Here is a 62671-nt window from a genome sequence, read left to right on the forward strand (position 1 = left end):
CTACATTATAACATATCCTGTCATAAAAGAGTGCAGTGTACTGTAGTCTGAGGACTATCTGTTCTTGTCTTAAAGTTAGATCTTGTGGTTTTCGTTAACAAAGGCAGCAGAATATTTACATTTAACAATGCCATCAAAGCTGGTAAAGGTGGAAGAAATTAAATGTAATCTTAATATCATGTATTCCTTATCAGCCTTGTCAGCAAAGGAAGACATGATGGGAGCTTCCTGCAAATCCAAATTGGATGATGCTGTATCCCAGTCTTCCAGTACGGAAGATGACCTTCACACCAGTACTGAAGATGACCTTCACACAGAAAGGGGAAAAAGGCAAAGAGAAGAGGAAAAGCACAGAGGAAAAAAAACATTGCAAAGTTGACTCATCGTCCTCCTGTGTATCATCATCATCATCATCCTCATCTCAATCCTCTTCATTCCCTGCTCCCCGTAAGTCCAACAAAAACAAGGATAAAAACGAGAAAAGGAATGCAAACAAAAAGAAGAAATTCACAAGCGGTTTGTATTTGAAATGTTCTTATAGTAATCGTTGTGTACAGTGGGGGTGTAATGGTGCAGATTACTCACGGTTCTGGTTTTTATTACGGTTTTAGGGTCACGGTTTCGGTACAGTTCGGTATGTGCTGTGTTCAGTAAAACATAGGAGAATTTAGGCCTTTTATTCGTTTCAAAAACTAAATCAAATTAGTTATTAAACTAAATTAATGGTCTGACTATTTAAGTGACTATATTCTGATTATAAACTAAGTATTACACTATTGATGCTGCTAAAGCTACCTCAGAACATTGAAGATACCAACACACCAACAAGTGACATTTCACCGCAAGTTTTCCGGCTGGATTATATTATGCGGAAGTTGTTACGAACTTTCCGTGCATATGGTCAGTTGTCAAATAAAAACAAAGAAAATAAGAACAAATAATTGTGGCGAGCAGGACGAGGTCGATGGATGTGAGAGAGCGGCGCAAGATACCGATGGCGTGATTAATGATGAACGACACCTGCGCGACGCACCGGTCTCGTATCTATCACGGAGGAGCGGAGGCATCAAGGAGGAGCGACGACAGTGAAGATCGAGAGAGGAACAGGCCTGATTTTATGTTGTGTTTATTTCTGTTTTATGTGGCCAGCAGTCGTCCGCAAGGGGCTGCTTTCATTTTTTATTTGTTTATTTTATGATTAAAGTTGTTGAATGTTCGCTGGTTCCCGCCCCCTTCTTCCCATAACAACATACCTTGCTACAATAATCAAACTACAAACAAGAGCACAAATGAATACAATAGAGCAAAGATACACATAAGCAATGCTTTTCCGCTTGATCAGGTGTTTAACTGTAGTTTTCAGGTACAGAAATGTAATAAAGTAATCAAATATAAAAAACAACACTGCATATAAACTTCATTCTATAAATTAAATAAAGATTAAACATTATTGAAGTAACAAAAGTGATTCAGTCAAGGGAGTGAGTGATTTCTTTATCTTTTTGTTGTTAGATTAGCAACACAGAAAGCAGGAATTAGGCAGTTGTCATTTTAAAACATAATTCACAGATCCAGTACTGATACTGTACACATGCGTTCGAGTCTTTCTCACTGAAGACATAACCTTCTGTTTGCTAGGATACTCGCTAAGACGTGCATGTTGATCATTTTTGTGTGAATTTGTCATTCGGGTGTGTTGTGGCAAAACAATATTTAACAAACGCAGCATTCCCAGGCAAAAGAGACGTCAATATTCAAATTGTATTTAAAAGAAAATATACATTTATTCTGCAGAATAGTTCCCAGTCTAGCCACACAGGCCAGCTGCAGGGTGAGGTGAAACCCCCACCCTAACAGCCCAGTTTGCAGGCAGAGTGAGACCAAGATAGTTGTTCTTTTTGGAGTTTTATAATGTTCTCATCAAAGGTATTCTTGCACCCACCCCAGAGGGCAGGAACAAAGGAACCCCCTCCCTAGCCTGGGGTCTTTCTCAGTGTCACACCCACACAGCTGTATCAACGTTACAACAGGAGAATTCCAAATACAGAACACGTGGCATTCATATATTATCATTGAGAAAACAAAATAAGAAATAAAAGATTAAAAACTGCTACTACAGGTGCAAGACTTGAGAGAGAATGTGAATCGCACACGATCTCTTTCTCGTCTTACGATTGAATGTTTAAATTGGCAAGGTTGGAATTATTTTAAACACAGATAGCAACCTGTGCTGACCATACACGTCACAACAATATAGTGATATTTAATTTAAACTTTCTATTATGTTGAGAAAGCCAACATATTGTTCTACAATATAAAGTGCTCCTATTAAGCTTGTTTTAATATTTCAGTAATTCCAGTCTCACTTCCTGCTCGACCCTACGTAGGTTTGTAACAAATTTGTATATTGGCTGCCCGTGAGCAGTGACTACTTTAACCTGCCCTCAAACTGCAGCTACAGTATTGGACAAACTTAAAGGGCACCTATTATGACATTTAAAATGTTCCTAATGTTGTTTTGGGAGTCCCCAACAACAGTTTTACGTGCATGCAATGTCAAAAAACACTTTTGTTTTCGTATAATATGCATTTATTTTTACCTGATTTGCTCACCGACTCCCAAATGATTCGTTCAACGACTCTTTTTTCCAAACCCCTCCTTTGCGCGACGCTAATCTGCGTTGATTGGTCAGATGACCCAGCAGTGTTTACAGAGATAATACTTATTGTTTAACAATGATGCTTTTATCAATTAAATTGTGTTATAATAATGATTATAGTCCACTGCTTTGTAGTTTGTAATAAAAAAACTAAAAATAAGTTAAAGAATTTAACGTTATGTTAGCGAGCATAGCCCAGAGTTCGTATTGTAAAAGCACAATCAGTCTTTGTTTGCGTTAGCCCGATGCATAAACATAACGTTTAAAAAAAAAAAAAAAATGCAGTTACGTTACTACGAGGTATTACTCTTATTATTCTTACTATTATTCTTTAAGACAACGACAAACACTTCACATATCTCAATACAATTGCCATTGAAGACCTAGAAGCTAAACGGTGCTTACACAACAAACAAAATAATTATTAAGCATGCTACATAAAACATAAAAGCAACAATTATTAATAACACAGGTTGTGATACGGAGGAGGAAGCTGATGCAAATACACTTGGAACTGAACCTTCCTTCAATATCAGCCGGCTCGCGAATCCAAGTTTGATTGCATTTAAGTTGGTAAAGCAATCGTCTTCAAAATGGCGCAAACAAAGCACAAGGCTCGGACTATACTTCTGTGTTATAGTTATATATATGAATTGTAGCCACTTAGTCTTCAAATGCTCCTCCTTGGGCAGATGAAAAAAGTTGGCTTTTGGGTCGCACTTCAGAACACAGCGTCTCGTCTGTTTTCCAGTTTTCCCTGCTGGCCTTGGAGCGCAATAAATGGGCGTATCGTATTCAAATAACTTGACAAGTTGACGTCATCTAGTCAGAGAAAAAGCTTCGGTCTTCTAACGATTCATAAAAATGACTCCGAGTCGACTCTTACTTTTGAAAGACAATAACTTTATATACGGTGCACTTTCATATTTCAAATTTTGCAGGATGTTTTTGTTCACTTAGATCTATGTTACACACTACATGAAAGGTAAATTTCAAAATTCCATAATAGGTGCCCTTTAAAATAAACGTAACACTTAGTAACATGCTCAAGTCATGCTTGCGAAAGTGGTTGATCAGACACTTCTTTCAAAAGACTTAAATTGAAACGGTTAAACTGATGCCATCGCTACTGTGTAATGTATTGTAATGTAATTTCTGATATGCGCTGTCGATCACAACAGACTGGGCCATCTGACCAATGAGAGCATAGTAGGCTCTCAGTGGGTACTCCACCTCAGACTATTATCACTCCAGCAAAGATTACATTACCCATAACCCACTGCCCAGGCTACCAGCCATGATTGTATTCAGCGATTACTCGTTAGTTTCTGCCTATATATACCTGGTTAATTCAGTCACTCTTTGCTAGGTCTTGTTAGTCTGTAAGTACTGCTTTTCTGAGCCTTGTTCCCCGGATCTTTGTTATTTCTGTTCCCTGGATATACTTGGTTTTGTCTTGATGTTGTCTTTGTTTGGACTGATCATCTGTGTTTCGACCTTTGGCTGGCCTTTGTGTATGTCTGTGGATTAACCCATTAAACTGCGTTTGGATCCTCAACCCTTGAGTCTCGGAGTAGTTATGTTACAATGTTTAAAGGGCACCTATTATGGAATTTTGAAATTTACCTTTCATGTAGTGAGTAACATAGATCTAAGTGAACAAAAACATCCTGCAAAGTTTGAAATATGAAAGTGCACCGTATATAAAGTTATTGTCTTTCAAAAGTAAGAGTCGACTCGGAGTCATTTTTATGAATCGTTAGAAGACCGAAGCTTTTTCTCTGACTAGATGACGTCAACTTGTCAAGTTATTTGAATACGATACGCCCACTTATTGCGCTCCAAGGCCAGCAGGGAAAATATCATGGCGACGAGACGCTGTGTTCTGAAGTGCGACTCAAAAGCCAACTTTTTTCATCTGCCCAAGGAGGAGCATTTGAAGACTAAGTGGCTACAATTCATATATACAACTATACCACAGAAGTATAGTCCGAGCCTTGTGCTTTGTTCGCGCCATTTTGAAGACGATTGCTTTACCAACTTAAATGCAATCAAACTTGGATTCGCGAGCCGAATGATATTGAAGGACGGTTCAGTTCCAAGTGTATTTGCATCGGCTTCCTCCTCCGTATCACAACCTGTAAGTGTTATTAATAATTTTTGCTTTTATATTTTATGTAGCATGCTTAATAATTATTTTGTTTGTTGTGTAAGCACCGTTTAGCTTCTAGGTCTTCAATGGCAATTGTATTGAGATATGTGAAGTGTTTGTCGTTGTTTTCGGAGTTGTCTAAAGAATAGAATAATACCTCGTAGTAACGTAACTGCATTTTTTGTGTGTGTAAAAACGTTATGTTTATGCATCGGGCTAATGCAAACAAAGACTGATTGTGCTTTTACAATATGAACTCTGGGCTATGCTCGCTAACATAACGTTAAATTCTTTATCTTATTTTTTAGTTTTTTACTACAAACTATAAAGCAGTGGACTATAATCATTATTATAACACAATTTAATTGATAAAAGCATCATTGTACTCCGTGTTAAAAATAAGTATTATCTCTGTAAACACTGCTGGGTCATCTGACCAATCAACGCAGATTAGCGTCGCGCAAAGGAGGGGTTTGGAAAAACGAGTCGTTGAACGAATCATTTGGGAGTCGGTGAGCAAATCAGGTAAAAATAAATGCATATTATACGAAAACAAAAGTGTTTTTTGTCATTGCATGCATGTAAAACTGTTGTTGGGGACTCCCACAACAACATTAGGAACATTTTAAATGTCATAATAGGTGCCCTTTAAGTTGAGATTTACAATAAATATTTCAACTGCTACTTTGTGAAGGGAATATTGCTGTTAAAAAGCACCTTATTTGATTAAAGTGTTTGCAAACCAAATGTTATAGCACTTTTGTTTATATAGCAGTACTTTTAAAATAAATGTGCGGAATACAGTACTTTTGAATTCATTATTGAATTTTGCGAATTAAAAAAATGTAATCGTTGCCCAGCACGAGAGAAAGAGCTTTTTGTTATTTCTTTCTCACAATTTTGGGAATGCTGGATCACAAAAGACTGCCAATAAACACCATTGCACTTTTTGACACCAGTGACTGTTCTTACCATCACGCCTCGTCACTGATTTACAGACACGCCTGTTTTGCACACGAGACTCAAACACAGAACTAGGAAACAGGAAATCACATGAGTTCAGGGAAAGTGAAACTGAAGTGTAGTTGAGCTGTTGTGTGTTTGTGTCTCTGTCTTCATGCAGTAAAATGGCAGAAGCCAGAATATCTCAGGATGAGTTCATGTGTTCAGTGTGTCTGGATCTCCTGAAGGATCCAGTGACTATCCTCTGTGGACACAGTTACTGTAAGATCTGTATTACAGACTGCTGGGATCAGGAGGATGAGAAGAGAGTCTACAGCTGCCCTCAGTGCAGACAGACCTTCAGGCCAAGACCTGCTTTAGCTAAAAACACACTTCTGGCTGAAATGGTGGAGAAACTGAAGAAGACTAAACTTGCTGCTGACTGTTACGCTGGAGCTGGAGATGTGCAGTGTGACGTCTGTACTGAAAGAAAACACAAAGCCGTCAAGTCCTGTCTGGTGTGTCTGAACTCTTACTGCCAGAGTCACCTTGAACAACACGAGAGTTTGTTTAAAGGGAAGAGACACAATCTGACTGATGCCACTGGACGACTGCAGGAGATGATCTGCCAGAAACACGACAAGATCCTTGAGGTTTTCTGCCGCACTGATCAGAAGTGTATATGTTTGCTGTGTGTGATGGATGCACATAAAAACCACGACACTGTATCGGCGGCAGCACAGAGGACAGAGAATCAGGTATGAACTTACAGAAGTCCCATTATTATCATTTACAGGCTCTTAGTTTTGTTAATGGGGTCTACTAGAATACATTTACATAATTTAATGTCTATTTTCACCCTCTGTCTGAACTCTGGTTTAGGGTACGTTTACATGACAACAATATGCTTAAAGTCCCCCTGTAGTCAATCATTTTATCCCTTAAAGGCACACTATGCAAGAATTGTACCTTAAAGGGATAGTTCACTTTAAAATTAAAATTCTGTCATCATTTACTCACCCTCAAGTTGTTTCAAACCTGTATTAATTTATTTCTTCTGCTGAACATAAATAAAGATATTTTGAAGAATGTCGGTAACCAAACAGTAGACTGTACCCATTGACTTCCATAGTATTTTTTTTTCCTATATTGTGGTAGTATTACCGTCACTGTCATTGGTTTGTCCTTTAGCTCCAGCTGAAGGAGACGCAGAGGTCGTTCCAGCAGAGGATCCAGCAGAGAGAGAAAGATCTTCAGCAGCTGAGAGAGGCTGTGGCGTCTCATAAGGTGAGTCTGGAGAAGAAGAGAAGTTTGACACGTCTCAGTCAGGACTCACTGAAGACACTGTGTGATTGTGATGTGTGTGTAACAGCGCTCGGCACACACAGCAGTGGAGGACAGTGAGAGGATCTTCACTGAGCTCATCCGCTCCATTGAGAGAAGCCGCTCTGAGGCGACACAGCGGATCAGAGATCAGGAAAAGACTGCAGTGAGTCGAGCTGAAGGACGACTGGAGCGACTGGAGCAGGAGATCAATGATCTGAGGAGGAGAGACGCTGAGCTGGAGCAGCTTTCACACACACAGGATCACATCCAGTTCCTGCAGGTAACACAGATCTAGAAGAACAGGGTCATAGTGGACTTGAGCAAGAGACTCAGAGAAACATTTCATGACCGCAGAATGAGCCGTCGACTGAAGTGTTGATCTGTGTGTTCGGTTATTATATCATCATCAGTCAGACTCTCATCTGATCTTCTTCTGTTGAACGAGACGCACTTACAAATGCAGTACAGCTCTGGAAATCTCTGAGGAAACTTTTCTGATTGATATATTGAGCTTCCAGACAACAACAGTTCAAAACACTTCACTAATATTTAAACTCTTATTTATAACTATATAGCCGCTCAGATCTGGCAGTAGTGCAGGTTATGGATGAAGTGTGGAGGTGATGAGCTCTGATTTCTGTTTTCTGTAGAGTTTCCAGTCTCTCTCAGCTCCTCCTGAATCTACAGACGTAAATGACAATCCCTTCAGTTCTCTCTCCTCTTTTGATGGTGTGAGAGAATCTGTCCGTCAGCTGAGAGACAAACTGGAGGATTTCTGCAAAGAGGAGCTGAAGAAGATCTCAGACAGAGGTAATGTCACAAGATAAATGAAGGATCCAAAGCAGGGATGACAGGAATAACAGTCTTTAATGAGATAACGAATAAACAAAGGCAGTCCGTCGAGAAAGCTCACAACACTGGAAAATGTTAACGTAGATCCGACGTCAGTCTTGATGGGTAACAGAAAAGGACTCCCTCGAAGCGGACCTCGAGCTCAGGAGTAGACAACTCAGACAGAGAGCTGCAGTGGTTCACAAACAGCAGCAACAGCAACAGAAAACACAGCAAATACGTAGATGCTAGACTGTTCCAGAAAAACAAGACAAGAACTTGGTAAGTACCTCTTAATACAGACAAGACGTAGGCAGACGAAACGTGTGACATGTAACAATAATCCGACAAAGAATCTACCAGAACAAACACCAGATAAAGAGTGAACAATTAGAGCAAAGTGGAAACAGGTGTCAACGCGAATCAGCACGAGCGCTGATTGCAATGACCAACAGGTGGATGAAGAGAGAGAGAGAGAGAGAGAGAGAGAGAGAGAGAGAGAGAGAGAGAGAGAGAGTGTGTGTAATAAAATAATGAGCAAATGAGGTGCGAGTGTGTGAGGGAGAGAGAAAGAGGAAAGAAACCTGACTCGAGGAGGGGCCTGACGGGACCGGTAAAAGTCATCAATCAACGAGCGGTCCAGGACGTCCCGGGCTGGAATCCACCGCCTCTCCTCAGGGCCGTACCCCTCCCAGTCCACCAAAAACTGGTGACCACGCCCCGAGGACGCACGTCGAGAAGCTTGCGGACTCTGTAAATAGAGGCCCCCTCGTCAATAGGGGGAGGGGGAAGGGAGGGCCGAGCGGGCGCGCGAATAACGGGCTTAATGCAGGACACATGAAAGACCGGGTGAACACGACGCAACTGACCGGTCAGTCTGAGCCTTACAGCGACTGGACTGATGACCTTCACAATAGAAAAGGGCGCGATGAAACGAGGCATGAGCTTACGAGACGTCTCTTGAATCGGTAAATTGCGGGTGGATAACCACACCTTCTGACCGCAAACATATCTGGGAGGTCTACACGTTTACACCTCTGAATGAAATCTTCGACGGACGGAACTGAGGCCAGAGACTCTTGCGCGGAAAAAACAGGCGGCTGGTAACCAAGGCAACCCTCAAACGGAGATAACCCAGTAGCGGACGACGGGAGAGAATTATGAGCATATTCGACCCAGGGTAACTGATCGCACCACGACGCGGGATTCCGAGAGGTGAGACTACGCAACATGCGACCAAGAATCTGATTGGTCCTTTCGGCTTGCCCATTGGTCTGTGGATGGAATCCAGACGACAGACTGGGGGAAGCCCCTATCTGACGACAGAATTCCCTCCAGAACTGAGAGGTGAATTGAGGACCTCTGTCAGACACAATGTCCGAAGGAAGGCCGTGGATCTTGAACACGTGATCTACCATAACCTGAGCGGTCTCCTGAGCCGACGGTAATTTAGGGAGCGGAATAAAATGCGCAGCCTTAGAAAAACGGTCCACGACGGTGAGAATGACCGTATTACCAGCCGAAGAGGGAAGCCCGGTAACGAAATCTAATGCGATATGAGACCAGGGACGCGACGGAATTGGAAGAGGTCCGAGAAGACCCGCCGGAGGATTATTACTAGACTTGGTCTGAGCGCAAATAGAACAAGCAGCAACAAACCGACGAATATCGCGCTCACGAGTGGGCCACCAAAATCTCTGACGGATGGCCGCTAGCGTTCCTCTTACCCCGGGGTGGGCGACTAGTTTAGAAGAATGCCCCCAGCGAAGAACCGCCGAACGAGCAATTTCAGGTACATACAAAGATCCCTCAGGGGCGCGGGGTGGACTCGTGATGTGAGAAAGTGCGCGTTTGACCGCATGTTCTACTCCCCAGACGGCTGTCCCGACCACACAGCGCTGAGGTAAAATCTTCTCATCAGTCGAGGCACCCTCTGACGAGTCGAACTGCCGAGAGAGAGCGTCCGGCTTGAGGTTCTTAGAACCAGGTCTAAACGAAATAGAAAAATCAAAGCGATCGAAAAATAAAGCCCAGCGGGCCTGACGAGAGTTTAGACGTTTTGCTGAACGAATGTATTCCAGATTGCGATGATCCGTCCAGACAATGAATGGTACACTGGCTCCCTCAAGCCAGTGTCGCCACTCACCAAGCGCCAGACGGATCGCCAAGAGCTCTCGGTTACCAACATCGTAGTTGCGTTCCGCGGGCGAAAGACGGTGGGAGTAAAACGCGCACGGATGAACCTTGTCATCCTGGGATGAGCGTTGCGACAAGACAGCCCCTACCCCAATGTCGGAGGCATCGACCTCAATGATAAACTGACGTTCAGGATCAGGAGTGATGAGGATGGGCGCGGAGGTAAAGAGCCGCTTAAGACGATCAAACGCAAATTGAGCAGCCTGTGACCAAGCAAATCTGGTCTTGGACGAGGTGAGAGCGGTAAGGGGGGCGGCAACCTGGCTAAAGTTTTGAATAAAGCGGCGGTAGAAATTCGCAAACCCAAGAAATCGTTGGAGCGCGATTCGAGAATCGGGAACAGCCCAATCGAGAACTGCCCGAACCTTGTCAGGGTCCATACTAATCCCCTCCGCTGAAACAACCGAGCCGAGAAAGGTAACCGATTGCGCATGAAAGACGCACTTCTCAGCCTTAACGAATAGGCGATTCTCTAATAAGCGCTGCAGGACACGGCGAACGTGTTGAACATGTACCTGGAGGGACGGAGAGAAAATCAAGATGTCATCCAAGTAAACGAACACGAAAACGTTTAGCATGTCTCTTAAGACATCGTTAACTAAAGCCTGGAATACCGCGGGAGCGTTGACCAAACCGAAAGGTAAAACCCGATATTCAAAGTGACCGACCGGAGTGTTGAACGCGGTCTTCCACTCGTCTCCCTCCTTGATACGCACTAAATGGTAGGCGTTGCGCAAGTCTAACTTTGTAAATATCTTTGCGCCCTGTATGATCTCGAAAGCAGACGACATAAGAGGCAAGGGGTAACGGTTCTTGACTGTTATGTCGTTCAGCCCTCGATAGTCGATACAAGGACGCAAAGACCCATCCTTCTTTACAAAGAAAAAACCGGCACCGGCGGGAGACGAAGAAGAAACAATAATGCCCGCGTCGAGAGACTCTGTGAGATACTTCTCCAGAGCCTCTCGTTCGGGTGCCGAAAGAGAGTACAGTCTACCGCGAGGGGGCGTGGTGTCAGGAAGGAGTTCAATAGAGCAGTCGTACGGACGGTGAGGCGGTAAAGAAATCGCCCGGGAACGACTGAAAACCGCCCGCAGATCATGGTACTCAACCGGAACACCAGACAAATCATCAGGCTCCTCCTGAAACACAGAAACAGAAGACACGGGGGAGACAGCAGAAACCAGACAATTTATATGACAAGATAAATTCCATGAGTGAATGGACCCCTTAACCCAATCAATCTGAGGATTATGTTGAATAAGCCAGGGATGTCCTAAAACAATGGGGGTATAGGGAGACTGAAAAACATAAAAAGAAACCGTCTCTTGGTGATTGCCAGAAACCGTAAGACTAACCGGACTGGTGACACGACAAACTGAAGTGAGTTCTCTGCCATCCAAAGCAAAGACAGAGGCAACATCAGTCAGATCAACTAATGGAATCTTGTGTTCACAAGCCCACCTCTCATCGATAAAATTGCCCTCAGCACCCGAGTCGATGAGAGCAAGACCAGTAGCCGAGGAACCAGCCCAACGGAGAATAGCAGAGATCGTGGTTCGAGAACGAGGAGATGACAGAAGCGCTCACCAGTACTCCTCCGTCTACTGGCGAGCTTTGGCTTTTAAACTGCAGGAGGAAGCAAAGTGACCAGCCGTACCACAGTAAAGGCAAAGACGGTTAATTATTCGCCGCTGTCGTTCCTCTGGAGAGATGCGCACGCTCCCCAGCTGCATGGGCTCAGCATCAGACTGGACTTTAGCGGAAGAGACAGCAGAAAAGGAGTCGCATGACGTGGGATAGGAAGTGCGAACTCGTCGCCTCTGCTCGAAACACTTGTCCAAGCGGATAGCCAGATCGATGAGCTGATCGAGCTGAGTCGGCGATCCCCGTGCGTAAATCTCCTCCTTAATGTCTACATTCAATCCCTCCAAAAAGCGAGCGATTAGAGCAGGCTCATTCCACTCACTTGTAGTAGCTAGTGTCCGAAACTCTATAGCGAAGTCAGCCACAGATCTTCTGTCTTGACGTAGCACAGTAAGAAGACGTGAAGCCTCACTGCCGAAAACAGATCTATCAAAGACCTTACTCATCTCATCCTTAAAAGAACTGAACTTGTCGCAACATGCAGATTGTGCCTCCCAAACCGACGTTCCCCACTCGCGTGCTCGTCCCGTAAGGAGAGAGAGAACATAAGCAATGCGAGCCCGATCCTCCGCATACGTCTGGGGCTGAAGGGAAAAGACAACCTCACATTGAATGAGAAAAGCTCTGCACTCCGTAGGCTCACCGGCATAACAGGGTGGATTGTTGACCCGTGGTTCTGCGGGCTGCTGACGATTGTGAGACATGGCAGACTCCTGGTGAAGGTGAAGTAATCGGGCAGACAGGTCAGAAACTTGAGCAGAAAGACTCGTAACAGCCTGATGAGCGACGGCCAGCTCCTCCTCATGTTTGCCAAGCATTGCTCCCTGGATCTCGACCGCTGACCGGACGGACATCTCATCTGCTGGATCCATTCTGGTCGGATTATTCTGTCACAAGATAAATGAAGGATCCAAAGCAGGGATGACAGGAATAACAGTCTTTAATGAGATAACGAATAAACAAAGGCAGTCCGTCGAGAAAGCTCACAACACTGGAAAATGTTAACGTAGATCCGACGTCAGTCTTGATGGGTAACAGAAAAGGACTCCCTCGAAGCGGACCTCGAGCTCAGGAGTAGACAACTCAGACAGAGAGCTGCAGTGGTTCACAAACAGCAGCAACAGCAACAGAAAACACAGCAAATACGTAGATGCTAGACTGTTCCAGAAAAACAAGACAAGAACTTGGTAAGTACCTCTTAATACAGACAAGACGTAGGCAGACGAAACGTGTGACATGTAACAATAATCCGACAAAGAATCTACCAGAACAAACACCAGATAAAGAGTGAACAATTAGAGCAAAGTGGAAACAGGTGTCAACGCGAATCAGCGCGAGCGCTGATTGCAATGACCAACAGGTGGATGAAGAGAGAGCGAGAGAGAGAGAGAGAGAGAGAGAGAGAGAGAGAGAGTGTGTGTAATACAATAATGAGCAAATGAGGTGCGAGTGTGTGAGGGAGAGAGAAAGAGGAAAGAAACCTGACTCATGACAGGTAAAGTCCTGGAGATTCATCTGTTCTCAGAAATCATCCCCATCATCTCATATCATGTAGAAGTGGTTCCCAACCCGGGGTCGCTAAAGATTTACGAGGGGTCGCCAAGCTCACTCTAGGTTGGAGGATTTTTAATGAATTTTTAAAAAAACACAATCAATTATTTAATTTAGAATATTTAAATAATAGTTTATAAATTAAAAGTGTAGCAATTTCCTTAACATCGCAAATTTTCTATCGCCAGGGTGGGAATAGACAGACGCAGCTTTAAAAAAAAAAAAATAATAAAAAAACACGGCAGCGGCGGCAAAATCAAATATGGCAAAGCGCTAAAAAGAAAACAAGGATTTATTTGGACAGTTATCTCGAAGCATTGAAGCAATGGACAGGGTGAGAATTGAGTGTGTAATCTGTGTTATATTAAGATCTGTGGTGAGAGACTAGCGAATGAAAGCATGAAGCCCTGCAAATTGAGGAGGCCTCAGAGCAGCAAACACCCACTGACGGCTGGTAAACCCAGAGAACTCTTCCTGAGGAAAACATAACTTGTTATATCCAACAGGCCCCAGAACATCAGAGATGCTTTCACTAGAGATGGAAATGAGGAGAATATCGGAGAAACTCCAAATGTGGCTTCCAAACTTAAACCTCTTTCCAATAATACAGTAAAAGACAGAATCGACAAGATGGCAAATGATGTTGAGAACACTCTGGTTGAAAAGTTAAAGTTAGTTTGTTTTATTGAACTAAAAGAAAAATTAAAGGAGTTCCTGAGACTGAACATCCAGAAACTGCTTGACGAAATGACAGACACATTTCTTATTAGAGCTTCATATCTGGCTGATATTTTCAGATTCATTTTCAACTGATGACTTTCTGTCTGTCACAAAAACCATGCCGGATATATTTGATTTGATTATATTATTGTTCTTCTTAAATTAATGAATGTTTGGGGTAAAAATACATACAATAAAACATGAATTATCTGATTATTTCCATACATTTAAAATAAAAGCAGAGCTGCTGTTGCAAAGACAAATCTGCCCCTGTGAACCGTTGCATGTTGTAGTTACACATTTTTAAGGTATAAAATGGATACATTTGTTTAAGCCTTAAACAGGCAAGAGTAGAAAATGATAAGCAACAAATAATTTCATGTCATTTTTTATATCATCTGGACTTATGTAAATCATATCCAAAAGAATTTTTGAAAAATGTTATGTATTTTGGATTGGATTTGAGTTGTGACTCTCGATCACATTGCCTGTTTAGGGTATAAAAAAAGGACCAAATCTATAACTGTAACTGCCATTGCATGTTTAAAACTATTATATCCTATACTTCAGCTCATATAATGTTGACATATTATATATCATCGGAAAGCTTACAAACTCAAGATTCAGCCAGTGAAAACCGGTTTGAAATCGGACCTTGCGTTACCATAAAAATGGTACTTAAAATTATTTTAACGAGTTCCTTACCTAGTGGGTGGTGTCAGATTTCTTATTACAAAATTTATTTTAACTACTTTATAATAAAACACTTTTCTAATCTTGACAAAACACATATCGTCGGAAAGGTCTGAGACAGTATCGAGACTAAAAATAAATACATTTGTTACAAAAAACACCCAGTGGCTATTTTTGGTACAGCTCCTAAAGCATTCTTGAATTACAACCATTTAAATTTGGATAGTGCAATATTACATATATTCTCAGAAAAGGGGGATGACAGGTTTGTAATATTGTTGTTGTTTTTGATTTGCAGCAAAAAAATTGTTCATTGGTCCATTTTTCTTGCATTTTTCACCTGTATAATTTGTAAAAAAAAATATATATATATATACCTCAGAACACAAAGATAGTCAAAAGTAGGGTCAATCCCTTTTTATACCCAAACGTGGCAATGTGACTCAGGTGTAACATATATTTCAAAACGTGCTAAATAACAACATGAACAACATTTTTATACATTTTCTTTTACAACACCTTAAGACAATGTTCATAATTAATGTTAGCAGTGTTAGTATTATTTTTTCAAAAGAAAATAAGTTAAATATATATTTACTTATCTCAAAATCTGAATGTCCTGCACCACTGGCAGCCATGTTGGATTTAGGTCAGGCTGACCATAGACATGTATAGAAAGGCTAGATGGCTTACCGGCGCTGAGAGCCAATGGGACCCGACGACGTCACACGGCGGCCATCTTAGGACAGGACCGCTCGTCCAGTTATAACATTAAAGTCTATTGTGCATGTAGTGCTGAAATAACTATATTTTGCTCAATTGTCAACCGATTTTCAAACGGCTTGGTGTGTCATAAACGTCAGGGATGCCATGAAACACACAGCTACGCTGCAATGTTAAGCGTTTCTCAAAACGTGAAGCTACAATTTAAACATCGGCATCAGCACAAATCATAGCCACGTTAATAAGGTTTGTAATAAACCAAACCGTTTGTAAATCCGTCAAGAATTCAGCAAGTTACCAGCATTTTAGTTGGCGTATGTCACTCACCTTCCGTCAACAGCAGCAGGGAGCAGCAGCGCAGTCTCCTGACCTAAGATGGCCGCCAAGTGACGACACAGCTGACTCCGCCTTGAGCCATCTAGCCTTTCTATACATGTCTATGAGGCTGACTAATTAATCACAACATTTTTAAACAAATCATGTGACCAGCATACTCAAGACAGACCAGGCTGTGATCAATGATAAAAGGATGTGATGAAAAAGTCATTCTTACGCCCCAAAAAACTGTTACACTCAGATCACATTGCCAGTTTTAGGGTTAATAACATGAGGTTATTTCTCTGATTAATTGATAGTTTACATTGACAGATTATAATTTGCTGCTGTTATTTGTTCATCAGTTTCAGAAAAAAGTGAAACCTGTTGTTGGAAAGAAAAATATATATTCTTATGAGTAATTGCATGTTGCTAATTGTCTTCATTTGTTGTTGCAACTACTAAAAGCTTAATTGAATGAGTTACTAAATGAAATGTGTCTGCTAGTGTGTTTGATGAGGATGATGATGGGGGGGTCGTTAAAGATTTTGAATGTTAAAATGTTAGAAATGTCTTAGGATCGTTTTCTCTCGACATGATAATCACACTCTTCATGTCTGTTGATTTCCACAGTCACTTTCACCAACATTGTTCCCAGAACCAGGAACGACTTCCTACAATGTAAGTCACTGAGAAAACAAGCAGAGAAACTCACTGAGTGTCTTCATGTTCTTCCTGTAGAAGGAGAAAGAAAACATGACTGAAGAGTTTTAGAGTTGATCATGTGATGATTTGCACAGGATATCTGGTAAACTGCACTGAGACACTGCAGATATATTGATATATTATAGTTATATTATATATACAGATATATTATAGTTCAGCTATAATAAAAGATCAGGGGCCGTATTCACAAAGCATTTTATCTTAACACTAGGAGTACTCCTAAATCGCACTAAAAGATTTTAGCTAGGAGTGTTCTCTTAAAAGTTATTCACAACGCCTTTCAGACCTACTCTTAGTAAGGAAAAATGACAACTCCTAAACTAAGAGTGAGTCTTCGTTGCTATGGATGACGTCAATTCTCATGCACGAGCTTCCTCGCAATGATCACGGTGATTGGTTGTTAGATGCCCTGTCATCATGCGGAACATAACACAGACGCACCAAATCATGGAATTACGACATCTAAATATGTCTGTGTCCTACACAAAATAATAATAATAATGTCATCGAAATGCATATATAATGACATGTTTGTGCAGGCCCCAGTGAAGTGTAATTCTAAAAAGGCAGAGAGAGAGAGAAAAGTTGTGAATTCAATTCAATTAAATCAAGGTAGCCTAATACCCTAATGAAAACCGCCACTTGCCTAATAATGAAAAACGACACTTGCATTAACACTTGCTTGGTTAATTGACATCCTATTAGCCTAAATAGACTACTTAAAGCAAGGACATATTGCTCCTATTTAAGTAATGTAATAGTTGAATGACGGCGGATTATGAACTCGCCAAAACAGAAAAGAAAGCCCAACTGGACGAAGGATCAGTTACTGCTGCTGGCCCAGTTGGTGCTGGAAAAAATAAAAATAAAATAAAAGGAAAATTCGGCACTGGGATACAACATCGAGAATTGTGAAGTTTGCATCGAACACAATCTGGGTATTGATGGAGTGGGTTTTCTTTCTATTTACAAACATGTCCTCATCCTGACGTGGTGCAATTATTTTAATATGTGTCCCGTCTATAGCAGCGACCACTCCGGGCACACCGGCAATATCCATAAAGCTGGCTTTGTTTCTTTGGAGTTGGCGAATGTCCAAAGGAAAACTTATGAACTGTCGAATAATATGGGGTCTACAGAGTGCATTGATGGTTTGGTGGATGGATCTGCTTACCGATGGCTGGGATATCGCTACATCGTCGGCATTACACAATTGCATTTCCCCCGTTGCCAGGTAGCGAAGTGTTATCAAACATTTCAATTCGGCACTGATTGGGTTGTTGCGTTTAGTTGGCGCTGTTATTGCATCCCTCACAAGATCCACAACAATCAGTATTCCCTCACGGTTAAGGCGGTGTCTTTGTAATAACTCCGTGTCATTGAGTGTCTCCAACACACTGTGTCGCGCGGCGATTTTAAGACCCGTTGTGAATAGGTCTTAGTGGGTTAGGAGTCCTCTCGACTTCTTTTAAGCTGTCCCAGACTTAGGTGCTACTTTTAGGGCTAAAATGCTTCGTGAATTACTCTTAGTGAAAAAAATTAGGAGTCCTAAAGTTAGAAGTGACACGCCCATTATTTTTAGGAGTTGCTCCTAAATTCGCAGAGTTAGGAGCTACTTTTAGCCTTAAAATTCTTCGTGAATACGGCCCCAGATTCATAATTCCTGATTCTGATGTGTTTTCTCTCCATCAGATTCTCATCAGTTCACTCTGGATCTGAACACTGTGTATAAACGTCTCCGACTGTCTGAGAGGAACAGAGTGATTACTGGCACTGGCGAAGAGCAGTCGTATCCTGATCATCCAGACAGATTTGATGATGTGTATCAGGTGTTGTGTAGAGAGAGTGTGTGTGGACGCTGTTACTGGGAGATCGAGTGGAGTGATGGTGTGTTTGGTGTGCATATATCAGTGTCATATAAGAGCATCAGGAGGAAGGGATCGGGTAATGAGTGTTGGTTTGGATGTAATGATCAGTCCTGGAGTTTGTACTGCTCTTCCTCCAGTTACTCATTCAGACACAATAATATAAAGACTGATCTCCCAGTAAAGTCCATCATCAGGAGAATAGGAGTGTATGTGGATCACAGCGCAGGAACTCTGTCCTTCTACAGCGTCTCTGACACAATGAGCCTCATCCACACAGTCCAGACCACATTCACTCAGCCGCTCTATCCTGGGTTTAGGGTTAATATTGGATCATCAGTGAAACTGTGTTGATGAATGAGAACAGACTGTGGAGAGATTCTACCCATAATGCTTTGAGCTGCATGATAAACCAGCAACAGTGAGATGTTATAGAGAAGGGGTTGGCAACTTTGTTGTCATGAAGTGCCATTTTTAAGTTTCTGAGTTAATCACTCTGATTGGATCGCTATCCGTTAAAACTTCCATTCTCACTCGGCAACATAACTTCACATCACTGAGTTCACGTCAAAGAAAGCAAGATATGAGCTTCTTTTTATTTATCATCAACACCCTAGCAACGCCATAGCAACCTCCCAGAACACCCTAGCAACTGCCTAGCAACACCCTAGCAACCACCTAGAATACCCTAGCAACCACTTAGAATCACCTAGCAACCACCCAGAACACCCTAATAACCACCTAGCAATGCTCTGACAACCACCCTGAATACCCTAGCAACCACCCAGAACACCTTAGCAATCCATTAGAAACACCCTAGCAACCACCCATAACACCCTAACAACACCCTAGCAACCACCCATAACACCCTAGCAACTGCCTAGAAACCACCCAGAATACCTTATCAACACCATAGCAACCACCCAGGATATCCTAGCAACCAGCCAGAATACCCTAGCAACTGCCTAGCAACACCATAGCAACCATCCAGATAACCCTAGCAACCACCTGAACAACATGAATAAGCCATATCTCAGCACCAGAACATCGCAGAACATGGTTGTTGGCTCGTATGCAATAATTTACAAGTTTTGCCACTGCAAGCACCACTTCACATTTTCTTCAGGAAATGTACATTCTGGGGACATCAGAGATTTATTTTATATCTTGTGAAAAGGGCATTTTACCACCCCTTTAATAAAACAAGCTGTGTTACTATGAGGAATGATTACCTCAAAATATAGATCTGTATTCAGATACGAGGAACTTTATCTGAATGAAAAACATACACCTCTCTCTCTTTTACTCACGTGCCAGCGATTACCAATCCATATGTTGCTGACTTCTGTTATAGAGTCTCTTATTTTCTCTTCATTACTGTCCCAGTCTCCAGCTGAAGTGCTGCTTGTCCACCAGTGCGCTCTCCATCATAGACTATTGTTACTCTGTCATGGACTACACTACCCATAATCCTCTGCCCTGTTTCATCATCACTCATTGTCTTCAGCTGTTGCTTATTAGCCTTGTTTGTTCTGTCTATAAAGCCTGGTTCACTCTGTCATTCATTGCGAGGTTTTATGTAGTATATGTTACCACTGCACTTCTGGACCCTCAGTTTCCTGGATTTCCCTGTTTTCCAGAGTTATCTGCTTTGTGTTTGTTTTCAGATGGTTTATGTGTGTTTTGACCCTTTGTCTGCTGTATTGACTACGATTCTAGACTATTGTCAAATAAAGCTGTGCTTGGATCTTCACTCTTCGTGTCTCTTTGAAAAAGTACTGCACAATTACATTAATACTACAGCTGAGCTTCTGTCAGTGAAAGGACACGTCAGAATAAATGTGTGTAATGAATCCTCATATAGACAGTAAGATCAGTGTGTGTTTGTGAGTCATGATGAGTGACGGTGTGTATCTGTGCTTTTCTTGCAAGAAATCCAAAAGTCTAACCAAGTTGTTTTCCAAATCAGAGGTTGATATCACAAAAAATGAGGATCCTGTGAAATTTTGTTTTGATGATACTGGGTGACACCCACACTCCATTATAATTTTTTATGCTTATCGTTACAAATGATTACATTTCTCTTACAATATCACTTCTATTGCAAAACACTGGTCACATATTGACCCTTGGGTCTCAGATATTTTTAATAGTAGGCTATATGTTTTGTCAAGATTAGAGAAGGATGTGATCGTAAAATAGTGCAAAATTTGGTCATTTCACGAGTTCACACTCACAAATAAGTCAGATGGAATAAATGGTATGTGTATTTGGCGTGCTGTCCAAGGAGAGGGCTCCGGGCTCGGTATTCGGCCCGAACCCAGAGTACTCCCCCCGTATTCCTGGCTGTAAAAGAGAGCCAAGGGTGAGGAGTCGGGGTGGTGGAGGGATGCTGGAAACTGTCAAGGAATGTTAGGTGAGTTGACAGAATGGATATATATATATATATTCTTCTTGTCATGCTGATTAGGGTAGACGTAATTGGATTGGTTATCTGATCGTGCTCCTCCCGAACTTTGTTTATAAAACATCATTTCACGAGTTCACACTCACAAATAAGTCAGATGGAATAAATGGTATGCGTCTTTGGTGTGCTGTCCGAGGAGAGGGCTCCGGGCTCGGTATTCGGCCCGAACCCAGAGTACTCCCCCAAAAGCTGCAAAATAAATGCAGGACAGCCGCCATGATGTTGATGACCCCCCCCCCCCCCCCCCCCCCCAAAAAAAAAACTTGCAGGGTGCAGAGCTTGAGGTATCGGAAGTGGGAAGGGGTAAGTCGCTGGAAGCCTCCTTGTGACATCGGACGGGAGTTGATTGTCATGACGTCAGATGGGTGGGCCTCTAAGGTGGTAGACTGGGGATGGTCATATGTGGTGTACTTTTAAATATCCAAACTATTTGGACATAGAACTGAGCTCCTGCGGGAGCGGAGTAGATGACACTGCTGCGGCAGTGGACAAGTTTGGACGGAGTAACGGAGCTCCTGCGGGAGCGGAGTAGATGACACTGTTGCGGCAGTGGATGAGTTTGAATGGAGTAACGTAGCTCCTGCGGGAGCGGAGTAGATGACACTGCTGCGGCAGTGGATGAGTTTGGACGGAGTAATGTAGCTCCTGCGGGAGCGGAGTAGATGACACTGCTGCGGCAGTGGATGAGTTTGGACGGAGTAACGTCGCTCCTGCGGGAGCGGAGTAGATGACACTGCTGCAGCAGTGGATGAGTTTGGACAGAGTAACGGAGCTCCTGCGGGAGCGGAGTAAATGACACTGCTGCGGCAGTGGATGAGTTTGGACGGAGTAACAGAGCTCCTGCGGGAGCGGAGTAAATGACACTGCTGCGGCAGTGGATGAGTTTGAACGGAGTAACGTAGCTCCTGCGGGAGCGGAGTAGATGACACTGCTGCGGCAGTGGATGAGTTTGGAGAGAGTAACGGAGGTCCTGCGGGAGCGGAGTAAATGGCGGAGTGGAGCTCCTGCGGGAGTGGTGGTCTGTAAAGTTGGGTGGGAGAGGAGTTGCAAAGTAATTAACTGATGAGGGTTTGTTGGGCTTCTTTGATATGGAAGCGGTTTGAGCGGATGTAAGTCTTGAAAGCTTCCGAAGACCAGCGGCCAAGAGATTGGATCTGCTGCTGGGAGAGGCCTTTTTGAGCAGCTGTGGTTGCTGTGCCTATGCGGAATGAATGGCTTGAAAAGTGTTCTGCTGGGATGCCTGAAAGGTGCAAAACAGATTTGAGGTGTTTTTGGAACCAAAAACGTGTGACGGGGCGGTTGGAGTCGACTGTGAAGAGTGGGTCGGAAGGGGATTTAGTCCGTGAGTTTCTGAAAAGTAAATAGGCTGAGAGAGTTTGGTATGGTTGGATTGGTGATAAGAGATTGAAAATATATATGAAATGGTACTGTTTTACTTTTCTTGATGAAGTAGGAGATGGTTTCGTTGTCTAGCACTGATAGATCTGTGGTTGTGGGGTGGATTTTTGGGTTAAAGCTGGAAGTGATGGTGAGTTCTGAGCATCTTAGAAAACCGAAAAAAGCCAATATGAACATTGCGTCCAGTGTGCGGGCAGTATTGGTGGAGTGGTAACCTCTGCGGAGGGTGGAGATGCATTTCGTGAGTATGTCTAATGTTATTGGTTGTCTGGCATCTGGGCGGGTTGGTTGGGTTTTTTGGATACCTTTGATGAGCATTGAAGTCTGAGAATTTGCTATATTTGAGGAAGGTGAACCAAAAAGGAGTTTGTGGAAGAATTGGATTCCGCTTAGATAACCCTTAATGGAGCAGGCTTTGAGGTTCTTGGTGCTGTTGAGATAGGAAATGAATGAAGTGATGGTGAGCAGAGAAAAATTGAGAAAAGGCAGGATGTATGTGAAGTGAAAAGACTTGAAGCACTTCCATGTGGTTAGGTAAGATTGGAGGGTGCTGGGTGAAACAGCTTGAAGAATGGAATTAAGGGAGGCGTCGAGAAGTGGTTTCAATGGGTGGTTTATGGGAATATCAGCTCTGAATAGTGAGGTACTGGAGTTTGAAATGGGTCCGCATCCGGTGCCAGCAGCCTGAATTTCTGAAAAGCAAAGCGGGAGAGGGAGTCAGCTATTTGATTTCTGGAACCGGGAGTTAAAATGAACTGATCGCAAGCTGCAATCCAGATGAGCCGTCTTAGGAGAGGCATTAGCGCGGGGGAATTTGAGCGGCCTTTATTGATGCAATGCACAGTTGCTTCGTTGTCGCACTATACCATGATGCTGTTAGTTGACCATTCTTTACCCCACAGGAAAGCTGCTACCACTAAAGGATACAATTCGAACAGCGCTGAGGATGTTAGTGACTGCGGTGAGTCTAACAGCTGGGCGGGCCATGTAGACGCTGTAGCAATACAGATATTTTTTGTACTGCCCCTTTAAGTACTTTAATTTTCTGTCATTTTCTGTCATCTCCTCCCAAGCTATACTCTGACAGGATTGGAGGAGAGGGAAAATTAACGTCGGAAATGAGTATATAGGGGCATGGTTTAAAGAGTATGGGAAATGTTCAACTAACGAGTGGAGTGCATAACATTACTGTTGGAGGCAGTTCATTGCGGGTGGTTTTTGTGAGAGAAGAGTGTGTTTTGGGCATCGTGGAGAGGAGGTAGTGCTGCTGGGTTAGCTCTCGCTAGCAGGTGTGTCTTTTGGCCTGCGGCTGTTTTCACAGCGGACTGGAGGGAGTTTTGCACCGTACTCCTAGATGGCTTGGTGGAGCAGGGAAACAAGATAGGAGCAAGACGGGCTGATGCTGGCGATGTTCCCAAGTCACTCTTGATCCCGTGCTGCCAACTTGGTCAGTGTTGTTATATTTTAAACCCCGAAAATTCACGCATGCACACACACACACACACACACACACACACACACACACACACACACACACACACACACACACAGTGCCGCAGATTTAATGAGTGCTATTAGTTTTTCTCTTGTTTTGTTTTTCCTTTCTTTCCACTTTTTGAACTTGCAGATTTATTGCTAACGTACCGTGATTTAAAGTGTTGATTTTTCTCTTGTTTATTCTTCTACTATTTTTTGAAGTAAATTGTGGTGATAAAAAAAAAGATTTGCATATAATTTCTTATGTTTTTTTCTATTTTCTTTTTATGTAACTAGTGGTTTTTATAGCTATCCGGAACGATAATATAAATCTTTGTGGCAGGTGTACACTTGTCTGGTGCCCGAACATTAATGACTGATTGTTTTTTTTTCTCTCTCTCGAGGCTTCGGGACTGAGGGTCGATGTTACACAGTTGCCGACCACATTAAAATATCGGCACTGTGGTCTAGCGGTTAGGACTCCGCGTTATCACGCTGGAGACCTGGATTCGATACTCGCCTCAGAATTTTTTATTTTTTTTTGTTGTTGTTAAATTTTATTTTTATTTTCATTGTTAAGCGACCACCGTTACAACGCGAACCAACGGCCTTGGTAATACCCCCCGAAACCGATGGAGGGAGCTGCGTCGGTAAACAGTTGGATATCCTCGGGGAGAGAAATCAGGTCATTATAGAAAAATTACAGGCCGTTCCATTGTTTAACCCCCTGGGGTCTGAGGGGTTTTTGGGGCCCTTGAGAGGTTTTGACATGCCCTGACATTTGTGCTTATTTCAGCTACTTACAACATACCTTTGGCCAACACATAATTATGCTGTATTGCAGCACAAACTCTGCTACAATAATATGTGAGCAAAATGGAAGTTACATGTTTGCATTTTATAGAAAAAAAATATTATGCGTGGTTAGTAAGTTTTGGGAAAAAATGTGTCACTGCAATGAGCTCATATAACTCATACTGAATAGTTTGGCACAAGACTTTTGAGTTACCATTCTTGTAGGCTAGAATGTTTACTACAAAATGATGTGAAAATCATTCTGATCACTCTTTCACAAAACAACAATATAATGATTTAAACTTTGCAAGTCAGTTTTTGTGCCAGCACTTCTTTATGCGTAGGGGTGTTGATGGCCATGAATATGAATGAGGGGAGACAATAGACACTCCCCCAATGGCTAATGCCCCCATCACAGTGCTGTGAGGCAGAGAGGAGAATCTGAGAATGAGAGGAGATTCAAAAGTTTTGTTTTTAAATCTGTTTTTATTGTAATTCCTCTATGTGGAGGAACTAAATGTTGTGCCTCACAAGACCACAGTGCTACCGTACATATATAAACATATAGTACCAATCAAACGTTTGAACACATTACCATTTTTAATATTTTTAATATTTTTGGAAGATGGCTGCATTTATTTGATAAAAAATACAGAAACAACAGTAATATTGTGAAATATTATTACAATTTAACAATGATTTTCTATTTTAATATACTTTAAAATATAATTTATTTCTTTGATCAAAGCTGAATTTTCAGCATCCTTACTCCAGTCTTCAGTGTCACATGATCCTTCAGAAATCATTCTAATATCATGATTTGATAATCAGGTATTATCAATGTTGGAAAAACAGTTATTATTATTATTATTAAAAAGAAAAGCATTTATTCAAAATAGAAATCTTTCCTAACTATATACTTTAACACATCCTTTAAAAAAAGAAAGAAAGGTAGTGTATACTGTTACAAACAGACTCATGGGCGAATGTGAGTAAACAGAGGTCACTTGCGGTCCAGTTTCCCAGGCAGGAATCACGCAGTCTGTGCAACCATGTCAACATCAGTCTCGGTTTTCCATGACAGGGTGGACTTGGACCTGTTGCTTATTTGCCATGGCTCTCTTCGGGACCGGTGCTTGGACATGTTCATTGTCACATCTGTTGATAACACAATCAAAGAAACTGTATTATTATCGCTATCAATCACTATGGCCATGGATTAAGAAAAAGACAACCGATTTTGTAATTTCACACAAGAATAGGTAGGCCCTACTTGTATATTATGACCAGTATATTATGTATATTGTAAACACAATTACATTTCATCAGTAAAATATTATGTCTGTGCACTTACCATCATTCTCGATTGAGAACTGAACGACACCTGCGTCCTCTGCGGTGCTGGAGAAGGAGAGTGTGATGCAAACACATTCCTAAAAAAATAAAAACAACTGTGTTAGCATACATTATCCAAAGATGGGCGATTAATGGGTATGGACGCACAATGCATGTAGTCTATATATCTGTTGATGGGCCATAGGACGGAGAAATATCTATTTATGGGCCATAGATCGCGCTGTTGATGGCCATTATCTGCGCACGCACTTACAGCATTTAAAACATTTACACCTGCATTCACAATCATCTGTGGCAATATTTTAGCGTGTGTCATAGGCTAACCAAAACCGAACATTTATATATAAAAATATAATGTCTAGTATTTAGACAGTAGGCTATCACATTTTACCGGAGGCTGAAATATATTTGCACGAAATCATATTTACACCTAAGCAGATATTCGCAAAAGTCAGTATTTTTAGCATGATAATCAGTGTCATAAGCTAATCAAAACGGATTGAAATATAATACAAATATGTTTAGAGAGTAATATCACATTGAAACACGACCATATACGAATGTTAGGGATATTGTAAGGCAATATTTCCTGTAATATGTCAAAAGCTAACCAAAACTAAGCAAAATATAGTCTGAAAATTCACATGAGTTCTATATAATCAGAAAAGAATTATATAAACACTAAACAACTTACTCGAACTTGTATCTTCTTCTGTGGGATCAATTCGCTCTTGAAAATGCAGCCGTTCTCCGTCTGAGATGCAACCGTTTCTCTGAGGAAAAGGTGAATTCTTCCTCGCTGTCCATAATCATCTGGAGGACGACTTTACCGGAGAAGCGTGCCATCCTCAAAACGCGATGAACTATCCGTGAATCTGACAAGAAACTGCGAGATGGCATTGATCGGAGGGCGTGTGCGATGCGTATAGATCACCTCAACTATTAGCATGTGAATAGCGCCGCGGGGCGTGGCGGCCTCAGCTCATTAAAAATAATGAAGAGAGAACGAAAAACTGCGCCTCTCCTTGGTTTCAAACGGATTACATAAACTAAGAATATGTGTTTTTTAATATAAATTACTTCATTTAAAAGAAGAGAATTCTAGCTTCATAAAGACAAATGTCTCGTTCCTGAGTGACAAGTATTCGCTGAGTTACAGTTCATTTTCGGACGCGTTTCAGAATGGACTTCCCTGACAGAGAGAAGGCAGAACTCGCATCATGTTTATTTTTCTTTATTTGGCGAAAGACACAACACTTTGTTTTTATTGTGAGTATACACAAAAAAAATAGAAACTTAACTGGATCGAATGATGTAAAACACTTAAATGTAAGATCAAAACCAACAGAGTATTTTGAATATCTTTTGCACTGATAAGAAAAAAAGCGAGCAGATCACGCCGGCGTGATTGCCGACCCCAGGGGGTTAAGGAAAGTTATCCATAAACTGAGCTCGTTGCGACATGAAGTAGTCAGGGAGATTTGATCCTCCAGCGCGTGAACTGATGATGCGAGGAAGAGGAGATGTGAGATGAAAGGGCGGCCTTGCGGGATGATGCGCATCGCAAAGTTTAAATGGCCGAGCAGAGATAGTAGCTCTCGTTTAGAACAATTTGAATTTTCTAGGAGGTTGGAAGCTACCAGAATGATCCTGTCGATTTTTTCCTTGGGTAGAGAGGCTTGGAAGTTAACTGAGTCCAAGTTGATGCCTAGAAATTCGATGGATGTGGCTGGGCCCAGGGTTTTGTCCTGAGCGATTGGAATCCCGAGCTCAGCGAAGACTTTTTGGACTGTGAGGAGATGCGCGGCTGGGATGGCGTCGTTCGGTGAGATGATTAGAAAATCGTCTAGCAGGTGGATTAAGTATGGTATTGAGTAATTATTGGAAAGGATCCAACAAATGGCTTCTGATAACATGTCAAAAATCTTGGGGCTGCTTTTGCAGCCAAAAGTTAAACGGACGGCAAAATAAAATAAACCTTGCCAGCGTACGCCGAACAAATGCCATGAGTCTGGGTGAATGGGCATCACTTTAAAAGCAGAGGTGATGTCAACTTTAGCGAGCCAAGCGCCGTAACCTGCATCTTTAATCAAAGTTATAGCCTGGTCAATGGTGTGGTAATTCAGACAAAATTGTTCGAGCGAAATAAGGCTGTTTATGCTTGGAAACGGGGAATTGTGTGGGGCTGAGAGATCGATTATCAAGCGTTTTTTGCCTGAAAATTTCCTGGTAGCCACGCCGATGGGACTGATGCGGAAACACTCGAAAGGAGGATTTTTGAATGGACCAATCATGAAGCCTGAATCGATTTCTTTTTTAATCAGGATGTCGACTGTGTCGGGTTCAGCGAGCGCGGACTGGAGATTATCGCATATGATAATTTGGGTGGGGAGGCTTTCAACGCCGGGTTCGAAGCCGCGCTCAAGACCAGACAGTAAATAGTCGGTAAAGTCGGTGTTAGGGTGGTGGGACAATTCAGTGGACAGACGAGAAATATTCACAGGAGTCGACAAGTAATTTTTTGAATCTTTATTTACGGACCTTTTGACAGGGCATATGGTGTGGGTGTGAGCGCCGCCACAATAGCTGCAAATATGTAAATAACGGCAGCGTTGCCGTGAGCAATGACCTGCGTTGAAGTTGTGGCAAACTTGACTATTGGATGGGAACTTTCTCCTTTTGGAATCCGAGTCGTTGAAATTTGTGTTTGCTGGCCGTGGAACGTAACTAGTTGATTTCCCAGCTGGTGCTGAATCTGGGCGGGGAGGATTTGGAGGGTTAATCAAGGGACAGGCTGTGGTGGAGTGGGAAACGGATCTGCAAACGGTGCAGGATATGTTACGGCAGCCTAGGAACACTCTATTGTGCAATTCTGTGTCCAGGGCACCCCAGTATGGGCACTGGTTCCACTGGGCTATGTGGACGGCGTTTTTTGCTGAGAACAATTTATGGTAAGTATGGAAATGGGTTCCTCCGTATAATAGCGCGAGCTCTGCGATTATCGCGAGATAATCGTTTAGCTCTCTTCTCCTGTGGGGTAGCGCGGCGCAAATAATTTCGCTATACCGGCTGAAAGCAATAGCAAATTCGGAGAACGAAAGAATGCGAGATGAATTATTAACTGGGTTTTTTAGGGTAACTTCAAAATCGCCACAGTCGATTTGAGACGGAGGGAGGGAGTAAAGAGAGAAGGGAAGATAAATCGATGTCTGCACCTGCGAGGATCTGGGCTCTAATGTTACTGGCGACGGGGGGCGGTTCCATGGCTGTAGCGTTCGGCGGGATGATCCCTTAAATACACAGGAGCTAAACCATTTAGGGCTTTATAAGTCAGTAACAATACTTTGTAATTGATACGGAACTTAATAGGTAACCAGTGTAGAGATGATAAAATTGGCGTTATATTATCATATTTTCTTGACCTAGTAAGAACTCTAGCAGCTGCATTTTGGACTAACTGTAGCTTGTTTACGGAGGATGCAGGACAACCAGCTAATAAAGCATTACAGTAATCTAGTCTCGAGGTCATGAATGCATGAACTAACTTTTCTGCATCAGAAACAGAGAGCATGTTACGTAGCTTAGCAATGTTTCTAAGGTGGAAAAAGGCTGTTCTTGTGACATTTGAAATATGATTTTCAAAAGACAAGTTGCAGTCTAGTATGACACCCAGGTCTTTTACTGTAGGGGATAAAGTAACAGGACGTCCTTCTAGATTAAGGTTGTATTGTAAGAGGTTTTGTGGGCAGTTTTTTTGACCAATCAGTAATACCTCTGTTTTCTCTGAATTTAATAGAAGAAAATTACACGTCATCCAATATTTTATATCTTTAACACACTCTGTCATTTTAGATAATTTAGTGTTATCATCTGGTCGTGATGAAATATATAATTGAGTGTCATCAGCATAACAGTGGAAACTTATTCCATGTTTTCTTATAATATTACCAAGTGGCAGCATATAAATTGAGAATAGCACAGGGCCTAACACAGATCCTTGCGGCAATCCATAGTTTACTGACGTTATCTTTGATTTTTCCCCATTTAAATGGACAAAATGGTAATGGTCTGATAGGTACGATCTAAACCAGTTTAATGCCTGTCCCTGAACACCAGTGTAATTTTGAAGTCGATCTAAGAGTATTTTATGATCTATAGTGTCGAACGCAGCAATCCATCAATCCATCGCGCTCTTTAAGATCGCTAAATTCGAGGCCTCTGGTCGTACCTAGGATAACTAAGTCCACTAAAAGAGGGAGGGCGTTTTCACATCTAGCTCCTAAACTCTGGAATAGCCTTCCTGATACTGTCCGAGGCTCAGACTCGCTCTCCCAGTTTAAAACTAGACTAAAGACGCATCTCTTTAGCCAAGCATTCACATAATGCATCGTACCTTTTATACTACAGTTAAATCAGATCAAATGCATTCATATTATGAACAGCAGCTACGCTAATTATTTCCCATCTGCCTTTTTGGTTGTTATCTCGGGATGCCTGTCCCGAGATAACTCAAATAGAGTTCGTCACCTCCTCTCATGGAGACTTCAGATGCCCCAACGCCTGTGATGAGACGACTCGACGCCTGTGAAGAGACGACCCAACGCCGGCGATATGTTATGCCCTAAATTTATGATTAACTAACTGTATTTTTGTTTGTACATTTTTGAAATGCATTTTCTGTAAAGCTGCTTTGAACCAATATGTATTGTGAAAAGCGCTATACAAATAAACTTGAATTGAATTTAATAATGAGTTCACTGCTTTCATTAGAAGCTAAGAGCAATTTATCTGTTGGGTTCTCTGATGATCAATAACATTTACAAGATCTTGAACCAATATTTTTTAGCATATGTAGAATTATTTAACATTAATAATAAACTAAATCCTATAAAATCATCCGCTTCAGTCTATTTCAGATATAGATATCCATACATGCATGCGTATAACTAGGTAGCAGAAGCACAGGCAGAGTTTAAAGAGTTTAAAATAACCTGAACAGAAATTTCATCCATTTGAAGTTGGAGACATTGTAATGAATAGATTTGACTTGAGCCAAACTGACTTCTTTATTCCTCTGGCTCGGTGGTTGCTTAGCTGGGAGATAAGTGAGAAGACATAGGAATAGAAGGCATTAACATATACGTTTTTAACATACACATTAAGATACAATAGTCAACGTGTGGTCTACAGTGTTGAGGCATAAGTATTGTACTTTTGATTTGGAGATACTTTTATCTGAGCTATTTTATGCTACTTCATGATTTACTCCACTATGTATGAGAAAACATTTTCAAAATACTTTCACTACATTACATACATTTATCTGACATCTATAACTACTAGCTATGAAAATCAAGCTTTTCCAAAAATAGAGAAATAAGGGCATGTATTATATAATGCATTGCATAATAGTCCAATGAATAAAAAAACTATGTATGCATTAGTATGCTTTAAATAGTACAAGGGCATTTTTACTTAAAGCTGAAGTCGGCAAGATTTTTGTTGATCATATTCACTGAAACCGACACTATGTTCCGGCAGAACAACATAAATCAGCCATCCATCCATCTTCTTCCGCTTATCCGGGGCCGGGTCGCGGGGGCAGCAGTCTAAGCAGAGATGCCCAGACTTCCCTTTCCCTAGCCACTTCCTCTAGCTCTTCCGGGGGGACACCGAGGCGTTCCCAGGCCAGCCGAGAGACATAGTCTCTCCAGCGTGTCCTAGGTCTTCCCCGGGGTCTCCTCCCGGTGGGACGTTCCCGGAACCCTCTCGATGTGGAGGAGCAGCGGCTCTACTCTGAGCTCCTCCCGAGTGACCGAGCTCCTCACCCTATCTCTAAGGGATCGCCCAGCCACCCTGCGGAGAAAGCTCATTTCGGCCGCCTGTATCCGGGATCTTGTCCTTTCGGTCATGACCCAAAGCTCATGACCATAGGTGAGAGTAGGAACGTAGATTGACCGGTAAATCGAGAGCTTCGCCTTGCGGCTCAGCTCTTTCTTCACCACGACAGACCGGTACATCGACCGCATTACTGCAGAAGCTGCACCGATCCGTCTGTCAGTCTCCCGTTCCATCTTTCCCTCACTCGTGAACAAGACCCCAAGATACTTGAACTCCTCCACTTGAGGCAGGAACTCTCCACCAACCTGAAGTAGGCAAGCCACCTTTTTCCGACTGAGGACCATGGCCTCGGATTTGGAGGTGCTGATTCTCATCCCAGCCGCTTCACACTCGACTGCAAACCGTCCCAGTGCATGCTGAAGGTCCTGGTCTGATGGGGCCAACACGACAACATCATCTGCAAAGAGCAGAGACGAAATCGTGTTGTTCCCAAACCAGACACCCTCCGGCCCCTGGCTGCGCCTAGAAATTCTGTCCATAAAAATTATGAACAGAACCGGCGACAAAGGGCAGCCCTGCCGGAGTCCAACATGCACCGGGAAGAAGTCTGACTTACTGCCGGCAATGCGAACCAAGCTCCTGCTTCGATCGTACAGGGACCGGACAGCCCTTAGCAAAGGACCCCATACTCCCGGAGCACCCTCCACAGGCCGCCACGATTGACACAGTCGAATGCCTTCTCCAAATCCACAAAGCACATGTGGATTGGTTGGGCAAACTCCCATGAACCCTCCAGCACCCTGTAGAGGGTATAGAGCTGGTCCAGTGTTCCACGGCCCGGACGAAAACCGCACTGTTCCTCCTGAATCCGAGGTTCTACTATCGGCCATATTCTCCTCTCCAGTACCCTGGCATAGACTTTCCCAGGGAGGCTGAGAAGTGTGATCCCCCTGTAGTTGGAACACACCCTCCGGTCCCCCTTCTTGAAAAGAGGGACCACCACCCCGGTCTGCCATCCCAAAGGCACTGTCCCCGACGCTGCAGAGGCGTGTCAGCCAAGACAGCCCCGCAACATCCAGAGACTTGAGGTACTCAGGGCGGATCTCATCCACCCCCAGTGCCTTGCCACCGAGGAGTTTTTTGACTACCCCGGTGACTTCAGCTTGGGTGATGGACGAGTCCACCTCTGAGACCTCAGCCTCTGCTTCCTCCATGGAAGACGTGACAGCGGGATTGAGGAGATCCTCGAAGTATTCCTTCCACCGTCCGACAACATCCCCAGTTGAGGTCAACAGCTGCCCACCTCCACTGTAAACAGCGTTGGTAGGGCACTGCTTCCCTCTCCTGAGTCGCCGAACGGTTTGCCAGAATCTCTTCGAGGCCAGCCGATAGTCCTTTTCCATGGCCTCACCGAACTCCTCCCAGGCCCGAGTTTTTGCCTCCACAACCACCCGGCCTGCAGTTCGCTTGGCCTGCCGGTACCCGTCAGCTGCCTCAGGAGTCCCACAAGCCAACAAGGCCCGATAGGACTCCTTCTTCAGCTTGAATCAGCCAGTTTTAGAAAAACCCTGCGCTTCTACCTCCACCTGGAGACTGTTATTTGTTTTGCAAAAATCCACCGTTCCCGGTTCTTCTGGTCCAGTCAGCGCAGGGCTGTGAGATGTAGATGGGGCTAAGAAAAAGTCCTGGCAAAAACACATATAAAGATGAGGAGAGATAATGGCGAAGACATTGACATTGAAAGACGCACTTGCTGCGGTTTTAGAGGGCAGCAACGAGGATGAAAGGCAATTTCCGAGCCTGATGGATTTTCTTCTGATGAAGATGAGGATTATGATCACAGAAGAGATCCAGTTGAAGACGGGTAAGCGTATTTATTTTGTAAAAACCTTGTTTGCATGGTGCACTTTGTGCTAGGCTAACTATGACCATCTTGGCTAAAATAAGCTGTGCTGCTTTGTGTATCTGAACTTTAACAAATTGACTGCTCCTTTAGCAAAGTGTTTACTTTATGTAAAAGTTATTTTCTTGTGTAAAACTGGGGTACACTTACAAATAGTAACGTTGTAGGCTGTTCTTGGTGGTCTCCTTTTGATAACTAATGTAATATTTCTTCACCTCAATTCACAATTTAAATAACATTATCTCTTGTAGACGAATCGACATGTTTTGGCCATTGACTATTTTATCATATTGTTTATACTTGTATAGATGTGGCTTGATCTTTCATATCATTTTATAAAAATTAGATAAAGAGAAGATTAGCTGAAGGATATGTCAAATCCTCACACATCCTTGTTAGGTGTAGATTTGTGTGTGTGTGTGTGTGTATGTGGGGGGGGGGGGGATCTGAAATGAAGACAAGAGAGGAGGTGTAAACTTTATTTCAATGAAATTGATAATGCAAGTCCTAACTTATTTGTTCTTGTGTTTTTTTCAGAGAGGATTGACAGCTACCAGGGCCCAGTGTAACACAGGCAGCCTCACCTGTGCCTGCCACCAGGTCGCCACCAGCGCCTACACCGCTGTCATCATCACCAGCCCGGCCAGCCAAGAGGTCCCGTACCCCCCAGCATCAACCAGCACCCCCACCTACACAGCAGCCACCTCCACTGTCTTGGAAGACGGAAAAAGACCCAACATCGCTCCCCCTGTCTCCAGGTTTCAACCAGCTCGAACACCAGGGCCACAGCCCAGCTCCACTTCCACATATACCCCTCGACCTCTTCAAACTTTTCTTCCCTGTACAAACCATACAAACACTGTGCCAAAACACAAACAAGCAGGCTGCTAAACAAATGGCACAGGGAAAGAAATATAAATGGTTAGATGTGAACATAGGGGAGTTTTACAAGTACATTCGACTGCTTCTGTACATGGCCATGGTGAAACTCAACAGCATTGCAGATTACTGGAGACAGACTCACTTATTTTCTTTGCCACTTCCAGTACAGATCATGCCACGGGACAGACACAGAGCACTTTCTTGGACCTTCACCTTAGCGACCCTGAAGAGGATGTCCAGAACGACAAAAAAAGGGCACAGCCGACCATGACAAACTTTTCCGACTGAAACCCCTGATGAACACCATCAAAAATGCCTGCAAGTCATTTTATCATCCTTACAGAGATGTGGCTGTGGATGAAATAATCGTTGCATCAAAGGCCAAAACTGGGATGACGCAGTACATGAAGGCAAAACCGATAAAGTGGGGATTCAAGTTGTTTGTCTTGGCAGACTCACGGAATGGCTATACAGGGGACTTTTCCGTTTACACCGGCAAAAGTGACATCCCCTCTGGACATGGCCTTTCCTATGATGTTGTGATGTCCCTGGTACATCCAGGTTACCTTGGCACGGGCTACCACATTTACATGGACCATTTTTATTCTAGCCCCAAGCTCTTCAGGGCTCTCCATGAGCAAGAATTTGCTGCCTGTGGGACCTACAGGGAGAATCGCAAGGACTGCCCTCGGACAACAAATAACGCCCTCTCAAAGAAATCAGAAAGAGGCTCCATAAGATGGATCCGGGACGGCCCCCTCATTTATGTGAAATGGATGGACACGAGGGAAGTATCAGTCTGCTCCACACTTCACACAGCACACTCTGTGCAGAGGAGGGTGAAACAACAAGATGGCTCTTGGACAAAGACATCAATCCCCTGTCCCACGCCAGTTATGGAGTATAATGAACACATGGGGGGAGGTGATCATTCAGACCAGCTCATTCAGTATTACTCTACACAACACAAAACAATGCGCTGGTACAGACACCTGTTTTACCATTTTCTGGACATTGCCACCACCAACAGCTACATCCTCCACAAGGAACTCTTCTGGCCCAGCAAACAACACCCATGACACACAGGGCTTTCATGGAGGAGCTGACTGTTGAACTCTGTGGTAAGCCTCTCCACACAGCTCCGGTCCCGGTACCTGCAGGTCATATTCCTGTGCCAATTGCCGTTCATGCAGCAGATCTTTCCACAAAAGCCACCACAGGTCGCAGCAGGTGTGAGCATCGGCAAAGCCAGAGAAAGGACACACTTGGAAATGCAGGGAGTGTGATGTTGCGCTTTGCATGCAGCTGGACAGAAACTGTTTTGCAGCATGACATGACAGCTGAACAACTGAAACATGCACATTGTGTAAATATTGTAAATAGTGGTGGGTTTCTGTGTTATATCTCATATATAGTTCATCTTTGGTTTGAAAACATTTTGTGCAAATTTTACATATAATGTAGACAAGAAAATGTGTACATTTTGTGAATATTGTTAGTAGTGAGTTTTTTTCCACAAAGTAAACGTTTTGCTTTTACGTTTACTCTAAAGTAAAGAAAGACCTGTTGTAATGCTACTTTTTCATTTGCACACATCCCATAAAGCTTGATAAAGTATGGTACTCAACCAGAATAAGACTTTTACCGCCGCCGTTCCCGCGGCGATAAAATTGCGGGTGTGTATTTGCTGCCTTTGACCGCTAAGAGTCGCTACAATCGCAGACTTTGAAAAGTGTCAGTTTATTCTCTCTATTGCGTAATCTGCCGCCGCGCCGCGGCTCATTGAGAGTGATTGAAATGTGGTAACAGATCAATTCAAGTGAAACATGTAGTTAAATGAATTCATATAATCACAAGACTGAAATTAAATGTAGGCCTAATACATTTAATAAATAATGAAAACAGTTCAACACAAAACATTGCTATAGAAAAATATTAGGCTACATCAATGAGGCTTTGCAAGAGCATAAGACGTGATCTTATCAGCGGACCGACGATAGCGCAGTGGACAACGCAACAGCACGAGCTTCACGGAGCTTCAAGCGATGCGAGATCGAATCTCACTAGCCTTGGCTGACAGCGTTTATTGTTTTACCATTCTTGATGCTTAGATAGGTAACTGTTTATTGAAGTCAAGCATTTTGTTTAATTATCAATGGCACATTACAACATAAATTTGCTGCATTCCAGTCGAGCCGCTGCACAGACGACAAAACTGATGAAGGAAGATTGTCAGCCGATCGCGTCAGAAAATGAAATTGACGAAGCTATCTTTAATCTGCTAAATTATTGTTTTGTGAATCATCCACGAAATTGAGATGACTGACATTGATACCCGCCATAGCAAAGGTAGAAATTTTTAAAAACAGATCCTGGACATTTCAAGGTTTAAATAAAGTGTTGGGGGCAGTTTATTTATTTAAAACAGGTTTGCATCGAGTTAGAGTTTATTTTCTAAGTAAGAAACAGAATCTTATTCTTGCGACATTTTAAATCTGTATTGCCAAAGAAATTGCAGCTAAATAAACAATTAAAACAGTAGGCTAGTCTACAAAACGAAAATAGTTCAAAGCAACATAAATTAAGATCATGCGTTTTTCTTTGCTTCTCTCTCGCGCTGGATCTCTTTTATTTTAGTTTATTTAGTCTCCCTGCACTGCGCGCGCCGGGTCTCTCTCGAAATTAAACAAGATTTCAGGGTAAAACCCCATCATACAGCTGATAATAGTATGGTTTTACCACAAAAACCATGTCTAAACCAAGGTTATTGTAGTAAAACCATGGTTACTACAAAAAAACCATGGTTACTACAAAACAAACCATGGTTACTACAAAAAAACCATGGTTAAACCACGGTTATTGTAGTAAAACTGTGGTTCATTTACTAGTTACTATGGTTTTACTACAAAAACCATAGTTAAATCATGGTTACTACAAAAAAACCATAGTAACTACAAAAAAAACATGGTTAATTTTCGTAAGGGAATATCGCAACATTTCGACAAATAAATTATCTGATCTGTTTTTACAATTTAATTCAGGGCGATTTAGCCTAGTCTACATTTAATTATAGCGAGATTTTCACCCTTGTCCGTTCATCATTGGGAAGCGCTCACATAATAGTTTGAGTAGATCATATGCACCTCTCGGTTTCATACGGATTACCTAATCAGATAACATTTATTAAATATTTAGACATTTAAAGGCTTTAGACATAGCCGATTTCTTATTTTTATTAGGTTAAATACCTATATACATATCAATATTTATTTTCAAAAAAAATGATTTACATGTGCTTACAGTAAGCAAAATATGTGAAATAAAGATTCTCATTCATTCAAGGTGGAGGCAAGGAGAAAACTGTCCTCCCACCGCCAGAGCGTGGCTGCAACTGGTGGGGGCCCAAGTACAGCTGATCTCACATCAGTGGACAGCAAAATCGCGGCTATAATTGGGGAGGTCAGCGTGTGTGGTATTGTGTCATAAAAGGAGGGAGACACTGACGTGACTGAAACCACAGAGGAGCAAGGTTAAACAGATTTTTAATCATTAACGCTGTACATTTGAGTGTGTGGGGTGATAAATGGATAAATGTTGCCAATTGTTTGTCCTCCAGTCCTTCCGGAGTCTGAAGCTGTGGGTGAACAGGAGGTTCAGGGTGAGGGGTTCTCAGATGCAGATGCACAGCGTCCGGCTCAAAGCAGTGCCCCTTCTGCGTCTGGCACGTCCAAAAGTGGTCGGGTACTCACTGACGCAGTCCTGCAGTTACAGCAAGAGACAATAAACGCTGTCAACAGGGTTGCAGATGAGCTACGGCAGATGAGAGAAGTGATGCAAGAAATTGCACAATCATTAAAAGATGCAGTTAAAACATGAACCTTGAGTTTTGTCTTTCTTTACAAACGCCGCATGACATCCTCACGGATTCTTGCACCTCGTTGATATCCCTCTTGTCGGCCAGGGGGCTGTGGCTCGGGGTCGTAATGCTGGGGTAGAGGGAGATCAGGAGGAGGGAGGGGAATACCGTTCCTCAGTGCTATATTGTGCAAAACACCACACACCCTGACAATCTTGCACACTTTTGCTGGATGGTATAAAAGTCTGCCACCCGAGGCATCCAGGACACGCCATCTGCATTTCAGGATGCCGATGGCACGCTCCACAACCACACGGGCACAAGAGTGGACCTCGTTATAATGAGTTTCCTCTGCGGGTTTAAAAATGGGGTGAGGAGCCAGCGTCTCAGGGGGTAGCCACTGTCGCCTGCAGGTTATAATTATAGCCTATTAAAAACAAAATTGTTACGGTTTCTACTTTTTAATATTGTTAAACTCACCAAGAAGCCAGCCATCACGTACTGCGCCTGCATTTAGTCTGTTCCCTACACTGCTGTGTGTCAAGATAAAGGAATCATGTGTTGAACCAGGCCAGCGTGCCACAATGTTTGTGAGGGTCATGTTAGAGTCACATATGATTTGCACATTAATAGAATGCACATGCTTTCTATTAACATAAGCAAATTCATTTTCAGATGGTGCCCTTATAGCAACATGAGTGCAGTCAATTGCGCCGATTACATTTGGGAAACCAGACATTGCTGCAAATTGCATTTTAATTTCGGCCTGTTCTCGCACAGTGTAGGGGAACCTGATGTATCGACTAACCATATTGAGTATACCATTCAAAACGACAGATATTATGGCACTCAGGGACGGCTATGATATACCAGACCTATAGGGTGAGATGATAGATTCCAATATAATTAATTCATATACAAAAAGCTCTTAGAGACAAATTTGAGGATTACTTATAGTTTTTTTTATATAAATAATTTACCTGTCTGCCAATTCCCGCTGGAAACAGCCGGTTGCCAAGAACCCCAGAGTGGTGAGGACTTGTATTTGGGATGGCATGGTTCCGGCGTGTTGCCCTCTCTAATACTGGACCCAATTCGGCACATAGATCCAAGAGCACAGCTCTAGGGAATCTAAATCGGCTTATTAGCCAGTCATCATCATGGGCCAGGAAATCATCATGGTCCCTGAAAACTCTTTCTCTTCTTATTCTGCCATTGGCGTAATCCTCCAACAGTGCCAGCAGTGTCATCATGAAGCATTACATACCCGGGTCACCGGAGGATTTATGTTTCTAGCAAATAGACTGATCGTTAACACCTTGACAAAAATCACATAATTAATTTGTGGGCGAAAATTTAAGACGAAAATGTTATAGTGAACACATGCTTCTTGGCGGTTTTGTAATGAACACCGTAATAGTTAGGACAGATGATGAGTAGCGATTGTGCTTCATGACTTTATTTGCAGACTTTGACGTTTTATGATATATGTACATTAAGGAAAATATTTCCTTTTTACACTGTGTTCTGCAGTTCTCTAATAAAAGGGTATTTCGTGCTATTCTGTATCACATAGTCGCGCCATGTCCTCCTGCGCTCCCGTTGTGGACAATGTGACTGTAAGGCAGCGCTGATTATTATTAATATTTTTTATAGCCTAAATAATTTTTGGAATTACGTTTGGATTTTACTAGATGTATATAGTCTAAAACAATGGGCACAAATAACACTGTTGGATTTAATCTTCATGATAATGTGGATATAACGTATGAAATGGAGTGAAAATTAAATGTCATTAATTCTTATAATCGTTCTTCTCACATTTCTTTTCTACAACCTAACTTCAGTTCACGACCTCACCATCTGTGTCGCCAATTCCCTTTGTCTCCAGAATGTGCGTACGCACGGCTCAAATTTTGCTTAAAGGTGCGCACATTCTCCCGTCAAGTTAGTTTTTTATAGATCACAACCTTTGCGTGGGAACTGGCGTACGAACGTTTCCAGCCCGTTTTGTGCGTACGCACGCTTTATAAATGAGACCCCTGGTCTGATGGGGCCAACACGACAACATCATCTGCAAAGAGCAGATAAACTTACAGTCTGCCATGAAAAAGTTCATTGTATTTTATTAACAAAATATTTTAGTTTGTCTTGTAAATTTTTGAATTAGATAAGATCACATTTTAAGCTGTCATATGGTCATGTTACAACATGCCCCATGGTTGTCACATTTCACTTCCATTCTTTCGGGGTACTGAAACGCACTGAACCCCAACTGGATTTTGTTTTTGTTTTTTCTTTCTCACAATTTTGGGAATGCTTTCACAAAAGACTGGCAATAAATGAAGTTCCTAAACGTAAGTTAGGGAGGAGTGAGCCAATCTAATCTTTCAATCATCAGCCGAGAACATTATATAAGCAGCCGCTTACCTCTCCCTAGCATCAGCTGTTTCAGTATCCCTCCACCTCCCCAAACTCCACCTCCCCAAACTACACCTTCATCTTAGGTACCTTGCCCCTTTTAATCATCATATCCTACATTTTAGCCACTGGTGGGGTATATCAGAGCTTGAGTTGAAGCTGCTTCATCGAGCCCCTCTCCAGTGGACAGCGAGCCAAATAAGTTTAACTTAATATCTTAAAGATTTTATGGGCAAACAAACTCGTTAAACAGCATTGCACTTTTTGACACCAGTGACTGTTCTTACCATCACGCCTTGTCACTGATTTACAGACACGCCTGTTCTGCACACGTCACTCAAACACAGAACCAGGAAACAGGAATCACACGAGTTCAGGGAAAGTGAAACTGAAGTGTAGTTGAGCTGTTGTGTGTTTGTGTCTCTGTCTTCATGCAGTAAAATGGCAGAAGCCAGAATATCTCAGGATGAGTTCATGTGTTCAGTGTGTCTGGATCTCCTGAAGGATCCAGTGACTATCCACTGTGGACACAGTTACTGTAAGATCTGTATTACAGACTGCTGGGATCAGGAGGATGAGAAGAGCGTCTACAGCTGCCCTCAGTGCAGACAGACCTTCAGGCCAAGACCTGCTTTAGCTAAAAACACACTTCTGGCTGAAGTGGTGGAGAAACTGAAGAAGACTAAACTTGCTGCTGACTGTTTCGCTGGAGCTGGAGATGTGCAGTGTGACGTCTGTACTGGAAGAAAACACAAAGCCGTCAAGTCCTGTCTGGTGTGTCTGAACTCTTACTGCCAGAATCACCTTGAGCAACACGAGAGTTGGTTTAAAGGAAAGAGACACAATCTGACTGATGCCACTGGACGACTGCAGGAGATGATCTGCCAGAAACACGACAAGATCCTCGAGGTTTTCTGCCGCACTGATCAGAAGTGTATATGTTTGCTGTGTGTGATGGATGAACATAAAAACCACGACACTGTATCAGCGGCAGCACAGAGGACAGAGCATCAGGTATGAACTTACATACGTCCCATTATTATCATTTACAGGCTCATAGTTTTGTTAATTGGGACTACTAGAAAACATTTACATCATTTAACTCTGTCTGAACTCTGGTTTAGGGTACGTTTACACGACAACGATATGCTTAAAGTCCCCCTGTAGTCAATAATTTTATCCCTTAAAGGCACGCTATGCAAGAATTGTACCTTAATATACAGTAGGTAGTCAACCAGAATGCCTATTACCGCCGCGGCAAAACTACCGCGGTAAAAATAATCCAGTCACATTTCGCGAAATGACCGCCAGGTGGCGCAAAGGGACATTGTGCAAAACAGCAGCTATTGGCGTATTTTGAAATGTAAGCGGGGTTAATGTCAATTAACAGTAAGGATGAAATACTATAGAATTTTTTTTTAGGACAGAAATACAGAACATAATTTAAAAATAGAGACAATATAGCCTTTATTTCATATTGTACGCCTAGACGTCGGTGGGCGACATAAGCCTATTGCCCGTTTGGAGCAGCGTGATAAAAAAAAAATACTACCAATAATAACAAAAATAACAGACAAAAATAAATTAGGTGCAATGAAGCTGATTATTTTTTCAATATTCTATTGAGGAATGAGACGAATGATGAGCGCTTCTCTGGAGAAGACTGGAGAAACCGGGCATTTCTCAGTGAGTAAATTCATGGCCGAGTGGTAGAACTTACATATCGATCCTTTGGATGACACGGGTTTAAATCCCGAACAAACATAGACTATTGTACATTTTATATTAGCCTATTAATGCATGTCATAGCCTATTATTAATGCAGACAATCAAACAAACAAAACATTTTTTATACAGGATGGCCTTTTTGGGGGGGTTCCCTATAGCCTATATAAAGAGTTTGTAAAAACATGATTTTAAGCAAGTTGCGATTTGCCAGGGGGATTTCCTTCTGGTCTAAACATCCCTGATTCTGCTGAATTATTTTAATCCTCCCTCCACAGTAATCAATGCTATAAATTACTTCAGTCGACCATTATATGACATATACGACATTTTCAAAATGTCACAAAGCGTTTTGAGGTTATTTTGAATGAATTATTGAAGTTTATAATTAAGTATTTTGGCACACCACGCCGAGTGGCGCTATCCATTGTTCTAAAGTCGGGTTTTATTCTGGCATGTTGAATAGTGTTCGACAAACGAGGCGCGCGTTCATTTGGATTTATTTTTCTCATAACAGACAGCTAAAATAACTTAGGTCCTAATAGGCTACTCCGTAGTTTTTTAGTAATACAGATCAGAGTAGAGTAGCCTACATCGTTCAAAACTGTAAACTTTTATTCATATTAGGCTAACGACAAAAGTATATCTGTCGTCTCTGTCTCCAGGAACTGCGCGTCACAAAAATGAACCGAAAGCCACTTTCCTATGTCTTTACATGCTAAATATTTTAATATTTAAAAATATTTTTTAAAGCCTTTACATGTCTAAATATTTAATAAATGTTATCTGATTAGGTAATCCGTATGAAACCGAGAGGTGCAGAGTATCTACTCAAACTAGCTATTATGTGAGCGCTTCCCAATGAGGAACGGACAAGGGTGAAAATCTTGCTATTATTAAATGTAGCCTAGGCTAAATCGCCCTGAATTAAATTGTAAAAACAGTTCAGATAATTTATTTGTCGAAATGTTGCGATATTGTTTCATTTAAGTTATTCTATACATTTTATTTAGTTTAGCAGCAGCACCACGAAGCACTGTGGTTCGAGATTTATATAAACAAAATAATAATAATAATAATAATTCACAAATCACATGCACTCAGGTTGTAAGGATCCAAAGATCCCCGTGGAATTTAACATTGAGTTGAACATTTTGTTCATGACAACAAATGAACATGCGTTTGAAGGTTATATTTTAGTTTTGCTTGACCCAAACCGAGGTAGCGTTTTGTTTCTTCAATTATTGAAATAATTAAACTTTTTAAAACTTTTATGACAGAAATATATGTAGCCTAAATTATTTCATTATCAACACTTTACTAGCCTAATGCTAATGTCTAGAATTAAGTGTGAATTCCGACTACTCTTTGTTTTAAGTCGGTCTCAAACTCAGATAGCCTGTGGGGGGTTGTGGGTTCAGGAGGTGTTAAATGTTCTGTCTTTCATATGGAGAGTGAGCCTGATGACCAGGCAAAGGCAAAATAGTTTTAAAGTTAAATCTCTCGATGTGTCCAAGTGTAGGCCCTATATCCTATTAAATTATAAATATAGTTTTATGTATTGTATTTAAAGGGGTTTCACACACAATTTCAGTTGAAGTGTTCAATCCATTTGTTTCAACTGGTTTTGTAGAGTTTTAAAATGTTTGAGTAGTGTGTGTGTCAACAATCTGGCATGAACGAAATGCGTTCTTGCCACTAAACGAATGCGAGTGAGCAGCAGATACAGAGCTCTTTTATTTGCGCTCCACCTCGTTTTATTTTAAGGTGAATTCAACCATTCAGTTTCTTTGAAGCAACAAAGGCTAAATCATTTGTTAGTTTTTTGTGTGGTTTGTCTGGATGACACACAGCGACATACATTATTATCAGCTGTATGATGTGTTTTAACCCCGAAATGTTTAATTTCGAGAGAGACCCGGCGCGCGCAGTGCAGGGAGACTAAATAAAATAAAATAAAAGAGATCCAGCGCGAGAGAAGCAAAGAAAAACGCATGATCTTAATTTATGTTGCTTTGAACTATTTTCGTTTTGTAGACTAGCCTACTGTTTTAATTGTTTATTTAGCTGCAATTTCTTTGGCAATACAAATTTAATGTCGCAAGAATAAGATTCTGTGTTTCTTACTTAGAAAATAAACTCTAACTCGATGCAAACCTGTTTTAAATAAATAAACTGCCCCCAACACTTTATTTAAACCTTGAAATGTTAAAAATGTCTTCCTTTGCTATGGCGGGTATCAATGTCAGTCATCTCAATTTCGTGAATGATTCACAAAACAATAATTTAGCAGATTAAAGACTAGCTTCGTCATTTTAATTTTCTGACGCGATCGGCTGACAATCTTCCTTCATCAGTTTTGTCGTCTGTGCAGCGGCTCGACTGGAATGTAGCAAATTTATGTTGTAATGTGCCATTGATAATTAAACAAAACGCTTGACTTCAATAAACAGTTACCTATCTAAGCATCAAGAATGGTAAAACATTAACGCTGTCAGCCAAGGCTATGAGATTCGATCTCGCATCGCGTGAAGCTCGTGCTGTTGCGTTGTCCACAGAGCTATCATCGGACCGCTGTTAAGATCACGTCTTATGCTCTTGCAAAGCCTCATTGATGTAGCCTAATATTTTTCTATTGCAATGTTTTGTGTTGAAATGTTTTCTTTATTTATTAATGTATTAAATTTAATTTCAGTATTGTGATTATGAATTTGTTTAACTACATGTTTCACTTGAATTGATCTGTTACCACATTTCAATCACTCAATGAGGCCCCGTTTACACGTACATGGTTATTTTGAAAAACTGAGACATTTCCCTTCGGTTGTGCCCTTCGTTTACACGCAAACGGAGAATTCTCCTCTGAAAACAATTCTTTCTAAAAACTCCGGCCAGAGTGGAGATTTTGGAAAACTCCGTTTGCACGTTTGCATGTAAACTGAGAAAAACTGAGTTTTAGGCAGTCGACGTCACAGTATGCGACAGAACTTGCACTGCGTCAAAAGTGCGACCTATATTTTCGGGATTCTGATTGGCTAACGTGGGCTTGAGCTTCTCGTTACACTGCCAGCTATAGGTTTGGCATGCTCTTGATGGCATATACATGGGTTCGTGAAACGAACACTTTTCTGAAAACGGAGAGGGTGAAATGTCCGTTTATGAAAATAACCGGCCACGTGTAAACGCAGCCTGAGTAGTGGCACGGCGGCATATTACGCAATAGAGAGAATAAACTGACGCTTTTCAAAGTCTGCGATTGTAGCGCCTCTTAGCGGTCAAAGGCAGCAAATACATACCCGCAATTTTACCGAATTTCAGCGAAAGATTGTGCGCACATGCGTCTACATATATATGTGGAGCTTACAACGCCTCGTTTTACTATGCATATCCTCATCTGCATATCATTTGCATATGATTAATCATCCACGTGATAACATGTTTAACGGTACAAGACATTAGGAAAATATGAAATACGGATGTGCCGTCACATTACATTTATAAATATAATTTAGTAGCCTATCCTTGCCTTGTATTTGAATAAATAAATCAAATAGTGTAAAATAATACATTTCAGAGAAAGTTTTTCTCAATCTTTTCCACTGTCCAAATAGTATTTTTATTTGATTTATATTTTTAATGGAAACATAGATAGACATTGTTGTGCATTATATTTGCACAATCTGCTATTATCATGATAAGCAATTATCTCTGTAGCTAAAACATTAAAACACAGCATGCCAAAGGAAAAGTGTTCAAAAGCATTGCATCCACCACAAATATTTATAGGCTATTTATATATATTAACTTTTCACTAAATTTCATGTAGCTAGTTTAAGTGTTTAACTCCATTAATGAGAATGGCGTATTTAATCTAAATGTTTATATCAGAAGTAAAACATAGTTTAAATCATTATTTTATTTAAACTGTAGCCTATTTATGATTAGGACTCATAATGAAGATTTATAGTTTTACTTCATCTGCCGTTAGATATGCGTCAGTTTCACTAAACGGCTCAACGCGCTCGCTGGCGCGGACATTTAAGGTGTGGATATTTGCTTCAAGCGATAGGCTTGGTGAGTGAAATTATATTTAAATTATATTTCTGTATATGTATAATTTTCTTTAGGTTTTCTGTCTAAAAGTGACTAAAAAGACATTTAACTCCAGCTCACCATCGGTGTCGCCAATTCCCTTTGTCTCTGTGCGTACGCACCGCTCAGTTTGCTTAAAGGTGCGCACATTCTCCCTTCAAGTTTGTTTTTTATAGATCACAACCTTTGCATGGGAACTGGCGTACGTACGTTTCCAGCCCCCCTTTATAAATGAGACCACCGGGTTGTTACCCCTTTATTCCCCAAACTTTACATGTTCCCTTATACTTACACATAAGTACTTTATAGGTACACTATAATTACCAAAAGTTACACTGTTAAATCACTTAAATTACACAGTACTTTCCAGGCTGTTATCTAAAGCATTACCAATGTTTCTCCTGTCAAAAGACATGAGGATGAGTAAATGAAAGAATTTATATTTCTAGGTGAACTATCGCTATAAATCTAGGCAATGATGAAATAATGCTGGCACTTATGAATGACCTTTAACTCCTCAATCTCACCACTTCACTGATACCGGATTCATATCTGTTTAGCTGATGATTTGTGTGATGTTTCTCCTGTCATCGGTTTGTCCTTTAGCTCCAGCTGAAGGAGACGCAGAGGTCGTTCCAGCAGAGGATCCAGCGGAGAGAGAAAGATCTTCAGCGGCTGAGAGAGGCTGTGGCGTCTCATAAGGTGAGTCTGGAGAAGAAGAGAAGTTTGACACGTCTCAGTCAGGACTCACTGAAGACACTGTGATTGTGATGTGTGTGTAACAGCGCTCGGCACACACAGCAGTGGAGGACAGTGAGAGGATCTTCACTGAGCTCATCCGCTCCATTGAGAGAAGCCGCTCTGAGGCGACACAGCGGATCAGAGATCAGGAAAAGACTACAGTGAGTCGAGCTGAAGGACGACTGGAGCGACTGGAGCAGGAGATCAATGATCTGAGGAGGAGAGACGCTGAGCTGGAGCAGCTTTCTCACACACAGGATCACATCCAGTTCCTGCAGGTAACACAGATCTAGAAGAACAGGGTCATAGTGGACTTGAGCAAGAGACTCACAGAGAAACATTTCATGACCGCAGAATGAGCCGTCGACTGAAGTGTTGATCTGTGTGTTCGGTTATTATATCATCATCAGTCAGACTCTCATCTGATCTTCTTCTGTTGAACGAGACGCACTTACAAATGCAGTTCAGCTTTCAAAACTTCACTAATATTGAAACTCTTATTTATAACAATGTGAAATCCATGAAGTTGATGGCACCAGTTTTACTACTAAAGATCAACAAGAGCCGCTCAGATCTGGCAGTAGTGCAGGTTATTGATGAAGTGTGGAGGTGATGAGCTTTGATTTCTGTTTTCTGTAGAGTTACCAGTCTCTCTCAGCTCCTCCTGAATCTACAGACGTAAATGACAATCCCTTCAGTTCTCTCTCCTCTTTTGATGGCGTGAGAGAATCTGTCCGTCAGCTGAGAGTCAAACTGGAGGATTTCTGCAAAGAGGAGCTGAAGAAGATCTCAGACAGAGGTAAAGTCCTGGAGATTAACCAGCTCTCAAAAATCATCACCATCATCTCATATCATGTAGAAGATCATGTTAGAAATGTCTTAGGATCGTTTTCTCTCGACATGATAATCACACTCTTCATGTCTGTTGATTTCCACAGTCACTCTCATCAACATTGTTCCCAGAACCAGGAACGACTTTCTACAATGTAAGTCACTGAGAAAACAAGCAGAAAAACTCACTGAGTGTGTTCATGTTCTTCCTGTAGAAGGAGAAAGAAAACATGACAGAAGAGATTTATAGTTGTTCATGTAAATTAGTGTTTCTCAACGGGGGCGTTCGGAGAACATCGATGGGCGCTAGAAGCAATATCTTCAAAAGGGGGCATTCAGGTGTTCCTAGGTTGCGTTTGTTTAAGGCGCGTAAATGCCAAAGATTTACATTATGAAACTTTTAATTACTTTAATTTGCTAAAGAAAATGGTCTGCAACATTGTAAACACATTCTACACAACTCGAACTTTGCAAATGCATTTGTCCTTTGGTCAGTGAGAATGCGCTGGTATGTGTGTATCGATAGTGCAGAAAATGAGTATTGGAACAGTGTCAGATATTTCAGTATCGATATGTTTTGAAATATCTATATTTTTGACAACACTGCCATGTAGAAACCTTCAGTTAATAAATCAGCTCTCTTGTATCTGCTGCAGCGGACGCTTTTTATCAGCGTTTTTATTGGTCCATTTACGATCAGACATCTTTATTGGCTACCGAAATGAATATTAATTCAAATTTTAGGCGTACTCCGTAACGGATTGTGATTTTACAAGCAGCGAAGTAAATTAATTAGCTTAATTTGTACTAAGTACAAGTAAAATTACAAACTTAAAAATATACTGCTAAAAGTACAAGTACCCAAAAAAACTACTTAATTACATTAAAGTGAGTAATTGTAATTCGTTACATCCACCCCTGTGATATATAAACCACAATGTAAGTCACTGAGAAAACAAGCAGAAAAACTGCTGAAAAGGAGAAAGAAAACATGACAGAAGAGATTTAGAGTTGATCATGTGATGATTTGCACAGGATATCTGGTAAACTGCACTGAGACACTGCAGATATATTGAACATGAAGAGTTCAGATACATTAAAAGATCAGATTCATAATTCCTGATTCTGATGTGTTTTCTCTCCATCAGATTATCATCAGTTCACTCTGGATCCGAACACTGTGAATAAACGTCTCCGACTGTCTGAGAGGAACAGAGTGATTAATAACAGTCGAAAAGAGCAGCCGTATCCTGATCATCCAGACAGATTTGATCATTATCGTCAGGTGTTGTGTAGAGAGAGTGTGTGTGGACGCTGTTACTGGGAGATTGAGTGGAGTGGTGATGGTGTGTCTATATCAGTGTCATATAAGAGCATCAGCAGGAAGGGATCGGGTGATGAGTGTTGGTTTGGACGTAATGATCAGTCCTGGGGTTTGTACTGCTCTTCCTCCAGTTACTCATTCACACACAATGATATAGACACTGATCTCCCAGTAAAGTCCATCATCAGGAGAATAGGAGTGTATGTGGATCACAGTGCAGGAACTCTGTCCTTCTACAGCGTCTCTGACACAACGAGCCTCATCCACACAGTCCAGACCACATTCACTCAGCCGCTCTATCCTGGGTTTTGGCTATATAATGGATCAGTGAAACTTTTTTTGTCATAAAGTGCCATTTCTAAGTTTCTGAGTTAACCCTCTGGGGTCGGCAATCGCCGGCGTGATTTGCGCGATTTTTTTTACATAGCAGCATAAATAAACTTAAAATACTCCATTATATATGGTCATAGGCCTACAGACTTAATAAATATGAAAAAATAATCTGTGAGATGTCTACTTTTGTATGTGTCCACTTACAATCAAAACAAAATGTTGTGCTTTTGTAAATTAAAGAAATTAAACAGGGTGTGCATTCTGCCTCTCCGTCTCGTGAACTTTTTTTTCTTGAGGACGTCTCTAAACATAAACAAAACTCAGCGAATACTTGTCACACATTTATGAGCTCTGTATCTTTATAATCATTTAAGTGTGTAGTTTTAAATTATCTAATTCAAAACGAAAACAAATATTCTCTGTTAAAGTAATTTGTATAAAACCAACAAGATATCCAGGTTCTCTAACCCTTGCTCATTAGTTTTAATGTGACCACACCCACACGCGCAAAACATATAGAGATGCAAATCGTCCATGCATCGCGCAAACACGCCCATTGCCTCAACAACAAAGCGCTGCCAAACTTCATCAGTCCTCTGCTGTTCGTCGAGTTTGGAAGACACGCTGTGAGATTATTGGAGTTACATCAGAAGAAGAAGAATGCGATTTGAAGACAAGAAAGATTTTAAGGTAAGAAATAATTCTGAATTATATTAGTTAGTATTGTTGCATAAACTTCACATTGCAGTCGAACTGTTGCTCGATGCTTCAGTGAATGTTCTCAGTCGCGCTGTGTGTTTGATAGGATGGATAGCTACCCGACCCGAGCCCACATCAGAGCCGCATTGAACATTTTACATTTAAAACAGCTTATTATGTAGGTAGCCAATGTGCCTGATGCTTTCACTTGATGCAAACGTTCGTTTTTGTGATTAAAATACATGTAAAATATTACCATAACATCTGTCTTCCTGTGTGCGGAAATTTGTTTATGTAGCCGTGACAACGAAACACTTCATATCGATGTAAACATTTGAAGTAACATATGATAATAAATATAGTTGTGTGTGTGTGTATTTTATAAATTTTAAAAAGCTATTTTAACCAGAACAAATCTAAAATGTATTCCCAAAATCGTGCAGCCCTAGTTTATCTTGATATCAGCATGTTCACAGGTTTTTTTAATGTTTTTTTTAGGTATAGTCCTGCTGACTTCAACATGAGCAGAACATGGTAAAGTGAAAAATCAAACACCTGGGAAATGACAGGTATGCACTACGTTTCAGGAATGGCACAAATGTGTGTTACTGGTTAAGTCTCTGTCTTTAGCTCAGTGTGTTAAATAATGTGCTTTTTTGCCATTTGTTGTGTATCTTTGGATTGTTGTGTTGTAAATAAATCCAAACAATCAAAAAGCCATTCTTTTTAAAATCTCCTCATTCTTTGTTCACAGTTCCTCATAGGCCCTGAGAGCTCCTAATAGGGCCATTATGGGAGGCTCTTTGTCTTTCTCAGGTGTGAAACACTCAATATTCATGGGTGGTTTACGCCTACTCGCATAAAGCTTTCTTACACAAGACATGTCTTACAATTTTAAATCAATATATTGTCTGATCTGAATGAGTAGTCAAGGTGATTTTCACATAGTTTTGGAGCAAATATTCCAGGCTACGTGATACAATTTTCAAAATTCCTGTGTAGAAATAATCAGTTTGGGTTTCATAACCTTATTTCAGTGACTTTTTTTTTGTCATTTTCACAAACCACTCATAAATGATATTATCTCAAAACTACAAACTTTTACATACATGCTGCTGACATATTATTGTAGCAGAGTTTGTGATGAATGCAGTGTAATAAGACTTTAGCCATGAAAATGTCACAAGTAACAGAAATAAGCACAAATGTCAGAGCATGTCAGAACACCTCCAGGACCCAGAAAACACCTCAGACCCCAGAGGGTTAATCATTGTGCAGTCTGATCAGATCAGATCTGGTACATTTACAATGGGCAACATAACTGTCTCTGCAATATCTCTGGTTGAATAAATAATTAATGCTATTAATTTCAGAGATACAGCGGAACAAGTAACTTGTGTGCACGTGATACGCAGTGATCACGCTAATGTAAAAAAGAAAACAGGAATTGAGAATTAAGTGTGTAATCTGTGTTATATTAAGTTATATTAGAATTGAGATATATTTCTATTATAATAGATCTGTGGTGAGAGACTAGTGAATGAAAGCGTGAAGCCCTGCAAATTGAGGAGGCATCAGAGCAGCAAACACCCACTGACGGCTGGTAAACCCAGAGAACTCTTCCTGAGGAAGAAATAACTTGTTATATCCAACAGACCCCAGAACATCGGAGATGCTTTCACTAGAGATGGAAATGAGGAGAATAGACAGGCAACGGTTGCATCATTCGAGTGCGCTCTCCTCATTGCCCAATCAAAAAAGCCGCACACCATCGGGGAAACTCTGCTCAAACCCGCATGTGTAAAAATGGCAGAAAATAATGTGCGGGACTCATGTGGCTTCCAAACTTAAAACGATACCTCTTTCCAATTGTAGGATTGTGAAAGTGTGCCTATTGAAGAGAATGCTCTTGCTGCATCTTTGTTGAACGTTGGTAGTCAGGTGGAAAGTGATGCAGAAGAGATGGAACAGGAGGAGTCAGAGGGCGAAGGATTTGATGGGTCAAGTAGAGCGAAATATTTGTATTCTTTGGAGGAAATCAATAATTTCCTGGATAAAACGTTTGGACAGTGTCACGATCCGCACACGAAACAGCAATAGTCCAAGTGCAGCTTTATTTAGGGTAATCCGTATCATAATCCAGTAACAAGCAAAGGTCGAAATCCATATAGCAGTCCAAAACACAGAAAATAAACAGGCAGGGAACACAGAGAAGCGGGTGACGCAATACAAGGATACCAGAATGAATGATACAACAGGCAGGGTATAAATACACAAATACTGACAAGGTAAGTGAGAACAGCTGAGTGCAATGATGAGTGATAGGAACAGACAAAGGATTGTGGGGAATGCAGTTCATAATGTGACAGACACCGCGGGGGAAGAGGACCTCTAGTGGAAACCAGGGAACATGAACCAGACACTGTGACATAACCCCCCCTCTACGGAGCGGCTACCAGACGCTCCAAGACCCAAAAACAAACAAAACAAGAGTCCAGGTGGGAGGTGGAATGGTGGAGGATGAGGGGGCGGGATGGGGGGCCAGGTCCATAAAGGGGAACAGGAACAGGGGGTAACGGCTTAGCTGGCGGCCAGGGCGGAGCAGACAGTCCATCGGGCGGCCAGGGCGGAGCAGACAGTCCATCGGGCGGCCAGGGCGGAGCAGACAGTCCATCGGGCGGCCAGGGCGGAGCAGACAGTCCATCGGGCGGCCAAGGCGGAGCAGACAGTCCATCGGGCGGCCAGGGCGGAGCAGACAGTCCATCGGGCGGCCAGGGCGGAGCAGACAGTCCATCGGGCGGCCAGGGCAGAGCAGACAGTCCATCGGGCGGCCAGGGCGGAGCAGACAGTCCATCGGGCGGCCAGGGCGGAGCAGACAGTCCATCGGGCGCCAGGGCGGAGCAGACAGTCCATCGGGCGGCCAGGGCAGAGCAGACAGTCCATCGGGCGGCCAGGGCGGAGCAGACAGTCCATCGGGCGGCCAGGGCGGAGCAGACAGTCCATCGGGCGGCCAGGGCGGAGACTTTCCCTCGGGCGGCCACGGCGGTGAAGACCCCTCGGGCGGCCACGGCGGTGAAGACCCCTCGGGCGACCACGGCGGTGAAGACCCCTCGGGCGGCCACGGTGGTGAAGACCCCTCGGGCGGCCACGGCGGTGACCCTCCCTCGGGTGGCCAGGGCGGATCCGGCTGTGCAGGCGGCCGGGACGGGGCAGGTCCTTCGGGCGGCCATGGCGAAGACGACACCGGCTCAGGAACAGCAACAGACACCACCGGCTCCGGAACTGGAACAGACACCACCGGCTCCGGAACTGGAACAGACACCACCGGCTCCGGAACTGGAACAGACACCACCGGCTCCGGAACTGGAACAGACACCACCGGCTCCGGAACTGGAACAGACACCACCGGCTCCGGAACTGGAACAGACACCACCGGCTCAGGAACTGGAACAGACACCAGCTCAGGCTCGGCAGACGTGATGTGAAGCTCAGGCTCGGCAGACGTGACGTGAACACTCTCTGGATCGGCAGTCTCAGCGGAGCGAGATTCTAGCCTGGCGGTCAGGGGAATAGATAGCGCCGAGACTCGTGAAATTCTCAGGCTATTGGCTGCTCGGACAGATCTCAGTGGCAGATCGGCCAGCTTAGACACTAATCCACTCCACCCTCGGATGGTTCCAATGGAAGTGTTTCTGCTGGCTGATGGTGCGATCTGCGGTGGGGATCTCTTGTCCGGGGACACAGGCGCAGGGTCCGTCCTCCCATCAAAAGATGCCGATGTGGACTCAGCCTTGCTGTTAGAAGAAACCAACGGTTCTGACGTAATCCACTGGCTACGCTTCAGCAAGTAATTTGTGAATCCCCAAAAGTCCAACGTCTCCAGCCCCATCATCTCACATCGAGGTAAAGGGTTGTCAAGGCAGTTGTTAAAAATGTCCTTTAGTGCCGCATCATTGTACCCCAAACCTCTCGAGAGAGTCCAAAACAATTGAGATAGTCCACTCACCGACTGGCCCTGCTGGCGTAGAGCCATTAAGTTACTAAATCGTCCCCTCCTCTCCTTATCAGTGGTTGGGGGACGGATACGAAAACCCGTACTGCTGGATCTATACATTGTGCTGGTATCCTTCTGTCACGATCCGCACACGAAACAGCAATAGTCCAAGTGCAGCTTTATTTAGGGTAATCCGTATCCGGATCGATCCGGATAGATATTATCTGCTTAGATAAAATCTTAGATGCTTAGAAGGTCTGCCTAAGCTTAGTAGAACTGAACAAACTGAGCTGGATAAAGGAATAAGCTTGGAGGAACTCACCATAGCTGTTAATCAGCTGACCTCAGGGCGCTCACCGGGAATAGACGGACTCAGCATAGACTTTTTTCAGCACTTCTGGGGGACTATAGGACCTGATGTTCATGAGGTCCTGATGAGCTCTTTCGAACAAAGCTTGCTTCCAACATCTTGTAGAAGAGCCGTTTTAACATTACTTCCTAAAAAAGGAGATTTATCTTGTCTTAAGAACTGGAGGCCTGTTGCACTTTTATGTACTGAATACAAAGTGCTTTCTAGAGCTCTGTCCAATAGGCTGAAGCCTTATATTGGCTTACTTGTGCATATGGATCAGACCTATTGTATCCCAGATCGGACTATAATGGACAATTTATTTTTAATAAGAGATGTATTGGATGTGTGCAAGGTGTATGATCAAAATGTTGGACTTTTATCCCTGGATCAAGAGAAAGCTGTGACAGGATTGATCACATGTTTTTGTTTTCTGTTTTAAAAGCTTTTGGTTTTGGAGAGAGATTTATAGCCTGGATAAGTCTCCTTTATAACGGAGCATCATGTATGGTCAAAGTGGGGAGGGGACTTAGTCGACCAATACCAGTGGAAAGAAGGCAAGGTTGTCCTATTTCAGGACAACTGTATTCACTGGCTATTGAACCCTTTTTATGTTTGTTAAGGAATAACTTGAATGGACTTAGGTTACCAAACTGTGAGTTCGACTCCCCTTTAAATAAGGCATTAAGATCAATTTCCAAAATATGATTTTTTATTCCTCTTTTTAGCATGTGTGTGTTCACTTATGCTGAGCACTGTATACATATAAAATTGCGCCAACATTGTAAAATCTTTGGACGATATCACTGAACATTTATTTAATCACAGCAAAAGTACATTTCTTACTGAAACAAATTTTTCTTCTCAGTTTTTAGTGTTTATATAAAATGAGACAAATCTGCTATCATTTAAATCTCCAATCTGTTATTTAGTCGTTTAGATTAGACACAGGCCTCGTTTACATCCCAGTTGTGTGCAGGTGTGGCACGTAACGCGGCGTTACAATGTGCCCCTATTATAACTATGCTATTCCATATAATTAATATTTAACAACTTTTTAAATATATATATATATAGAAACCATGAGAAGAAGGTGAATAAAGACAGAGTCAATGTTCAGAAATTATGAATAATTATTATGTTTTGAACTATGCTGTATAGCTTGGTTGAATTATTTAAAAAATGACATTATTTTATATCAAAAAGTTCATTGTAGTTTATTAACAAAATATTTTAGTTTGTCTTGTACATTTTTTGATTAGATAGGATAACATTTTAAGCTGTCATATGGTCATGTTACAGCGTGCCCCATGGTTGTCACATTTCACTTCCATTCTTTCGGGGTAAATCAAGGAAAAAGTGGACACTGTTTTAATAAAATGAAACCACATAAATGCAATGTTTTGTGGTGTGTTTGTGGATACTCTGAACCCCAAGTGGATTTAGACAACCTGAGAAAGTCAAAAAGCGTTGGGTTGGTAAAATGTATAAATGTAATTATTGTAACTTTATTCCAACTTTACAATACACATTATTTATTAAATCATATATAAGTGCATTTTTATGCCAGTAAGGTAAAAAGAAATCTAGTTTTTATTAGCTGGACAACAGTAGGACTAATGTATTATGTTGTCTACAACAATCATGCCAGTCAGTGTGGGCTACTTTAATTATTTACTCATTTATTTATTATTTAATACTTCATTTATCAATTCACTAATGTGTCTATTTAATGCCTTTCTTATTTTTTAAAATCTTGATTAAAAATCAAATGTTTCCTAAAAGTATTTTGATATTAAAGGGATAGTTCACCCAAAAACTTAAATTCTGTCATCATTTACTCGCCCTCAAGTTGTTCCAAACCTGTGTGAATATCTCTGTCATGCTGAACACCAAGAAAGATACTATACGTTGAAGAAAGTTATACACCTTTAAAAAAAATTGAAATACCATGGAAGTTAATGGTGCCCCAGAACTGTTCAATTTCTTCCTTTGTGTTCAACAGAACAAAGACATTTATAGAGGATTGGAAAAACCTGGGAGTAAATGATGACAGAATTTTAATTTTTGGGTGACCTGTCCCTTTAAGTATAAACTGTTGGAGTAACTGGACTGCTGCTAGAAGAGAGAGAGAAACATTTGACCACTTCAAGTGGGAGTGACTGTCAGACGTCGAAAAAGTTCGTTTTGATTAAATATGTGGATCAGTGCTGACACGAGCTGCAAACTGTTTCAGAAGCTACCGTTTAGTTCAGATCTGTTCAGACCAGTTCAATAAAAATAAGATATATCTTACCAAAGTAGTTTATTGTTCCTAAGTGTGTTCCCCGGAGTGTCCCATAAGAAGCTTCTTAAAGGGACAATAAGTAGGAATTACTCCCATCTAGTGGTGAATTTGTATTTTGCATTCAAACTAATTTTGCTCTCCAGCGCCTCACTTTTTCAAATGCGCGTTGCATCTACGGTAGGCGATATGTACCAAAAAGCTTTGACAGGATGTCTTCTAATAGCACTTCGTCGAGTTTTCCTTCAGGTGAACAGGTGTGTTATTTCAAACAAACTGCAACATGACAACAAACAAACGAATGTTACAGTGTGAATTACTGACTGTGAAAAACATGAAATATTGTAATTAGTAGTTATGCCTTCTTTATTCGTTATATTTTCTGAATTATGTTCATTGTTAGATATCATCATCAGATGATTCAACACTAGGGAGAGGAAGAGGTAGAGGGAGAGGACAGAGAGGCAGTGGATCAGTGGGATCTAGGCGAGGAGGTGGACGACGAGGAAGAGGAGGAGAGCGAGACAAAGATGCCTGGCAGCTACGAGAGACGATCTTGATAGAATTGAAAGTTTACAAAGGCAGAGAAGAGAAGCGACCGAGATTTGTACAATTTATGTCTAGCAATAGCAATGAATTTTCATTGTCTGTACAGTTCTATGCATGTAGCAAAATATTCACAACTTGAGCTAATGGATCGTTTTTGAAAAAGGGGAGCTATATAAAATTAGCCACATTAGCTACATTAACTCTTGTTTTCTGTAATCTACGGTCACGTTTCCTTTTACGTTCTATTTTTGGCGACGATGTTTTCTTCTCCTGTGGCACGGCATATGTATGGTCCATAATAACAATGCAATCCAGACTTTTAAACTTGCCGGTGCAGTTTCAAGCGCCTCTCACTGCTCTGCACCTGCGTTTCTGCTTGTTTCAGTCACGTCACGTGACTGGCTGGCTCTGAACGAAAACGCGTTGTGGAAACGTGTTGGCTTAGTACTTTTTGTCCCTCTCTGCTATTATAGTTTTGCAAGATGGCGGAACTACATGGAAGCCTCCGTGGACCTACCCGTCCCATGTATATAAAGATTATAAATTCTTCATTTATAAGGATAAGTCAGATAATTGGCCGAGGTATTTGTACACCATTGAGGACATATTTATGAATAAAAATATTGATTTTAGATAATAAAATACCTAAAAAGATACTTATTGTCCCTTTAACACGCTGCCTCTTACGTTCGACGTTACAAAGGCGCTGTCCCAAGTGAAGGTGCTGAATTAGTTGGCATCGATTGCTCAGGAATCGATTTTCTACTTTACGCGAAGGTGCATTACGGCATTAAGAAAGACAACACGTTCTATGCAAATGAAACATTCCTCAAATTATTCCAGTAACATTTATTTTAACATAGTTTAAGTTATCAGTAAAATATAGACTATTAATTAAATTATCAAATTGTCAGTAATATGTTCACACGATATGTTGTGACGAACCGGGTATCCCTCGCTAATCATCCACCCTCCTTATCCCGTTGTGCCACTTGTGCCGCTTCTTGACATTGGTTTAACGACTTCTAAAAACGTCTACACTTTTATATTAATGGTAAGGTACTTTACAATCAGAATTGATTGGCAAGCAGCTGCAGTTACTTCTGTTTAATGCGGTATTGATTGCCATTGGTTAATGTTTTCAATAAAAAGAAACCTATCTACAATGAACAGAGAGAGAGAGTTACATACAGAATATGGTGGGGAAGCAACGTAAAAAAAGGGCACCAAGCTTCTCGTCAGAGGAACTTGAAGTTTTGCTGGACGAGGTGAGCTTGCACAAGGTGACACTGTTTTCCAGCTTTCTGAATAACTTGTGCAACAGCAACAAAAAAGAGCTATGGAGCGACATAGCAAGGAAGATGGCTGCCTCCGGATCAGGCACACCAAGGTCCTGGAGGGATGTCAGGCAAAATGTCAAAAGGGCTTAAGTTTTGCAGAATACATTTTTTTACATGGACTAAACGGCTCCGCGGCCGGTGTTGTGCCGAATTTCGACCCCCTGCCAAATTATCACCCTCCTTGTTGAAGTCAGTACCTGATTGCCTAATCCTAACCCCGCCCCTAATCCTAACCCCTCCCCCTCAACTAATCCTAAACCTACCAATGCTAGGGGGGTAATAATTTGGTGGGGGTCTTTGATTCAATTCAAGGACACGTTGGATCACTGCCATTGTTGGTCGCTTACTGGACACCACCATGCTTACCCATTTAGAGCCAAATTGTTTGCCAGATTTTAATTATCAAAAGTGATTGCCAATTTAAACGCTTTAATGACATTACGAAATAGCCTAGGCTAATTACCACCATATTAGTTCTGATACCAAATAAAGTCAACTTCATAAATAGGCCTGTATCCATTGCAAACATATTTTATTATTAGTCTTAAAATGTCCATAACATAAAATCATTGTTTAGCCACAACATTGTCAACATACCATAGTTTGACTTGTACTGCGCTGATTTCTAAAGACTGCTGCACAGTGGCGGCGCCTAGCATCTTGAGCTCAAACAACGCTAAGAGAGAGCTTACGAATGGTCCAGACCAACCTTACGAAAGTGTGACTTACAGAAGATATACTTAGCGTACGATTTGAATACATAGTGGTGGCCAAAATGATTAGAACGGTAAGATTTTTTTAATGTTTTAAAAGAAGTCTCTTCTGCTCACCAAGGCTTCATTTATTTGATCCATTTATTCCTGTGATCAAAGCTGAATTTTCAGCATCATTACTCCAGTCTTCAGTGTCACATGATCCTCCAGAAATCATTCAAATATGATGATTTGAGGATCAACAAACATTTATGATTATTATCAGTGTTCAAAACAGTTGTGTACAATTTTTTCAGGACTATTTGATGAATAGAAAGTTCAAAAGAACAGCATTTATCTGAAATATAAATCTTTTGCAACATTATACATGTCTTTACTGTCACTTTTGATCAATTTACTGCATCCTAGCTGAATAAAAGTATTGATTTCTTTAATTTCTTATACATCTTAATATCGAACTGACCCAAAACCTTTGAACGGTAGTGATAATGTTACAAAAGCTTGCTATTTATGATAAATGCTGTTCTTTTGAACGTTATATTCATCAAATAATCATGAAAACATTTTTTAAACCATTGTTTTCAACACTGATAATAATATAAAATATTTTTTTATCCTCAAATCATCATATTAGAATTATTTCTGAAGGGTCATGTGACACTGAAGACTGGAGTAATGATGCTGAAAATTCAGCTTTCATCATGTCACGGGGTGACAAATAACCCCCGGAACTAATCCCATCAGAGAAGTGTTCCCGCCGGGACACTTTTAGTGTAACACTGTCCCCGGGCTTGTGTGTGTGTCTGTCGTCATGACAACTAAATGGCAGATTGGCAACAGGTGCGGGGACTTCACTTTGAGTGCCTGATTGAGGTGGCGCCAGTGTTTGGAGAGGATAAAACACAAGAGAAAGAGAAGGCTGCGTGTTCTCCCTCCGCGTTGTGTGGTTGTTTCTTTGTCTTCCCCCGGCGATCTGGTGTGGTTCTCTCCCGTTGGGAAATGTTTGTGGAGTGTTGCAGCTGAAGGACCATCGTGAAAGAAGAGGAGTGTTGCTTGTGGGATCCGAGGGCAGTTTTGAAGAGTGGAATTCGTCGTCTGGACTGGGAAAGAGTGAGATGAGCGATTGACAAATTGAATCTCATAACCGCATGTTTTCTACACTAAATTGGATACTGGTTTGAAGTGCTTGGATCACGTTGTATACATCGCACTGAGTGAAATATACTGATTCCTTGTCGATCTCTAGCCTCCCCCTCGGCCATTGAAACCAGCGAAGTGAAGCCGCTTGTAGTGGTGAGGAAATTATTCACCGCATCTGTCCCAACTTTGACTATCATCGGCTCTTCAGATCGAGACCTCTGGGTGAGTGTTGGCCTTACTTTGCACTTGAAGAGTGGATTTGTAGTGCTGAAATTGACGTTTCCCATCACGTTGCATGTTTGGAATTGGACTGTCGTGTGTGTGTGGAAGATTTACCTTTTATCGCCGTGCACTCCCCATGTGTTATGCTGGTCTACCGTCCATCATAAGAGTCTAGCAAGATCGATTGCAGTCACCTGTTGGATGTCAGAAGGAAAAGCCCCCGTGTGCACACTACACGTGAGAACTGGTTACCTCTGCTTGAAGTTTGTATGCTGTCTGTCCCAGTGAAAGCCCGGCTCAGCTTGTGACTCTGTCCCCTGCAACACACGTGAGAACTGTTTACCTCTGCTTGAAGTTTGTGTGCTGTCTGCTCCAGTGAAAGCCCTGCTCAGCTTATGACTCTGTCTCCTACCACCAATGTGAGAGCTGTTCACCTCTATTTGAAGCGTTGACTCCGTCTGTTCCAGTGAACGCCCGCTCAGCTTGTGACTTTGTCCCCTGCAACACACGTGAGAACTGTTTACCTCTGCTTGAAGTTTGAATGCTGTCTGTCCCAGTGAAAGCCCTGTTCAGCTATTGACTCTGTCTCCTGCCACCCATGTGAGAGCTATTCACCTCTATTTGAAGTGTTGATTCTGTCTGTGCCAGCCAAAGCCCCGCTCCGCTTGCGACTTGAGTCTGCTGTAGCCCTGAAACCCACCTGTATGGTGCGAAGTGCCCACCCTTTACAACTCCTGTGAGCCCTGATCCACCTACTCCCCTGCGATACTCACCTGTGATACTCACCTGTTCAGTGAGTTGGCACCAGAGCCAGAATGAAGTAAGCCTGACTCATTTACTTACCTGCGATACCCACCTGTTTAGTACCTACCACTGGGAGTTGGCACCAGTGCCAGAAGGAAGTGAGCCTGACCCCCCACTCACCTGTGATACCCACCTGTTCAGTATCTACCACTGTGAGTTGGCACCAGCGCCAGAAGGAAGTAAGCTTGACTCAATTACTCACCTGTGATACCCACCTGTTCAGTATCTACCACTGTGAGTTGGCACCAGCGCCAGAAGGAAGTAAGCTTGACTCAATTACTCACCTGTGATACCCACCTGTTCAGTACCTACCACTGCGAGTTGGCACCAGCGCCAGAAGGAAGTGAGCCTGACCCCCCACTTGCCTTGGATTCCTGGGAAGAGGAAGGAAGAGGAATTTTAGATTAGGATTTTCAAATTGTTTTTATATTTAATAAAGCCTGTCATTCTTTTTATTCCTGTCTCCTGCCTCCTCCTTTGACACGCTCCTCAGGGTGATCCTGGTCTAGGGGTGGGTGCAGTCTGGCTTGGCCCACCTCGACCTGTGACAATCACAGGAATAAATAATTTTTAATTGTAAAAATATGTCACAATATTACTCTTTTTGCTGTATTTTGGATTAAAAAAAATAATGCCTTGGTGAGCAGAAGATAATTATTTTAAAACATAAAAAAAAACTTACCGTTCTAATAATTTTGGCCACCATATTGTAACGACCCTGAGTGACTCCTTCCCTGATGGTGGCAGTCTGTGGGAGTTTTGAGTCACTCCCCCATGTTAATTGTTAAT

General features: G+C 42.0%; 2 protein-coding genes across 3 annotated transcripts; both read left to right on the forward strand.

Moving 5' to 3' along the window:
- Positions 1 to 4765: 4765 nt before the first annotated feature.
- On the forward strand, positions 4766 to 20824 carry LOC307003769 (tripartite motif-containing protein 16-like). Its single transcript, XM_079622559.1, has 6 exons — positions 4766 to 6512; positions 6946 to 7041; positions 7127 to 7360; positions 7731 to 7890; positions 16390 to 16437; positions 18175 to 20824. The coding sequence occupies exons 1-6, from the start codon at positions 5940 to 5942 to the stop codon at positions 18699 to 18701; spliced, it is 1638 nt and encodes a 545-aa protein (XP_079478685.1). The 5' UTR covers positions 4766 to 5939; the 3' UTR covers positions 18702 to 20824.
- Positions 20825 to 41107: 20283 nt separating this feature from the next.
- LOC307003771 (tripartite motif-containing protein 16-like) lies at positions 41108 to 52152 on the forward strand. Of its 2 annotated transcripts, XM_079622561.1 has the most exons (6): positions 41108 to 41756; positions 47166 to 47261; positions 47345 to 47578; positions 47940 to 48099; positions 48239 to 48286; positions 49280 to 50054. In XM_079622561.1, exons 1-6 carry the CDS (start codon positions 41184 to 41186, stop codon positions 49801 to 49803), a joined length of 1635 nt encoding a protein of 544 aa, XP_079478687.1. In that variant the 5' UTR covers positions 41108 to 41183; the 3' UTR covers positions 49804 to 50054. The 2 variants fall into 2 exon arrangements, with proteins under 2 accessions (XP_079478687.1, XP_079478688.1); XM_079622562.1 differs by lacking the exons at positions 48239 to 48286; positions 49280 to 50054 and adding an exon at positions 52006 to 52152 and having other exon boundaries at positions 41120 to 41756.
- The last annotated feature ends 10519 nt before the right edge of the window (positions 52153 to 62671 follow it).

Source organism: Phoxinus phoxinus, assembly GCF_949152265.1.
Source record: "Phoxinus phoxinus genome assembly, chromosome: 9".
NCBI lineage: Eukaryota > Metazoa > Chordata > Actinopteri > Cypriniformes > Leuciscidae > Phoxinus > Phoxinus phoxinus.

Coding starts and splice junctions, on each gene's coding strand:
- LOC307003771 (XM_079622561.1), top strand. CDS start 41,184: ATGGCAGAAGCCAGAATATCTCAGGATGAGTTCATGTGTTCAGTGTGT. Junction 47,579..47,939: donor ATCACATCCAGTTCCTGCAG/GTAACACAGATC, acceptor TGTTTTCTGTAG/AGTTACCAGTCTCTCTCAGC. Junction 48,100..48,238: donor GAAGAAGATCTCAGACAGAG/GTAAAGTCCTGG, acceptor TGATTTCCACAG/TCACTCTCATCAACATTGTT.
- LOC307003769 (XM_079622559.1), top strand. CDS start 5,940: ATGGCAGAAGCCAGAATATCTCAGGATGAGTTCATGTGTTCAGTGTGT. Junction 6,513..6,945: donor CACAGAGGACAGAGAATCAG/GTATGAACTTAC, acceptor TTTGTCCTTTAG/CTCCAGCTGAAGGAGACGCA. Junction 7,042..7,126: donor AGGCTGTGGCGTCTCATAAG/GTGAGTCTGGAG, acceptor TGTGTGTAACAG/CGCTCGGCACACACAGCAGT.